Source organism: Colobus angolensis, unplaced genomic scaffold (genome assembly GCF_000951035.1).
Source record: "Colobus angolensis palliatus isolate OR3802 unplaced genomic scaffold, Cang.pa_1.0 Scaffold313, whole genome shotgun sequence".
Taxonomy (NCBI): domain Eukaryota; kingdom Metazoa; phylum Chordata; class Mammalia; order Primates; family Cercopithecidae; genus Colobus; species Colobus angolensis.
The window spans coordinates 2,927,222-2,994,126 of record NW_012116411.1 but is presented as its reverse complement, the minus strand read 5'-3'; the positions used below and the strand labels follow the sequence as shown (position 1 = coordinate 2,994,126).

Sequence of the window (66,905 nt, the reverse complement as noted above, 5' to 3'; positions counted from 1 at the left end):
CTAGAGTGCAATGGTGCAATCTCCGCTCACTGCAACCTCCACCTCCTGGGTTCAAGCTATTCTCCTGCCTCAGCCTCCTGAGTAGCTGGGATTACAGGTGCATGCCACGACGCCCAGCAAATTTTTTTGTATTTTAGTCGAGATGGGGTTTCACTGTGTTGCCCAAGCTGGTCTCAAACTCTTGAGCTCAGGCAATCCACCTGCCTCCGCCTCCCAAAGTGCTAGGATTATAGGCGTGAGCCACCAAGCCTGGCCGTGTTTGTTTGTTTCTTACTGGTTTGTTTGAGTTCATTATAGACTCTGGATATTAGTCTTTTGTCAGATGTACAGATTGTGAAGATTTTCTCCCACTCTGTGGGTTGCCTGTTTACTCTGATGATTGTTCCTTTTGCTGTGCAAAAGCTCTTTAGTTTAATTAGGTCCCAGCTATTTGTCTTTGTTTTTATTGCATTTGCTTTTGGGTTCTTGGTCATGAAATCCTTCCCTAAGCCAATGTCTAGAAGGGTTTTTCCAATGTTATCTTCTAGAATTTTTATAGTTTCAGGTCTTAGGTTTAAGTGCTTAATCCATCTTGAGTTGATTTTGTATAGGGGAGAGATGAGGATCCAGTTTCATTCTCCTACATGTGGCCTGCCAATTATTCCAGCACCATTTGTTGAAAAGGGTGTCCTTTCCCTACTTTATGTTTTGTTTGCTTTGTTGAAGGTAAGTTGACTGTATTTGGCTTTATTTCTGGGTTCTTTATTCTGTTCCACTGGTTTCTGTGCCTATTTTTATACCAGTGCCATCCTGTTTTGGTGACTATGGCCTTATAGTATAGTTTGAAATCAGGTAGTGTGATGCCTCCAGATGTGTTCTTTTTGCTTAGTCTTGCTTTGGCTATATGACCTCTTTTTTGGTTCCATATGAAAATTAGAATTTTTTTTTCTAATTCTGTGAAGAATGATGGTGGTATTTTGATGGGGATTGCATTGAATTGGTAGATTGCTTTTGAAAATATGGCCACTTTCACAATATTGATTCTACCTATATGAGCATAGGATGTGTTTCTATTTGTTCATGTCATCTCTGACTTCTTCCAGCAGGGTTTTATAGTTTTCCTTATAGAGGTCTTTTGACTCCTTGGTTAGGTATATTCCTAAATATTTTATTTTATTTTTATTTTTGCAGCAATTGTAAAAGTGGTTGAGTCCTTGATTTGATTCTCTGCTTGGTCACTGTTGGTGTATAGAAGAGCTACTTATTTGTGTACATTAACGTTGTGTCCAGAAACTTTGCTGAATTCCTTTATCAGTTCTAGGAGCTTTCTGGAGGAGTCCTTGGGGTTTTCAAGGTAAACGATCATATTGTCAGCAAATAGTGTCAGTTTGACTTCCTCTTTACCGATTCAGATGCCCCTTATTTCTTTCTCGTGTCTGATTTCTGTAGCTAGGACTTCCAGTATTGTGTTGAAGAGGAGTGGTGAGAGTGGACATCCTTGACACGTTCCAGTTCTCAGAGGGAATGCTTTCAACTTTTCCCCATTCAGTATTATGTTGGCTGTGGGTTTGTCACAGATGGCTTTTATTACATAAAGGTATGTCCCTTGCGTGCTGATTTTGCTTAGAGTTTTGATCATAAAGGATCCTGAATTTTATCGAATACTATTTTTGCATCTATTGAGATGATCATGTGATTTTTGTTTTTAATTCTATGTTGTGTATCACATTTATTGACTTCCGTGTGTTAAACCATCCCTGCAGCCCTGGTATGAAACCCACTTGATCATGGTGGATTATCTTTTGGGTATGTTGTTGGATTTGGTTAGCTAGTATTTTGTTGTTAAGGATTTTAGTGTCTGTGTTAATCAAGGATGTCAGCCTGTAGTTTTTTTTTTTTTTTGGTTGTGTCCTTTCCTAGTTTTGGTATTAGGGTGATGTTGGCTTCATAGAATGAATTAGGGAAGGTTCCTTCTATCTCTATCTTGTGGAATAGTGTCAAAAGGATTGGTGCCAATTCTTCTTTGAATGCCTGGTGGAATTCTGCTGTGAATCCATCTGGTCCTGGACTTTTTTTGTTGTTGGTAATTTTTATATTACCATTTCAATCTTGCTGCTTGTTATTGGTCTGTTCAGGGTGTCTAATTCTTTTTGATTTAAGCTAGGAGGGTTGTATTTTTCCAAGAATCTATCCATCTCTTCTAGGTTTTCTGGTTTATGTGCGTAAAGGTGTTCATAGTAGCCTTGAATGATCTTTTGTATTTCAGTGGTGTCAGTTGTAATATCTCCTGTTTCATTTCTTAGTGAGGTTATTTGGATCTTCCCTCTTCTTTTCTTGGTTTATCTTGCCAGTGATCTATCAATTTTATTTATCTTTTCAAAGAACTAGCTTTTTGTTTCATTTATCTTTTGTATTTTTTGTTTGTTTCTATTTCATTTAGTTCTGCTCTGATTTTGGTTATTTCCTTTCTTCTGATGGGTTTGGGTTTGGTTTGTTCTTGTTTCTTAGCTCCTTGAGGTGTGACCTCAGAGTGTCTGTTTGCACTCTTTCAGTCTTTCTGACGTAGGTGTTTAGAGCTATGAACTTTCCTCTTACCACTGCCTTTGCTGGATCTCAGTAGTTTTGATAGATTGTGTCATTATTGTCCTTCATTTCAAATAATTTTTAAATTTCCATCTTGATTTTATTTTTGACCCAAAGCTCATTCAGGGGTAGTGATTTAATTTCCATGTATTTGCATGGTTTCGAAGGTTCCTTTTGGAGTTGATGTCCAGTTTTATTCCACTGTGGTTTGAGAGAGTGCTTGACATAATTTCAATTTTCTTAAATTTATTGAGTCTCTGAGAGAGTGCTTGATATAATTTCAATATTTTTAAATTTATCGAGGCTCATTTTGTGGTCTATCATATAGTCTATCTTGGAGAAAATTCTGTGCACTGTTGAATAGAATGTGTATTTTCCGGTTGTTGGATGAAATGCTCTGTATATATCTGTTAAGTCCATTTGTTCCTAGGCATAGTTTAAATCCATTGTTTCTTTGTTGACTTTCTGTCTTGATGACCTGTGTAGTGCTGTCAGTGGAGTATTGAAGTCCCCTACTATTATTATGTTGCTGTGTATTTCATTTCTTAGCTCTATTAGTAATTTTTAAACAAATTTGGGAGCTCCAGCGTTAGGTGCATGCATGTTTAGGATTGTGATATTTTCCTGTTGGACAAGGCCTTTTACCATTATATAATGTTCCTCATTGTTTCTTTTAACTGCTGTTGCTTTAAAGTTTGTTTTGTCTGATATAAGAATAGCTACTACCCCTGCTCGCTTTTGCTGTCCATTTGCATGAAATGCCTTTTTCCACCCTTTTACTTTGAGTTTATCTGAGTCCTTATGTGTAAGTTGAGTCTCCTAAGGCAGCAGATAGTTGGTTGGTGAGTTCTTATCCATTCTGCAGTTCTGTATCTTTTAAGTGGAGCATTATTTACATTCAATGTTAGTATTGAAATGTGAGGTACCATTGCATTTATCATGTTCTTTGTTGCCTGTGTACTTTGTTTTTGTATGTGCTTTGTTTTTGCTTTTCAACTTGTATTTTTGTTTCATAGGTCCTGTATAATTTATGCTTTAAAGAGGTTGTGTTTTGATGTGTTTCCAGGATTTTTTCAAGATTTAGAGCTCCTTTTAGCAGTTCTTGCAGTGGTGGCTTGGTAATGGCAAATTCTCTCAGCATTTTTTTGTCTGAAAAAGACTGTATCTTTCCTTCATATATGATGCTTAGTTTCACTCGATACAAAATTCTTGGCTGATAAGTGTTTTGTTTGAGGAGGCTGAAGATAAGGCCCCAGACCCTTCTAGCTTTGTAGGGTTTCTGCTGAGAAATCTGCTGTTAATTTGATAGGTTTTCCTTTATAGGTTACCTGGTGCTACTGCCTCACAGCTCTTAAGATTCTTTCCTTCGTCTTAACTTTGGATAACCTGATGACAATGTGCCTAGGTGAAGATCTTGCGACGAATTTCCTGGGTGTTCTTGTGCTTCTTGTATTTGGATATCTGGGTCTCTAGCAAGGCCAGGAAAGTTTTCCTTGATACTCCCAAATATATTTTCCAAGCTTTTAAAATTCTCTTCTTCCTCAGGAACACTGACTATTCATTCTGAGTTTTGGTCATTTAACATAATTCCAGACTTCTTGGAGGCTTTGTTCATATTTTCTTTTTCTTTTTTCTTTGTCTTCGTTGGATTGGGTTAATTTGAACACCTCGTCTTTGAGTTCTGAGTTTCTTTCTTCTACTTGGTTCAATTCTATTGATAAGACTTCCAGAGTATTTCGCATTTCTAAAAGTGTGTCCAAAATTTCCTGAATTTTTCATTGCTTTTTTTCTTTAAGCTACCTATTTCCTTGAATATTTCTCCGTTCACTTCTTGTATCATTTTTTTGAATTTCCTTGCATTGGGCTTCACCTTTCTCTGGTCCCTCCCTGAGAAGCTTAATAACTAACCTCCTGAATTATTTTTTAGGTAAATCAGGAATTTCTTGGTTTGGATCCATTGCTGGTGAACTAATGTGATTTTTGGGGGGTGTTGAAGAGCCTTGTTTTGTCATATTACCAGGGTTGGTTTTCTGGTTCCTTCTCATTTGGGTAGGCTCTGTCAGAGGCAAGGTCTAGGGTGGAAGGCTGTTGTTCAGATTCTTTTGTCTCATGGAGTGTTCCCTTGATGTAGTACTCTCCCCCTTTTCCTATGGATGTGGCTTCCTGTGAGCTGAACTGCAGTGATTGTTATCTCTCTTCTGGGTCTAGGCACCTAGCAAGTCTACCCGGCTCCCGGCTGGTACTGGGGGTTGTCTGTACAGAGTGTTGTGATGTGAACCGTCTATGGGTCTCTCATCTATGGATGTTAGTGCCTTTTCTGGTGGAGGTTGCGGGGGCGGGTGTGTAGTGGACTTGGCGAGGGTCCTTAGCACACTGGATCAGTGGAGTTATGTACCTATGAGGATTATGGATGCCTCTGCTGAGTCATGCAGGTTGTCAGGGAAGTGGGGGTAAGCCGGCAGTCACAGGCCTCACCCAGCTCCCATGCAAACCGAAGGACTGGTTTCACTCCCATCGTGTCCCCTGCCGACAGCCCCAGTCTGTTTCCAGGGGGAGGGCTATATGGCTTGAAAACCTGCCCCAGGCTATCTACCTCCCAGCTGTGAAAGAAAAGGGCTTGGTTCCTTCCCAGCCTGTGGAGTCTGCACACCAGATTTGCCCTACCCTGAGTTCTGGCCAGGAGGCTTCTCACCCCATTCAAATTGTTACAAAGTTCAGCTAGAGATTTCCTTCTCCCTGTGCAGTTTTACCCCTTGCTCCTCTGTCTGCCCTCCCAAGGATCCCTGTGGTGCCAGAGAGGAATGGGCTGCTTAGGGACCCAGTGAGCTCCCAGGGCCTTACTGCTGCTTCCTCTACCCCTGTATTTCACTCGGCTAGCTTGACTCAGCTCCAGGTAAAGTCAGAAACTTCTCCCACAAACAGACTTCTCCCACAAACAGCTTCTCCAGTGGGGGTGTGTGTTGGGGAGAAGAGGGTTTACCTTTCTCACCTCCACAGTTGGGGCACTCACAGTTTTAGGGGGCTCTCCTGGGTCCTGCAGGAGTAGTCCGCTTCCTTCAGAGGGTCTGTGGGTCCTCTTGGGATTGCTGGTTTGTTCTTATAGTCGATCTGGAGCTAAAATTCATAATGCGAGCCCCCACACGCTGCTCCGCCCGGAGCTGCAATCTAGTCCTGCCTCCCATCTGCCATGATGATTGCTGTCTCCAGTCCTTCATTCATGAGCACCTGGGTTGATTCCATGTCTTTGCTATTGTGAATTGTGCACCAGTGAACATATGAGTGCATGTCTTTTTGGGAGAACAATTTGTTTTCCTTTGGGTATATTCCCAGTAATGGGAGTGCTGGGTCAAATAGTTGTTTCTCAAGTTCTTTGAGAAATCTCCAAACTGCTTTCTGCAGTAAGCCCTCTCTTTAAATAGCTAGGTTTGTGATTGCTATTTAGTTTACATATTAAACCCCCTTCATATGTATTTACATGTAAATAGTTGATGAAATATTTCATTTAGAGAATAGAGTGAATAGGAGATGAGGAAGCAGAGATTACAAGTCGAGACAATTTTCATACGTCTAAAATTGGTAATACATTGGTTTTAAATGTTTTTTATTTCTTATGAAAATAAATGTTGGCCGGGTGCAGTGGCTTACGCCTGTAATCCCAGCATTGGGGAGGCCGAGGTGGGCAGATGGCCTGAGGTCAGGAGTTCAAAACCAGCCTGGCCAACATGGTGAAACCTCGTCTCTACTAAAAATACAAAAATTAGCTGGGTGTGGTGGCAGGCACCTGTAATCTCAGCTACTCAGGAAGCTAAGGCAGGGAGACTCACTTGAACCTGGGAGGCGGAGCTTGCAGTGAGCCAAGATTGCGCCATTGCACTCGAGCCTGGGCAACAGAGCAAGACTCCGTCTCAAAAAAAAAAAAAAAAAAAAAGAGAGAGAAAGAGAGAAAATAAATGTTACGCATATATTCCTGAAACCTACTTATCCCATTCAACAACATATTTTTATATTTCAATGTTAAGAAATACAAATCTATATCACAGCTTTAATGACTACATAGAATTCTATATTTGAGGGCATTTCATGATTTATTTAAATTGATTCTAAAACTTTTAAGCAATAAATAATGCTATGATAAATATTTTTGTGCGGTCATATTTAAACAAGTATGCAATTCTATTTTTTTCAAGCATATAATCAAACCTGGAATAGCTGAATCATTGGGTATGACATATTTTAGACTTTTGGTACAAATTGACATTTATTTATAAAAGGACAGTTTTCCTAAGAAGAAAAAAAATACAAAACAAGATGTTCAGTACTTCACATATTTTAGCATTTAACAGCTTGAAACAACACATCTCTTTGCTGTTCTTCTAAATGTTAAGATCACATTTCAAACACACTCTCATTAGGCTTGGCCATCACTCTGTTGTAACTGGCTACCCACCTAATTATTAGATTTTTAATAAAAGCAAGCACAAATAAGAAAAAGAGAAAGGGAATAGCTTCAAGGTTAACTGAATATTTGAAATGTCAATGTAGTGTCAAAACTCGCTGCATGGTTTGGACGTAGTCAATTAAAAGTATCTTCTCTCTATACTTTTGAAATCCCTATTACCCTGGCATCCAGTACTTTTATTTTTTAAAATTTATTTTTATTGTATATTTTTGAGATGGTGTCTGACTCCCTCACCCACGCTGGAGAGCAGTGGCGCGATCTTGGCTCACTGCAACCTCTGCCTTCTGGGTTCAAGTGATACTCCTGCCTCAGCCTCCCAAGTAGCTGAGACTACAGGTGTGCACCACCATGCTTGGCTAATTTTGTATTTTTAGTAGAGAAGGGGTTTCACCATGTTGGCTAGGCTGGTCTTGAACTCCTGACCTCAGGTGATCACCCGCCTTGGCCTTCCAAAGTCCTGGAATTATAGGCATGAGCCACTGCGTCCGGCCCCAGTTACTTTTAAAACCTTATTCAAGTACATGTTGCAAATGAATCCAGCTTCTAGGCTGGTGCATAAATTGTAATTTGAAGTTTTAGTTCACTAAGTGAAGCATAATGACTTATTCCATTTTTCCAATGTAAATGTTACCAACCAGAGCTATGCTTGGGAGGAAGAACAGGGAAGGGATGTCAGGAAACCCTGAACTTCCTTCCACTTGTTCCAAATTAACTCATGTGTCTCCTGTTTTATAAATGCCTTTGGGAGGAGATACTAGCGTCATTCTGCAATAAAGATGAAGCTTGAATTCACTATATATCAGCATGTGCATATTTAAGATCAAAGTGTTTCCTGAAGTTGTGACAGTGAGAAGAGAGAGTTGGCTGAGTGCTAGAGGTATCACAGGGTTGACGAGGATGGCAGCCCCACCTGGAAGGGCTTTACAAGAGCTGAGAGTCTGGAGGCAGTCTCTGGAGAATTCATAACTCTCTAGGTAACTGCATCAGTCATCAATGTAATCAGCCTTATTCTTTCTTCTGAGGCGGGAAAGGGGTGCTGATGAGGCAAGATTCCGAACATTTGTGGATTCCTGGTCGTATACTACTGCTGTAAGACCTCCTTTTAACCGAATTTGGCCACATGCCTTTGGGCACCAGAAATTCGTATCTTAATACATGTTGTTGCTGGAGTCAATACATGTTTAAATTGATATACTGTATCAATTATATTGATATCAATTCTCTCTTATTGATCCTAGAATAATTTAAAAGAAAAGACTAGACATAATTATGAACCACAAAAGACAGTAGATACACAAGTAAGTAATAAATGTTTTACAAACTTAAGTAATATACAGACCCCTCTTTAAAGGAAACTGATTTTCTCATGGACCACTTAGTGTTTACTTAAAATATTTTAATTGTAATGTTAAAATGTCTAAATATAAACTTGGTATGCATGCCTTATGCTTATATAGCTTACAAACAAAAATATACTTACAAATTAAATCTAAACAAGGTTACAGAGCCAAGTAAACTTAAAGTTAACAACATTTATTTAGTGTGACCCTTGATGTTGTTTTGCTAATATTAAGGCCCTCCTTGCTATGTGTATACAGCATGACATAGCTTCTTTGGGATTTAGTGATCCATCTCATTGCTCTTGACTGCCCATTGGGAAAGACGCTCAATCTCTATCCATGTGGATTTTCTTGGAACTCCTATAAGCTCCAGGAGTGAGTTAGGGTGTGCCTGGGTGCGCCTAATTAGGTACCGTTGCCCCAAAATCTGTACTCAGATTTGTACTAAATAAACACAAGTACCCAGGGTTAGTATAAGATTTATTGCATTTTTTAAGTTTTAAAAGTAAAAGTGAGATCATAGGCACTGCCCATGGCCTCTTTGGGCCCTTCGTCTATTTCTCCACATTTCTGGAAACTCTTTTTAAGTACCTTCTAGAATTCTGTATCAGTCATCAAAAATATTATACCAAAGTTTGAGACAGGCAATTTTCTTTCAGTTGGAAGTAGTTGTTTCTACCTTGCTTGTATGGGGAGGGGTCTCTAATATGCACCCAATAATAATAGTCCCTGGGCTTTGTCTCCTGTCCTGCTTGCCTACCAAGGCCATGAAAACCTAAATTCTCCTTTACCGAGTTTGACAAATGCCCTCAGTTGAAATCCAGTTTTACTCCTCAGTTTGTTTTCTGAAAGATGGTCATGCCCTGCTTCTGGAAATGGAAATTCCAGATCTTACCTTTGTAATTACTTGCTGTACTCCCATCCCCAATGCCTGATGCAAGCATTTCAGTGATGCTGTTCTTTCTCCTCCAAGGTCAGGTGGGTTTCTAGTTGCACAGTAACAGTAATATGGAAGATTAGACCTACCCAGTGAAAATTCACAAAGACAACCTGGCTTCTGCTTTCCAAATTCTCATCCTCTAATGAAGGAATCACAGCCAGCACAAAAGCATAATAGAAATACAAATGATAAAAATGTCAGAAACCCAAACATAGACTGTCACATGGCTGGACATAAGGACATAAAAGATCAATTCTATGATTGTAACGTAGATACTTCTCAGCTTTTTTTTTTTTTTTTTTTTTAAAGTTCGGAGGCACATGAGCTGTTTGTTACATAGGTAAATTTGTCATGGGGGTTTGTTGTACAGACTATTTGATCATCCAGATATTAAGCCTAGTACTCATTAGTTGTTTTTCTGATCCTCTCCCTCCTCCCACCCTTCACTAGGCCCTGGTTTGTGTTGTTCTTCTCTCTGTGTCCATGTGTTCTCATCATTTAGTTCCTATTTATAAGGGAGAACATGTGGTTTTATGTTCCTATGTTAGTTTACTAAGGATAATGGCCTCCACTTGCATCCATGTCCCTGCAAATGACATGCTCTCATTCTTTTTTATAGCTGCATGGTATCTCTCAGCTTTTTTTTGCTGTTTTGTTTTCTTGAGATGGAGTTTCACTCCTTTTGTCCAGGTTGGAGTGCAATGCTGCAATCTCGGCTCACTGCAACCTCCGCCTCCCAGGTTCAAGTGATTCTCCTGCCTCAGCCTCCCGCGTAGCTGGAATTACAGCCAACCACCACCATGCCCAGCTAATTTTGTATTTTTAGTAGAGACGGGGTTTCACCACATTGGCCAGGCTGGTCTTGAACTCCTGACCTCAGGTGATCCACCCACCTTGGCCTCCTGAAGTGCTGGGATTACAGGCATGAGCCACCGCGCCTGGCCTTCTCTCAGCTTTTTAAGAGAGCATTAAACTAAATGGGGCTCCTCTGACAATCTGTGACTACCAATTAGCTCTCATGTTTCCATAGACTGCTAGGACACCTTGTCCTCACTCTTTAAAAAAGAGAGACCTGGCTCTAGCTCCCCTGAGTAAGCCACCTCCCTGGTCTCCAGAAATTGCAAAGTAAGAGGGCTGAGCATGATGTAGCATAGTGGGCCAGGTGATCTGGGGAGAAGGAGGCAGGGGTATGGAAATGAAGGAGAAAGGTGTGGCGGGGGTGAATGGTAGGAGAAGGGAAAGCTGAGGACAAGAGGAGGGGCTTGTTTTTGTAGAACACTCTCAGGTGGACCTGGACATCACTACCTAGAGCAGTGTTCCTTAAACGTGCCCAGATAGGAAGTATAATTACAAAAGTAAGAACTTGCATTTTCAGAAAGCTTTCCCCTGGAAATTCTCATTCAGCAAGTCTAGAGCAAGGGCTATGGTATCTAAATGTTTCTGTTAAACAAGTGATATCATGCTAAATAAAATACAACTTGTTTAAAATAAGGGAGTTCCTAAATTATGTCTGGCACACAATCCAATCCAGAGTTCATGGAATATTGGAATGCATGGAGATATAACAATCTTAGAACAAAACATTTCCAAGGAGTGTAGGAAAAAAATAAACAAAAATCCAAAATATCTGAATTTTGTTCATTTTGAGAGCATTAAGCCTACCCTCAGTAGTTGTCCAGGTTTCTAAGAGTTAAGGTGAAGACAGGGCATGACTGATGCGTAAGTACTCTGCAACCAAAGCTTTAGGAGGGGAACTGGGGAAGGAGGCGTGTTGCCTTATGCCACCTGGTGGCAGAATTGGGTAGTTAATGAAGACCGGCTGGAAGTCAAATGACTTAGGTCCTTCAACAACTACTCATTAAGTCATTTGAAAAAAAATCACTTAAAATCTGAGTCTGTTTTCTCATTTTAGAAAAGATTACTATTTGCTTAAATTATGTTTTTGATACAAGCAATGAGACTTTAAAAGTGAAATAAAATATTAAGTATTCTTTTTATCATTGCTAATGCTGTTTTCCCATTTATAAGTGAGGGAAAAACTTATTTTTCCAGGGATATTCCTTTTTCTCTTGATTAAGATGGTGAACAGAAGGTGGCTGGTCAGAAATGAATGGGGAATGTGTTCAATAAGGGAGCTCTCTGCTGTCCTCCTCTTCATCTATTCTATTTTCCCAATTCTCTAGAATGAGACAGGCTACTGTGAAGATGTCAGATGACTGACTGAGGCTTTCAGAAAAGACAGTTCTCACCAGTAGCTGCAGAATATGGTTACCTACTATGATGGTTAATTTTATGTGGCAATTTTGCTGGGCCACTGTGCCCAAATAGTTGGTGAAACATTATTCTGGATGATTCTGTGAAGGTGGATTTTTTTGCATGAGATTAATATTTAAATTGGTAGACTAAAGCAGATTACTCTCCAAAATGTAGGTAGACCTCATCCAATCAGTTGACGGCCTTAACAGAACAAAGAGTAACCTCCCCTGAGCAAGAAGGAATTCTGCCAGCAGACTGCCTTTAGACTCAAACTGCAAATCTTTCCTGGGGCTCCAGGTTGCAACTCTGCTTTGTAGATTTTGGTTTATCCAGCCACCACAGTGAGCCAATTCCTTATAGTGTCTCTCTCTCTCTTTCTCAAATCTCCCTCTCTATACACACACACACACACACACACAGAGTTGATTTTATTTTCTAGAGAGCTGTGACACTCGTGAAGGTGTTAGATAATTGGAACTTTTGAGAAAGACATATATCCCAGTTGCTAGAGAATATGGTTACCTACATGGTGAGAATTGAAAGGTACTAGAAAAGTCTGCTCTCTTTATAGAATCTTCTCTAACACTCTTAAGTGTGAGTTGAAGTTAGGGGTGACCTAACTCAGTTGATGTGGCTCCATTTCCCTGAGATTCTCTTTGTTCTGCTCACCCCTGTGTGGTCGCTCCATTCTCAAGAATGGTAGCAGGAAGCCTCCAACAGTTTCAGCCTCACATAAAAAATCTGGAAGATAAGAAACGGCTTCAGTTCTAGTACTCAAAGAAGTTCACCCTGATTAAACTGTCAATTGCTGACTAGGACTTTGGCTTGGGAAATGGAACTTAGTATTTAAGAGAATCCTGGGAGATTGGGGTGAAATCAGTTTTCCCTAAGACTTATGGAATCAAAGTGCTACATGGATACATGAAAAAAATCCTGGTTCTGCTAAGGTGAGGGAAGGTGAATGGATGTTGGGTAGATCACCAATAATGTCCACCAGACACTTACCTAGTACCAGCAATTGATTTATCACAATATAACACACAAGTGATGATACTCAAACTATACTAGCACTAAGGAACCAGTAAAGAATAGTGGGGATTATGGTAAACAAGACTAACACCATCTATTAATAAAGGAGAAGCCACGCCGAGCACGATGGCTCATTGCCAGTAGCAGTGGCTCACGTCTGTAATCCCAGCACTTTGGGAGGCTGAGGTGGGTGGATCGCCCGAGGTCAGGAGTTTGAGACCAGCCTGGCCAACATGGTGAAACCCCATCTCTACTAAAAATACAAAAATTAGCCAGGTGTGGTGGCTTGTGCCTGTAGTCCCAGCCAGTTGGGAGGCTGAGGCATGGGAATTGCTGGAACCTGTGAGGTGGAGTTTGCAGTGAGCCGAGATCATGCCACTGCACTCCAGCCTGGCCAACATGGTGAAACCCCATCTCTACTAAAAATACAAAAATTAGCCAGGTGTGGTGGCTTGTGCCTGTAGTCCCAGCCAGTTGGGAGGCTGAGGCATGGGAATTGCTGGAACCTGTGAGGTGGAGTTTGCAGTGAGCCGAGATCATGCCACTGCACTCCAGCCTGGGCAACAGAGTAAGACTCTGTCTTGAGAAAAAAAAAAAAAAAAAAAGCCACTACTCTGCTCTAAGCAATGTGATCATGCAAAAATATAACCCTTCTGTTGCAAGATTGTCAACATTTTCCAGAGAAACTGATAATTTGTATTTTTATGTAAAATAGCCATATTTTAAATGTTGGCAACTAAGTTCATTTTTGTTCTTGTTTTTAACCACACAGGACAGCCAATACTGTCTGAAATAAACAAAGCATAACTGTTGGCTAAATGCAGTCTGTGAACCTCTAGTTTACAAGATCTGGGCTAGAAAAACCATTCCTTGCCATTCAGTAGTTCTATGAATGAAAGTCTTGCTAAGAGTAGAGGAACCAAGGAAGATGAGAAAATGAGTGTCATTGTCTCATACAATGCTTTTCGGCAGGTGGGTCCCCACTCACATGCTCTCAGGCTCCCGCTTCACGGAATGAAATGTGAAGTCCACTTGGGGCCAGTTAATTCTTTCCAACATAGTCAAGGTGTTCTACTGCCAGGCACAAGGAATACTTGTTTTCCTGGTGTTGACCATCTTTCTTCATTTACAGGTAAGCCCCAGTAGGTACAGGGACAAAAGTCTTCACACTACCAGAAATCCAGTGTAGATTAGGTTCTTTTTCCCCAAGATGCCTAAATTCTATTTTTAAAAAAAGATATAGCGATCATTCTTCCATTTCTGGACCCTTAGCTGACGTCATTAGGTAGTTTAATCACAGTTCTGCGAGGCATACAGCTTTTCATTAATAGGTTAGATTAATTACCGTCCTATCATTACAGCGCATTTAGTTTAACTGAATGGAAAATGGCAGTTTGTCATAAACTTTAAAAAATTTCTATGCTTAATTAGCTTAAAATAGACTAGTACTGAGATCAGAGACTAATTGGCATTTATCTTTTCCCTGGAGAATTTCCTGTTCCCAAAAATGCACAAGAGCAGTAGTTGTCAATCCTGTTTACGCATTAGAATCTAGCGGGTGGAAATGTGGGGTTTGGGAGGAGGAGATGAAGGGAAAGCTTTTTTAAAAAAGCTTTTGTCCAGGCCCTACCCTAGAGGGACCAAAACTCCCTAAAGCGATTCTAATGTGTAGACAGGGCAGAATACCGTTCCCTGTGCGGGGGAAAAATCCCCAAGATCTGAAATTCCTCAAATCCCTCAGATTCTCTCCAGAACTCTTCATTTCAGCACGAAGGGGCACCAACGATCAATTTTCTGAGGTGTCTGAGGCTAGTAATTTCCCCGGAGATTGACGGGACTATCAGCCAATCGGCCGTCTGAACGAGTGATGGTGACCCCCAATGACAAGCAACAGAATGAGCAACTTTATCCCAGCAGAAAAAACAGATCGCAGTAGCAAAGGTCAACAAGTCACAAAAGTCAAGGGCTCGCCGTCGGGTATCAGCGAGGCCCGGGTATACTCTTTGAGGTAGTAGCCAAGAGAGGGTCCTGCGCTTGCCCAGCGTTGTTAGAGAGGCGGGGCTTGCTCAAGCTTCTCGCGCCCTCGCTGTACGTCACTTCCGCCCGGCGGTGTCTCATAGTGCTGTGGGCTGGGTTGAAGCGACTTCCTTTTTTCTTTCCCTTTTTCCTCTCCGTGGCCCCGCCTCCCGGAAGTTCTGACCCGTCTCCGCCGCGGGTCAAGGGTGAGCGCTGGAATCGCTGCACGGGCCTTGGTGAGTAACTGCTGTGAGTTTTGTTCCTGCGCAGCGCCAGTTCAAAGAACTTAGGTTAGATCCCGCTTGGGGCCCAACGTGCTGTGCCGGGCCTCAGGAGTCTCCACCCTCTCCGGTTCTGGGGCCGTCAGTCTCCTGGCCTGCAATTATGCACGCGGAGGCTGAGGTCTTTGGCTTTTCGCGAGTTGGATTGCAGCCTTGTTCTGCTTCTGTCTCTTCTCTCTCCAGGCGAGGTCCTACTCAGGTTGTTACCAGCGATAGTCCTCTTCTGGAGCTTGAATTGAATGCAGAGTAGTCTTGTTAGTCTAGGTGATGGCTGGGTTGCTTCTTGAAGTAGCCAAAGTGCTTTAGCATCCATTCCGCCTCCTTTGAGCACCCTGGGGGTAGGCAGGGCAAACGAAAAATATATTCGTTAATATTGTGCAGTTGAGGAAACTGAAATTCTTGGCAAATTCACTGTTTCAAAGCAACACGGCCTCTAAGAGGCAGAGCTGGGATTCGCACCCAGGTCTGACTTCCATAGAGTTGCTCAAAACAGTGGAGAGAGCGTTTGGAAATAGGGGAGACGCTGCAAAGGTTAGAAGAAGAGCTGGGGTTTCTGAGTGCTTACTTGGTGTTTGGCATTGTGCCAAGTACTTTCTATAATTATATCATCCTTTTTTTTTTTTTTTTAAATAATCATAGGAAGTATATATACTGTGGTTATTTATTCCTGGGTTAGGAAACTGAGGCTCAGAGATGATAACTGACTTGTCTAATATTAATGACTTTAGTAGGCGTTTCACAGATCTCTTTTAGCTCTGTAATTCTTCCAACACTGTAGTGTTAACTTCTGGCATAATCAAACTGCCCTTTTCTGCTGATTTTGGCATTACAGGAAGGGAGATTCCAGAACTTTATTTTTGGTCTCTTCACCCTTTGCCCATTGTCTCATTTCTTATCACTCTCCTATTTAGAAATTTATTGTCATGTAAATTTATCCTTGATTTTTTTTTTTTTTTTGAGATGGAGTCTCGCTCTGTTGTCCAGGCTGGAGTGCAGTGGCCCAGTCTCGGCTCATTGCAAGCTCTGCCTCCCGGGTTCATGCTATTCTCCTGCCTCAGCCTCCTGAGTAGCTGGGACTACAGGCGCCCGCCACCACGCCCGGCTAATCTTTTGTATTTTTAGTAGAGACGGGGGGTTTCACGGTGTTAGCCAGGATGTTCTCGATCTCCTGACCTCGTGATCCGCCCACCTCGGCCTTCCGAAGTGCTGGGGTTACAGGCATGAGCCACCGCGCCCGACCCACCTTGATTTTTACTCTACAATTTAATTTTTTTTTTCCTCCAAGAGGAATATGGAGATAGTTGTGGAATTAATGGATCCAGGTTAAAGGGTTGGCCAGAAAAATTTCTAGTTTTTACTCTATTGTTGCTTTCCTTATGTATATTATGTCAGTTTGTGCCCTTTTTTTTTTTTCTGTCAGGATAACCGCTGTCATCTGCTGCCAAAATGTCAGGAATTGGAAATAAAAGAGCAGCTGGAGAACCTGGCACCTCCATGCCTCCTGAGAAGAAGGCAGCTGTTGAAGATTCAGGGACCACAGTGGAAACAATTAAGCTAGGAGGTGTCTCTTCAACGGTATGAGGAAACAGTGCTATGAAAGTGTGTTTTTCTTCTGTCAGTTGCAACTTGAAACTAAAAATTCGTGGAAGCTTTCTGGAGTGTGGGGAGGCTGTTTGAAAAGAAGAGGGAGATAAAACAGGCTAAAAGTAGGTAAAATGTGGTAGTCAGTTCTGGAGGAGAGGTAGATTGACAGTTGTTGTTTGTTTTCAAGGTGTACTTACATTCTTTTGAGAATCTGGGAATGTGGTGCCTGATAGAACGTTAAGTATAGGTATTTAGCAGTAGGAAGATGCACATTTATTTTTCATTCACTGAGAAAGTCAGTACCAGATTCTAAGAGACAGTTTAGCAATCATTGAGAGTGTGGTGAAGAGTGAGAGTCTGAGACCAGACTGCCTGGGGTTGACTCTGAGCTGTACCACTTCCTAGCTGGCTGACCTTGTGTTATCCTTGCTTTGCCTGTTTTCTTGTCTATAAAATATAATTAGAGTATCTGCTATGTTAGATTTTTATGCAGATAAAATGAGAGTCCCTGTTAAGGGCTAACACTTTGCATTTAATATAGTAAATAGTCAATAAATGTGAGCCATTCATAGCTAGTATTGGGCTAGATAATATAATGATGCATAATGTAGATATTATCCTTGCTCTTATGGAGCTGACAAAATGAGTATTATATACCAAAAATCTCATAGTAATGTTATGTATCTGTTAGACATCAGAAGTTTACAGGTTTTGATCTACATCAAGATTTTGCTTTTTTGAAAATCAGACATGGGGATGTGATGTTAAAATGCCTTACGTTTGTATGACTTGCAAAACCACATCTATTACTTATTTGATTTTGAGACTGAGGTTTCTTTTAGAGAGGCTGATTTTTTTTTTTTTTTTGAGTCAGAATAATAGGAACATACATAGTGAGTTGTTGATGGAGTGTCATCCCTGAAGCTTCCTGGGGTTCTGGTACTTAATATTGCTGGCAGGAAGTGATTTTTGTCTTAGCACTGCCTTACATCATGCATTCCAAAGGCATTTATTCACTCAATAGATAAATATTTGTTGAGTATTTGTTGTTTGCCAGACACTGTGCTTTACGTTGAAAACATCCCCTAGACTTTAGTTTGTAGGGTAGCACTGACAAGGGAATAGACTGTTTAGAGTGGGATATGTGCTGTTCATAGGGATAAGCACATACTTATGGGAAGCACATAGCACACACCCCAGTGTGGACTTTATCCAGAGGCAATGAGGAGGCATTGGATAGTCTTAAGTAGGGGAATAACATGCTCTGACTTGTGTTTGGAGACTATAGAAGAGCAAGGGTTATAAACAAGAGGCCAGTTAGCAGAGTTTTTTCTTCACTCCTTCTGACTCTCTTTCCCTATAACTCCATTTCTCCAGAGGTAGAGATCTGAGGCATGTATCCACTGATTCCTGCTCCAATTGCTTGAAGGTTGCCATTGAAAGCAGTACCTCCTGTGCATTTTGAGATTGCTATTATGAGCCAGCTGTGATTGTGGGACAGAAAAACTGAGTCTCCAAAGTGTACTTGAAGTGGGAACACTGGCAGTGTAAATGGAGCTGTCCACCACAACTGTGCTGAATCTGGCAGGCTGATAGGACTTAGCACAGAGATTTTGCTATAGGAGGCCTTTGTAGTAATCTTAATGAGAAATCATGGTGACTTGGACCACTGTGGAGGTAGCATGGATAAGATCTGCTGATGGATTGGATAACTCACATGAAAGATAGGAGGGAGGATCACCCCAGGATTTTGAAAGTAATGGAGTTTTTACTTACTGAGCTAGAGAAATGTATGAGAGGAGCAGATTTTTGGGAGTCATGGAGGATGAATTGTGTTTGGTTTGATTTGGGACATATAAGTTTGAGATATTTATTTGACCTCTGAATGGATAAGTAGTTAATAAGCTGGATGCTGGAGAGAGATCTGGGCTAAAGCTGTACATTTGGGAATCATCATTTTGTAAGTTTGTGTTTAAATCTATGAGACTACAGATTTCTTTAAGGAATAAGCATAAATAAAGAGGTCTGTTGGGGCACTACAATATTTTCATGTCAAGGGGATGAGAAAGGAGTAATCAAAGATACAAACAAAGAGGGACCAATGAGGTTAGAGGATAGTAAGAGAGATTGGATTCCCAGAAGCACAACGAAGAAAGTATTTCGAGAAGGAGCTGATTAGGTGCTGCTGATGTCATTCAGGTTTCAGTTGGAACAAAGGGAATAAAGGGAGGACTGAGATATTATATTTAATAATAAAGAGTTCATTGGAGATACCAAAACACCTGTGTTGGTGGAATAGTGGGGATAGCAGCCTGTTTTCAGTGAGCTTAAGAGAATATGAGAGGAGAGGAATTAGGGAAAAGAGAGTAGAGACAATGCTTTAAAGGAGTATTGCTGTAAAGTAGATGACTATATAATGACTGATCATGGAATTTAAGTTCAGTAAAGAAGGAAGTGAGAGAAGTGAAAGGTATAGGACCAATGGATGGTAGATTCTGGAGAGTTTGAGGAATTTTTGGAGTAAGGAAACTGGAGAGAGTGACCTGAAAAAATAGTGGTAATTGTGAAGAATGAGGTGTTTGAAATTGAGCTTATAGAGGGCATGTAGATACAAGTAAGACGAAATGTGGGAGTTGGTGGCTGAAGGAGGTAGAGGACAAGATCACTGGTGAAGAGGAGGTCAATGACTTGATGACTCAAGTACAGGAAAGATGATCTGTATGGGTATTGAAATCATTAAGAATGATGACAGGAAAAGTATTGGAGAGTGATAATAAGCTAGGTGCTAAATCTTTGAGAAATGTGAGGAAACAGCGTGGGCATTTATAGATGAATTCAACAGAGCATGGCAGCAGGTGGTATAGGCTAATGGCATGAGCTGCAGAGGTAGGAGGTTTTAGGGAGGAAGGTGGGGTAATGGCCTGGAAGTGGCAATGGAAAATAAGGAGGATATTCATCCCTCTCTGGCTTCAGGGGGTGTGGAAGAGAAACAGCTACCACTGGAGAAGCCTGCAGGGAAACAGTTTCTCATCCAGTTTTCGGTTAGAGCAAGAAGGGAAAGGCAATGTTCAGAGAAGAGTTTAAGGAAATAGTTTATTAATAGTGTTAATAAACTGGTACAGTGGGAAAACTGTTGACTACTTTGGCATATTAGGAATGTTTTAACTAAAATGGAAAAGAGAAAAATGAAACAAGAATGAGTGGTTTAATAAACAATTGTTACTTTAAAATAGTGATTTCATTAATTCCTCAGAAAAGTAAGAATGTTTTTCCACATGCTGGTTCTTTGCTTGTTACATCCCCCTGTCCCACCTCCCACCAACCCCTCCCTGGCTTGTCCTAGGGAAGGAGCTGGAGAGAGAAAAATATTGAGAGGGATGTGAAATTACTAATGGAGTGAGGGTTTTGTAGAGACAGAAGAGAACAGGATCCTGAGCACAAGCTGAGGTTTTAAGAATGTGTGCATAATTGTGTGAATGGGTCAAAGAGATGGGGAATTGAGGTGTTTCCCATCTGATGGCTTCTATTTTCTCATTAAAATAGAAAGTAAAACCATCTGTTTTGTATGATGTAAAAGGGGGCAGGGTTTGGTAGACGTTGATGTTGCCTTGATGGAGAATGGGAGATAGCTCATTTGATAAAGATTTCTGGACAAATTATAAGATCTGTTTAGGTTCAGAATTCATTTTGTAAAGGCACCAGTTTCTGTGGTTTGATGAACTTCTCTGGAAGTCTCAGCATACTGGGTACAGGAATGGAATAGCCAGATATCTCGGTTAATTCAGATTGGGGTTTGTTCACAGAGGTAGAATAAAAGGATTAAGGGCAGAGAACCAAGGAGGCTGTTAGGCAGGTGTTTGAAAGAATGTACGATACAGCATATGATTAAGATATGGAAGGTAGTGGAACTAGAAGGAGACCAAAAAGGAGAAAGAAAAGAATTCAACATTCTGGAGATCTAAATGAGGTAAAGGGATTGGTATATTGGGTTAAGGGTGTGAGATACGTGCAAAGATGTGGTGTTACTCAGGGAATGGAAAGTTGGAATTTAAGATTTCGGATGTGGTACAGTTCTAGATAAGGACAAAAGTCTAAGATGTGTATTTTGAAATGCATGGCTGAAGCACAGTGGAGGAGATAATCATTGGAGTGGAGGAACTGGAAAAACTGACAGCCTAGATGCTAGAGGATTAGATGGTTTGTCCACATATATGGTGAAGTCACCAGATATATTAGCAGGAACTGGGATAGACAAGGACCCAGGTGCTGAAGTCGTTAATGAAGGAAGGATGGCGCTTAGGAGATAGATGACAGTGTTGATTGGAGTAAAGGGTGATCTAGCTGGGTGGTGGCCTTAAAGTAGCATTACTTTGTAGATGTTCATGCGACTAGAATAGCGAGATGGGTGTGGTTGAGGTTCTGGTGCATTTGTGTGCGTTATTCTTTCCTTACACCATCGTATACCTGTTGTTTATCTCTTGGGCTTCTACTTATTTAATTACTTGTAAGATTTTTAAGAAGTCAATAGCTTTATTCATAGGAAATAACTAATGAATTATTGTGACCTTGTTGAGTTTAATGGCTCATTTTTCTAATTTCTTTGTGGAGACTAATATGATTGTTTTACTGGGCAGGAGGAGCTAGACATTCGAACACTGCAAACCAAAAATCGCAAGCTGGCAGAAATGTTGGATCAGCGGCAGGCCATTGAAGATGAACTTCGTGAGCACATTGAAAAACTGGAACGACGACAGGCCACTGATGATGCCTCACTATTGATTGTCAACCGATACTGGAGTCAGGTAGCTAACTTGTTTATTTACTCAGATTTTTATTTGACCAATTTAGTTCTCCTTACTGTTCTCTTCATTTCCAAAGTTGTGTCCTTTGTTTCTTGATGATTGTACCTACCCTTCTCCAGTTTGATGAAAACATCCGTATCATCCTTAAACGTTATGATCTGGAGCAGGGCTTGGGAGACCTACTCACAGAACGAAAAGCCCTTGTTGTGCCTGAACCAGAACCAGACTCTGATAGCAATCAGGAACGTAAAGATGACCGAGAGAGAGGCAAGTATTTGTGATGGATTCTATCACTGCATGCTATCTGGGTTTTTGAAGTAGAGCTCAGCTTTGAGGCTTTCCATTTGAGGGAAAAAAAATGGATTTTGTTATTTCCAATTTATAATTTTGGGGGGCTTCTTTTTTTCCCCCTGTGTCCTCAGGGGAAGGGCAAGAGCCAGCTTTCTCTTTCCTTGCTACTTTGGCCAGCAGTTCCAGTGAAGAGATGGAGTCTCAGCTGCAGGAACGTGTGGAGTCTTCCCGCCGAGCCGTGTCCCAGATTGTGACTGTCTATGATAAATTGCAAGAAAAAGTGGAACTCTTATCCCGGAAGTTAAACAGTGGAGGTGAGGCAAGACCCTGGAGGCCGGGAGTAGTGGAGGAGGAATAAGAACTCATTTTTGCATGCTAATTTGTAGTTTGCAAGCTTACGTATTTATTTTTATTTATTTATTATTTACTTTTTAAGAGATAAGGTTTCACTCTGTCACCCAGGCTGGAGCACTATGGCACCATCATACCCCGTTGCATCCTCAAACTCAAGCAATCTTTCAGCCTCAGCTTCCGAGTAGCTAGGACTATAGGCTTGTTCTACCACACCTGGCTAATATTTTAACCTTTTTGTAGAGAGGAAGTCTTGGTATGCTGCCAGATGATCTCAAACTTGGCCTCAAGAGATCCTCCCTTCTGGCCTCCCAAAGTGTTGGGATTACAGACATGAGCCACTGTGCCAGGACTACATATTTTAATTAAATTTCTTAAAATTCTAACCTTCAATGTTACTGGTAATGTCTTCATTATGGCATATTAATCTTTTATCAGTGCTTCTCATTTTGAGCCAGTTGCAGTCCTTTAATAAGCTGAGGAAAGAGTTTATCAGTTCTATACTGATTTACTCTATTAATCACAGTTTTGTAAATAGCAGAATTAACTTAATTATTTAATAAACAGTTCTGATGTCTGGATATTTTTATAGTGTATGTAGGCTGTTGATTTATAGTGATAATTCATTTTAAATAACAATTATTTAGCGATTTCTTATTAGATACTGAATTTTGACTTGAAAAAATTAATTTCTACTTAACTTTTTTATTTTTCATTATCTCTAATGTTTTTAAAAAGAGTTCGTGCAGGTTTTAGAGTTCACAGATGATCTGTATGGTTAACAAGATGATTGGAAAATATTCTATGGATGAAAGAGTGTCTATTTGAAATACAATAATTATTTGGAATAATTGTGTTACTCAGAGTTAATGCAAAAATTTATATTTGTACAGTAAAGTATTTGGGTAGCTAGATTATATCTTTAGTCATTTGTGGCATAAATACATTGCTCAAATGCAAAAAAATGCCTTGCTTTCATGTTTTCAATAATAATCATGGTCTAGTTGTAGTATCTTAATTTCCCTGCTTATCATTAAGACGTTTAACCTTTCATTTCTGAAGGAAATAAGTTGGATGTAATGGAGGTTGAACCATTGGATGAGCATATAAGAATTGTATTATTCTGTAATTTTGCTTTTAAGGGCAATTGGGCTAAGTTGTCAACAGAATTAAGCAGCTTGTAGAAGGTCTGTGAAAAATTGGTCAAGGGTTTCTTTTGCTTTTCCATTAGATTATGTATTTCTGTATTATAAAGAAAACAGATACTTGTTTAAAAATATACAAGTCAGAAATACAAATAAGTAGACTAGAAAAGTTTCCCCATTCTCATTTCTCAGAGATAACCATTCTAAACAGTGTATTTTATATCCTCTCAGACTTTTGTACTATTGTATTCATATATTACATCTACTTGCATGTCCCCAGCTAAACTGTGTCTTGGTTCAGTGGTTTGGCTCATCTTTCTTTGTTTCTCTAGTTTCTGGCACTGCATCTGGCATCTAGTAGATGTTTGGTCAATGGGGAATGAATGGATGTGAACCTCCCTCTCACCTAATATAAAATAATGGTGCTTTGTGTATGCACATATGCTTCTTTCTCCTTTGGCTCTAATTGAATAGTTAGAAGGTATTGTTAAATTTTAGTAATGTGGATAATTAACATGCCATGTACATAGACTGTGTTAAAATTGATTTCATAAATGAATATTAAGTTAAATAATTGTTTTATTTAAAAAGGGAATAAAATGAGTAGTATATCAAACGACTTTAAAATTACTATTTGATGGCATGCATTTTAAGGTCAGGTTTAAGTTAAATGTAGAAACATTACAAATAGCCATGCCATTATTTGTAAAACAAAAGGCAATTGCCATTGTTAAGCTGAGCTTTCTAATAGATAAAGACGTATAAAGTATGAATTATAGCATCAGTTGTAGCTTTTGAAAGTTCATCCCCCCTCACATGTTTGTTTGTTCTTTGATTCAAAATAATTGCATTTATAGGCTTGTTTATAAATTCACTAAACACTTACTGAGCTTTTATTGTATTCTAGGCCCTGTCCTCAGTGCTTAGGATATTAAGAGGACTAAAATTCAGTCTCTACTTCTTAACTCAGGTTATGAATCAGAATCATTTTGTGAGTTTTCTGAGCATTTTCTTATTTTTGGCTCTGCCCATGGAGGTTCTTATTGAATAGGTGTGAGGTAGGTCCTAGGGAAATTTTATTTTCAGAGTTCCACAAGTGATTCTGATGGGCAATCCTCGATTGAAAGCCATGAAAACCACCCTATGACCAACCTGTTCTGTATTGATGCTAAGAGTAATGCCAATAGGTGATACGAGAGAGCTGTTTTTCTTCCTGATAACTCCCTCTGGTGGGTGGTATGTATCCTGAGAGTATCTGGTTTCATTTAATAACATTTGGATTTCAGCTATAGTGTTTGCAACTCTAATTTTAGACATCCTAACTTGGTGTAATAAGTTCTATGGATTTACCTACCTGCTTTGTAAATAATAGTGTACATTTTGGTTTTTGAGCTTCAGAAGTGCTCCTAACAGTATTTCAGAGTAAATGATATGAGAATATGTGATAAGAGCATGTGATTCTTGCTTTGTTATTCAGGCTGGTCTCAAACTCCTGGCCTCAAGTGATAGGCCTGCCTTGGCTTCCCAAGGTGCTAGGATTACAGCGTGAACTGCTATACCTGGCCAAGGATACACAGTTTTAAAATTTGACACTATAGGCTAGGCGTGGTGGCCCACACTTGTAATCCCAGCACTTTGGGAGGCTGAGGCGGGTGGATCACATGAGGTCAGAAGTTCGAGACCAGCCTGTCCAACATGGTGAAACCCCATCTCTACTAAAAATACAAAAATCAGCCGGGTGTGGTGGCACACGCTTGTAATCCCAGCCACTCTGGAGTCTGAGGCAGGAGAATCGGCTTGAACCCAGGAGGCAGAGGTTGCAGTGAGCTGAGGTTGCGCCACTGTACTCCAGCCTGGGAGATAGAGTGAGACTCCATCTCAAAAAATAAAAATAAGAAAAAAGACACTATAGATGCTAAATTAAAGTATAGTGCTTCTTCCCCAGATAATCTGATAGTGGAAGAAGCAGTGCAGGAGCTGAACTCTTTCCTCGCACAGGAGAATATGAGGCTACAGGAATTGACAGATCTTCTTCAGGAAAAGCATCGCACCATGTCTCAGGAGGTACTTAACCAAAAACAGAGAGATGGCTGTGTCTAGTGGGCTGTGGCAGACGTTGACTTAGAATTCTGAGCACCTCAAAGATCACCTTACTCTAGAAGGCCTGTCATGGGGGATTTTGCAAAACACAACACAACTCCACACCTCCAAATAATGAATTACCCTAAATATAAAAGACTGTATAATGTTATTGAGGAATGGCGTGGTAGAAATTCAACAGCGAATGGGGAAGTAGAACCTACTGTATTGATGATGTCCTAGGAATTTGAGGAATGTGAATTTTCAGTCTAAACTTGGGCACAAATAATGCCGTAGTTAAACCATGCCAAGATTTGGACATTTATTTATTTACACAAAATGATCAAGATAAAGTGATGATAGGCCTTAAATGACTTTTCTGATACTCCTGATTATCATTTTGATTTAGTTCAAAATATATTCTACTGGAATTTGCCCTACCTTAGTTTAGCCACTGAATTCTCATGCTAATTAGTAATTTAGTAGTTACATTTGCTCAGTGCCTAGAATTTAAGCACTTTATGATTGTTATCTCTAATGGCAAAACAACTCCCATTTTATTGCCGAAGAAATAAATTCAGAGAGGTTAGTGATTATTCTGAGGGCACATAGCTGGAAAGTGATTGAGCTGTGTTGTGACTGTAGGTCTGTTTGACGTCGAAGCTCTTGTTCTTCATATGCCTTTGTTTACTAAACTCCAGTGTTAAGGTCCATGCTGGGCTGGTTGCATGAATATCATCTGGGGAATTTATTAATTCATATGGATTATCCTGGACCTTCAAAGGGGTTAGAATATAGCAGCCCTTATAAATAAACTGGAGTCTAGTAAGAAAATAGAATATTTTTGTCATGTTTTAAGACATTGACTAGGTGCTACCAAGATGGAGAAGTCTTCCTTTTCTAGGCCTTTGGCAAATCTCAGATTGTATTACTAACCTGGAGGGCAGTTCTTTGCTAAACTGTGTGATGTCCATGTTGACTCTCATGGCTGGCTGTTGATGCTGCCTGTCAGCTGGGTTAATTGTCCATTGGGATACCTACAGGTTGCTTCTTCATCATGGTAGTCTCAGGATGGTTGGAAGTTTTGCATGTTGGCTGACTTCTTCCAATGAGCATCCCAAGATCACCAGGTAGAACCTTCATAGCCTTTCTGATGTAGCCTCAAAATTATGTGCTGCCATTTCCATTGGGTCTCTAAAGTTGACCCAGATTCAAGAGGAGGGAACAAAGATCTTACCTCTTGTTGGGAGGACTTTCAAAGGATTTTGTGTCATATTTTAAAACCTAGCACAAAGGGTATATATAGATTAATGTGAACATGTAATAGTTTAGTAGTTAAAATACTAAATAGTGCTAGCTGGTGTATAGCTCCTAGAGTATCTGACTCTAGATTATAGTATAATGTATACCGTATTGTATCTGACTCCAGATTGCTCTGGGGAGAGCTTGAAAAAGTGTATGGAAGTTTTCCTTTTGTTCTGAATGGATTACCTTTTGTGGGAATGTGGAGAGAGAAATTTGAGGGTAAAAATGGTTGTTTTGAAAAAAATATTTATCTAACAAAACGAAAGATATTATCTTTCATCTCTTAAACAATGCAAAATTTTTATAAGTTTGTAGTCTGTCCAGGGAAATGGTGCTTTTCAGAGGTAGAAAAATTATCGAATCTTTGGTGGTCTTTTCTTTGGGAGTTCTTATAGACTTCAGACTTAAAAGTTTTCATGATTATGACTGACCCAGAATTGTTGGAAGAATCCATGATTTCATTTTTATAATCATGCATTGGGAAGAGGGTGAAGCATCTTCTATTTGCCCCTTTTCTATATAATTCCACATAAGCAAGGGTTAATATTGTGAAATTTGGAGCTTAAGCTAGATATGTTAGGTAGTCCTTTTCTAACTTGGTCTTTTTTTGCTATATGTTTCTGAATGTCTGTCTTTGGGATGTAGTTCTCCAAGTTGCAGAGTAAAGTGGAGACAGCTGAATCACGAGTGTCTGTCCTGGAGTCCATGATTGATGACCTGCAGTGGGATATTGACAAAATTCGAAAGAGGGAACAGCGACTCAACCGACACTTAGCAGAAGTCCTAGAACGGGTCAGTGCTGTTTTATGGCTTGGAGACTAGAATCATTTTAAGGAGTGTTCGCAGGAAGACTCACCTTGGGACATGGTACTTGAGGAAAAAAACTCATCCTTTGAAGGTACATTGGTTATAGACTAAAATCTTAGAGTCTCTCACTAAAGAATCTTTGTCTTCTCTGTAGGTCAATTCCAAAGGTTATAAGGTGTATGGAGCGGGGAGCAGTCTGTATGGCGGCACAATCACTATCAATGCTCGGAAGGTAAAATCAGTGACTTAGGACATGTTTTGGACTTTATGTCAGCCTTCGTGCTTAAGTGCTTAGGATTGTATTCACAAGTGACATCGTGGGGTTTTGCTGAAAGAGCGAATCGGTGAAGATAGGAAGCTTAGAAATGATTTAAGAAGAATACTTATTTATTCTCTATTTTTCTGTTTCTCTCCAGTTTGAAGAAATGAATGCAGAGCTTGAAGAGAACAAAGAGTTAGCTCAGAACCGTCTCTGTGAGCTGGAGAAACTTCGGCAAGACTTTGAGGAGGTCACTACACAAAATGAAAAGCTGAAGGTAGGAACGCATGCCTGAAGGGCAGTCAAATCAGACGTTTTGCTGATCAACTCATATATATACGTAGTTGTGAATCTGCGTATTTATGAGGGATAAGAAAAATGTAGACAAAATCCAACATCCTTTTATGATAAAACTCTAAACAAATTAGGTGTAGAAGAAGTGTACTTCAGCATAATAAAGGCCATATAAAACAAGCCCGTAGCCAACATTATACCCAATGGCGAAAAGTTGAAAGCTTTTCCTTTGAGATCAGGAACAGGATAAAGATGCCCGCTCTCATTACGTTTGTCCTAGCCAGGGTAATTAGGCAAGGATAAGAAATAAAGGCCTCTTAACCAGAAAGGAAGAAATAAAGTTGTTTCTGTTTATAGATGACATGACTTTATGTGTAGAAAACCTTACAGGCTCCACAAAAAAACTGTTAGAACTATAAATGAATTCAGTAAAGTTGCAGGCTACAAAACCAACATACAAAAACAATTGTGTGTCTATATACTAACAACAAACTATACAAAAAAGAAATTAAGAAAACAATCCCATTTATAATAGCATTAAAAAAAAATTGTGAGTAACCTTAACCACGGAAATGAAAGAACTGTACACTGAATGGATAAAGAAACGTGGTGTGTGTATATTTGTGTGTGTGTTTGTGTGTGTGTATGTGTGTATGTGCAACAGCATGGATATACCTAGAGGACATTATGCTAACTGAAATAAACCAAGCACGGAAAGACAAATACTGCATGATCTCACTTACATGTGGGATCTAAAAAAGTCAAACTCTTGGAAGCAGAGTATAGAATGGTGGTTACCGGGGTTGGGGAAATGGGGAGATGTTGGGGAAAAGGTACAAAGTTTTAGTTATGCAGGATGAATAAGGTCTGGCGATGTGTAGCATGGTGACTGTAATTAATACTGTATTGTGTACTTGAAATATGCTAAGAGCAGATCTTAAATGTTCTTGCCACACACAAAAGGGTAACTGTGGTGATGGATTTGTTGATTAGCTGGATTGTGGTAATGATTTCACAGTGTATATGTATAGCAAAACATCACGTTGTATATCCTAAATATGTATAATTTTTTTTTTTTGTTGATTATACCTTAATAAAGCTGGGGGGAACAAGAAAAAATGTTAAGTTTTGTTGATATATCTACTTCTTTATTTACATATTTACTTACTATATATCTCCTGCCTTATCCTGAAAAGGATTTAAAGCAACATATAAAGATATGTAGACTAAATCAAGATGCTCTAATATAGGAGTTGTTGAGAAAAATGAAAAGTAGGGTAAACTAGGGTGAGGATCCAAAAATGCATGAAAAAAGTGGGGCTTGTATACAAGATGTTTGCAGGAGGCATATATATACTGTGGGAGGGAGGCCATTCACATGTCACTACTTGCCAAAGTGGTTCCACAGATTTGGCTCTGCAGTTTTTTGCTACCAAAACAGAAAAAGAAACACGATCGGTGATCCTGTTGATCTTCAAACCTGCCCAGAAGAATTTTCCTCTTAGGTTCTTAGGAGAAGAAAAGAGATTCTGGAAGTTTTCCTCACTCCTCTTTTGATCATAGTCATCTCTATTTTATAATTTGTTTCTAGGTTAAATGATATGAATAAAGATGTTTGAAATGAAAAATAACAAAACAAAAACAACTTAAGTTAAATCAGTTAAAAGTGTTTGAGTAATTAAAGCAGATAGTTGCTTAGGAGAGGCATAACTATTTTTGATAACCTGTCCATTTTTTTCTCTGTCACTGTTATTAAAGAGAACAAGTTAGTGACTGGGGTCCTCAGTTATGTTTTTAAAATAAGTGTCCTGACAAGTTTCACTCTTCTGGTGGCTCATTCAACACAGAATGTAAAACACATATCAAAACAATTCTAGGAGGAAAGAATACAGTATATCCAGGTACCATCTCCTAGTTAGTCTAATTTAATTTGGGGGTAGATTTTGTATAACTAGAGCAATGGTTAGATAACTTAATAATCTTTATAAAATTGTCTCTATTGTGTAGGACATCAGTGAGTTCAAAATTTTACTTCCTGTCTCGCCTCTGGGGCTTCTTCATGCTGGATTCTGCTTCTGACTTTCCTTTGCTTTGGCCCCTCCTAAGGTGGAATTGCGGAGTGCAGTGGAGCAAGTCGTTAAGGAAACTCCAGAATATCGTTGCATGCAGTCACAGTTCTCCGTCCTGTATAATGAGAGCCTACAGTTGAAAGCACACTTGGATGAGGCTCGGACCCTGCTTCATGGCACCAGGGGAACCCACCAGCACCAGGTTGAGCTCATTGAGGTAACAGCCTTGCCTTGTCTTTTGTATGTAAGCTTTCCTGCCTCCTAAATTTTACAGTTTTACTCACGTGCGATTAATCTCTCATTCATTCAGCTGTCATTCATAGAGTGACTGTAGGTCTTTACTCTGGTAGGTATTGGGCATATAAAGATGAGACAACAGAATTCCTGCCCTCACAGATCTTGTAGTCTGCAGTAGTGGGAGAATAGTATCCATTAGGATGCAATGTGGTTCAATGGCAGCATAGCCAAAAGATGTGATAGATGAGAACAGAGTGTCTGATTTGACTATGGAAGTTTCCTGATTCCACTTGAAAAAGTAAGGTATGAATGTTAAGGATAAATACAAGTCTATTGGTAGTTGAAAGTAGGAGAAGAGGAATTCCCAGCATGAGAACAGCATATATAAAGGTATGAGAGAGCATGAGAAATAGTTTAATATGGCTAGAGCTTGCATGTATGGGAGAACATAGTGGGTAGAAGCTGCAAAATTACTTGCATGCCATTATAGCATATGATGGCACCAGCAGATGATTTTTTTAAAAGATAGAAACTTTTATTCATATGTTCATTTCTGTATCTTCCATAGTTTTTAAGGTAATGGTTATTATAGTTGGTCTTTTAATATATGCCTGACAAATGAATTGAATACTATTTTACATATGTTTATATACTGTTTTATAGTTTAGTTCTGCAATTAAATTCTAATATTCTCAGAATTGGGGGCCATTTTCTTCAGGTTTTCAGTATTTTGTCAGTTTCCAAATTAGTCTTTTGTAGATATCTGGTTTCATTATGTATAGATTGAACTGGAAATTTTCAGAGTAATCCATTATTGATACATTTTTTCTCTTTTTAGATTCTTCCAGATCAAATTTAGGAGACAGAATAATAGAATATGATGATATTTCTACATTTTAATAAGAATTTTTTATTGATTCCTTTATCTGTGTGTAGCGAGATGAGGTTAGTCTTCATAAGAAGCTGAGGACTGAAGTAATTCAGCTAGAAGATACATTGGCCCAGGTCCGCAAGGAGTATGAAATGCTGAGGATAGAATTTGAGCAGACCCTTGCTGCCAATGAACAAGCAGGTATAATGATTCTTGCTCCATGCTGTAGTTTGCTGTAAATAATTTGAAAGATACAACACAGACCCCAGGGTTTGTAAATGCTGACTTTAACTCAGAAGTCCTGAGTACCTTAAATCCTATAATTCATTTCGGTTCACAGCCTGGGTGTTTGTTTTTTAACTCAAGTTGACCAGTTTTGTTTTCATCTTCTGAGAGGGAATCTTTTTCTTTGCTAATTCTCCCTATTTCTGTGCCTCCTGATGTGTTCTGCTCTCTCTGTGCCTTTGCCCTTACCACGGTTCCTCGTAACATTGCTGTTCCTGTGTTTAAGGCCCTATAAACCGGGAGATGCGCCACCTCATCAGTAGCCTCCAGAATCACAATCACCAGCTGAAAGGGGAGGTCCTGAGATATAAGCGGAAATTGAGAGAAGCGCAGTCTGACCTGAACAAGGTAACCAGAAGGAATAGAATAAATATCGTTTGCTATTAATGTTGTAAAGCTGTTTTTGAATGAGGTGGACAGTGTGGTTATCATAAGAGATGTTCTTTTCTTTGTTTTCCCAGACACGTCTGCGTAGTGGTAGTGCCCTCCTCCAGTCCCAGTCTAGTACTGAGGACCCTAAGGATGAGCCTGCAGAGCTAAAACCAGATTCTGAGGACTTATCCTCCCAGTCCTCAGCTTCAAAGGCATCTCAGGAGGATGCCAATGAAATCAAATCTAAACGGGATGAAGAAGAGCGAGAACGAGAAAGGAGGGAGAAGGAGAGGGAACGAGAAAGAGAACGGGAGAAGGAGAAGGAGAGAGAACGAGAGAAGCAGAAGCTAAAAGAGTCAGAAAAAGAGAGAGATTCTGCTAAGGATAAAGAGAAAGGCAAACATGATGATGGAAGGAAAAAGGAAGCAGAAATTATCAAACAGTTGAAGATTGAACTCAAGTAAGAACCATATTTAGAGTAACAGTTTCTGACCGAAAAGCTAAGAGAAAAGCTAAGATTAAGACATCATGCATGAAATGTTTGGTTGATGGCATGGCTTATCTGATCGTTGTAATGGTTTAGATTGTACAATTAATTTGGTTTCAAGTCTTGTTCAAGTGCACAGCCAAAATGGCCTTCATGGCTGTTTAGTACTTTGGTTCAGTGATCAAGTATCAGTAAACCGATGATTGTAGCCTTGTTTTCCATGAATCCAAATTAAGGAAAAGGATGTCATGACTGAGGTAACACGTCTGAGAATTATTGGAAATTAACTACTGTTCTTCACTGGATTTGAGCAGATTGCTGGTGTTAATCATAATTTAAATGATACTAAGTGGAGTATTTATGTATCACTGTAACTTGAGTAATATCTGATCTATTTGCCTGAGAGTTAACTGGTTTGTGAATATACCAGATCTTTCTTAGGAGATTTACTCCTATAGACATTGAAACACTAAGATAGACCTTTAGCTCGGTGAATTTATCTGTGTCATAACCTTATGCCATTGGCCCTTCTCCTGTATAACCAGTAACTTCTCTGGCAGAATGGCTTACTTCTTGCTCCTTATTTTCTATGGTTGACCCTTTGCTGATATTTGGATTTGAGGGACAACTGTGCTCAAAATGCTTGCACTCCTTTGGTATATAAAAGTATAGTTAAGAGGTTTAACAATTTAATAAGAGGTGAAGTTTTAGTCTTTAGCTGATGGTTAATCAGCTGTCAAATCTAGGATTAGCAGTATAGCTCAGACTTTCAAATTTTTCCTTTTTCTTTTTTCTCCCTCTTGAACTCCTTAAGGCAATTTTTTTTTTTTTTTTTTTTTTTTTTTTTTTTTTTTTTTTTTCTGGTGTGGTATCAGAATCATCTGAGTGACTTGTTTAAATACATTTTTGGGCTCCATCCTCAGATCTACTACTGAATCTCAGTTACTCAAGGTTGGCGGCCACAGAAATTTGCCTTTTTGCTGTATAACAAGTGTACAAGATTCTTTTTGTTATATAACAAGTGTACAAATGTCTGTTTTATAACTTTGTTAGAGGACTTCATCTGAAGGGAGAAATGATTCATTTTTATACAGCTTACTTTTCTGTACTTTCTTAGCTTATCCAAAAGTCTTTTGATAGTCTGTGCAAAATTTTTTCTGTTAGGTGTGATATGAAATGTAAAATGAAACTGTTTTTAAAATGTTCTGCTCAATCAAAATTCCCTTGCTCTGATGACCTTTATTTTCTTATTACATTGTTCCCCTCCTTGTACTATGCCTGTCATAGGAAGGCACAAGAGAGCCAAAAGGAGATGAAACTATTGCTGGATATGTACCGCTCAGCCCCAAAGGAACAGAGAGACAAAGTTCAGCTGATGGCAGCTGAGAAGAAGTCTAAGGCAGAGGTATTCTCGTCTGCTCTTACCTGTCCTTCTGCTTAAAATCTTCATACTTGCCAAGGATATAATTTCTTTCTTTATCTTTAAAATTAGTGTTTAAGTGCAACATTTTCTGCCTTTTGAAAGACTATCTAAAGTAGAGATTTTAAAACCTCTCCATAGGGTGGTAGAATATATCTGAATTACTGGGGTTATCAGTAGGCTTTTCAAAGTATTTCTTCCTTGTTTTTCCTATGTAATTCATTGCTACAGAGATAATCTTTTTCATTACTTTTGGGAGGAATGTCTTATGCTCTTAAAATTTTGAGGCCTAAAAAAGGAATGAGAACCACTATTCTAAAGAAAGGTACCTGTGCAATTCTCAAAAATGTTGCATATAGAAGCATGCCATAGTGGAATGGAGTGATGTTAAAACATACGTTGCTATGTGATGCTTTAGTATATTATGTATCTTGTTCTATAATTCTGTAAAGATTCTTTTGGTATTACGGACCCTCCATCTTTGCACAGTATTAATTGATTTTTGAAAATGTATTACAACTTTTTATTTTTACCCAATTTTTTTCCTCCTATAGTTGGAAGATCTAAGGCAAAGACTCAAGGATCTGGAAGATAAAGAGAAGAAAGAGAACAAGAAAATGGCTGATGAGGATGCCTTGAGGAAGATCCGGGCAGTGGAGGAGCAGATAGAATACCTACAGAAGAAGCTAGCCATGGCCAAGCAGGTGGACACACTTTCTTTATTTAATTGACTTTTTGAGTAAATGTTACTTGACAATAAGTTACTGCCAGTAAAATTTGCTTTTTTATTTTGGTCTTTTTTTGATTAATATGTGTTTTTCCTTTTTGTGTGTGTGTTTTAATTCTTACCTTCAAGTCTTTAATATTTCTGTTATTTTGTTTTGTGTGTTTGCGAGGCAGGAAATTTACTGTTATTTAAATGGACAGTTATTGAAGATCTAGTCTTTCTTTGCTGACCTGAAATTAAGGGTTATAATGAATATAAAATGAAAAATAAGATGTAAGATTTTATATATATTATGATTACAAATATATGAAACTAAGAAAACTATGCTTATAAATATATATTATATATTTCTATGTAGTACATATACTACATAGAAAAACTGTGCTTATAAATATGTGATTTATATATAATAAGGATATAATATATTAACCAATATAGTACATATTGATTAAGCAGTATGTTAACTATGGCTATTGCGGTCGTAGAACTACAGAGATTGTTCTCTTCCTCATAATGAATATGTATTTATTTTTAAATCCCAGTGAATTTTTATTAACATTCAATAATAAAGATACTGAAAATACTTGGAAAAACCATATATGTGTTCTCTGTTAGTACACCTTCATTGTTTCTAAGAAATAGCAAAATAACAGTGAGATGGAGTAGGTTTAATTGTAAGTTGATCATGAAGTGCCTTGAAAAGAACTTCATTAGATCCTATACACATTCCTTTTGTTAAAAAGTATACTTTTGGGCCAGGCGTGGTGGCTCCTGCCTGTAATCCCAGCACTTTGGGAGGCTGAGGTGGGTGGATCACCTGAAGTCGGGGGTTCAAGACCAGCCTGACCAACATGGAGAAACCCCGTCTCTTTTTAAAAAAATACAAAATTACCTGGGCGTGGTGGCGCATGCCTGTCATCCCAACTACTTGGGAGGCTGAGGCAGGAGAATCGCTGGAACCTGGGAGCAGAGGTTGCAGTGAGCCGAGATCATGCCATTGCACTCCAGCCTGGGCAACAAGAGTGAAACTCTGTTTCAAAGAAAAAATATAATTTTGACTTCTTAAATCTGGTAATTGCCACTTTTTTTTTCTTCCCTCTCTCAAGGTAATTATCAGGAAATTGTACTATTATGGGTTCTAGAACAAGTAAAAAGAAAGATACTGTTCTTGTATAGGACGACTCACTATCTTAAAAATGTTCAGTCTTTCTAAGTTTATGTATTAATGTAATGTGATCTCATGCAAGTGCTTTTTTTAAGTTATGCTTTTGTTTATTTTGGTACTAGACAAACTGGTTTTAAAGTACATGTGGAAAAGTAAACAAGAGTAACAAGAGAAATTGAAAAAGAACAGCTCTGGGGTCTCTTCCATATGTTAAAACATAAAGTTTCTGTAGGTAAAATGGCTTGGGACTACTAGACAGACTATTAGAACTGAATACAAACTTGAGAAATAGATGCAAGTACACATGATATTTATTATATGCTAAATACATAGTTTTAAATCAGTGGGGAAAAGAAAAACTGACGTGATGGGACAAAAGTGAAAAAAAAATTAGAAAAAAGTTGGATACATACTTGAATGCTCTACACTAGGATGATTTCCAAATGGATCATAGATATGATATTTAAAAAAATGCGTCCATCAAAAAGCTAGAACACCTTTAAATTCTTTTCTAATTTGGAGTAGAGACCTTTCTATGAATAAAAGGCTGGAAAACATGAACAAAAAATTGGTAATTTTGAATTATTTTTTAAAATGCTACAAAACTTCTACATTGCAAAAAACACTGTTAGCAAAGCCAAAAGATTAAATGACAAAAAGTAAAAAATATTTTTAACTCTTATTACAAGGAAGGCTTATCTGATACAAAAAAAAAACCTCTCCAAAATAGGGGGAAAAAAACTCAAGAATCCAATGAAAGAATAGGCAAAAGAAATGAATAGGTTATAGAAAGAATGCAAGTGGTCTTAACCACATGGAAAGATGCTCAGTCTCACTTATAATGAGATAGATATAAAGTAAAGCTATTATTAGATACCAGTCTTCACCTATCAGATTGTTACAAGGCTTTAGATGTTTGCACCTGCTGGAAATCCTGTAGATCAAGTATTCTAATTGCAGAAAAGCATGAGAAAATGTGAGAAGTTACGATGGAAATACTCTTAACCAATTGCTGCTTGATCTGTTTGTCTAGATTAAGGTAAATACAATTATTGTCTGCTTTAACTGACTTTGAGTACAGGTCAACTAATAAGTATCAGATCAACAATTGGTGCCAGTGACTTCAGATAATAGAGCTTTTGTATGCCTAGTGACAAAACACAGCTTCTTAAAACTCTGTCACTAAATTAATTTATATCTAAGTGAACAGTGGGAAAGTTTAGTTTCCGGTGCTCATCCACTGAAGTTGAAAGATTCTTCTAAAATGAAATCTCTTCCTCCATCCTTTAGGAAGAAGAAGCACTCCTCTCTGAGATGGATGTCACAGGCCAGGCCTTTGAAGACATGCAGGAGCAAAATATCCGTTTGATGCAGCAATTGCGGGAGAAGGATGATGCAAATTTCAAGCTCATGTCAGAGCGTATCAAGTCCAATCAGATCCATAAATTGCTTAAAGAAGAGAAGGAGGAGCTGGCAGACCAGGTTTTGACTCTGAAGACTCAGGTAATTAGGATGAGTAGAGCTTTCTATTCTGTTGAAATAGGGTACTTTCTACATGACGATACAAATTAAAGAATGATTATTGTGGCATTTTTTTGTGATGGGAAAAAATTTGAAAACTAAATGTTCATTATTAGGGTATTGGTAAATAAATTATACATCTCTACTGTTATTCCTGCAAAAGAGTGCAGTGTAGCTGTCAAATATGGATCTGCTAATATGGAAACATGTCTGAAATAAAATCAACTGACTTATTTTGTTACCCTTTTTGCATTAAAGTGTATGTTTACTTGTGTGGCTGTGCTGTGTATTTTAAAAATTTCTGGAAGGCTGCATGAGTAACTGTTAGAATCGTTACCTCTGGATGTTGGGATGAGTTGTGGGTGAGGTTAGGAGGTATGTGTGATTTTACTTTTTTTTTTTTTAATTTCCATAGGTTTTGGGGAACAAGTGGTGTTTGGTTACCTGAATAAGTTCTTTAGTGGTGATACCAATATTTTGGTGCACCCATAACCCAAGCAGTGTACATCGTACCCAGTGTGCAGTCTTTTGTCCCTTACCTCCCTCTGCCAAGTCCCCACAGTTTATTGTATAATTGTCATGCCTTTGCATCCTCATAGCTTAGCTCCTACTTACGAGTAAGGACATACAATGTTTGGTTTTCCATTCCTGAGTTACTTCACTTAGAATATTGGTCTCCAATTCCATCCATATTGCTGCAAATGCCATTATTTTGTTCCTTCTTATGACTGAGTAGTATTCCATGGTGTGACTTTTCTTCTAGGTAGATACCTGGAAGTGGGATTGCTGAATCAAGTGGTAGATCTACTTTTAGTTCATTAAGTCATCTCCGTACTGTTTTCCATAGTAGTTGTACTAGTTTACATTCCCACCAATAGTGTAAAAGTGTTCCCTTTTCATCATATCCATGCCAACACCTATTATTTTTTGATTATGGCCATTCCTGCAAAGTGAGGTAGTATTGCACTGTGGTTTTGATTTACAGTTCCCTGATAGTTAATGATGTTGAGCATTTTTCTTATGTTTGTTGGCCATTTGTGTATTTTCTTTTGAGAATTGTATATTCATGTCCTTAGCCCACTTTTTGGTGGGATTGTTTGTTTTGTTCTTGCTGATTTGTTTGAGTTCCTTGTAGATACTGGATGTTAGTCCTTTGTTGGATGTATAGATTTTTTTCTGCCATTCTATGGGTTGTCTGTTTACTCTGATGATTATTTCTTTTGCTGTGCAGAAGCTTTTTGGTTTAATTAATTTTCATCTATTTATTGTTTCTTTTGTTGCATTTGCTTTTGGGTTCTTGGTCATGAAGTCTTTGCCTAAGCCAGTGTCTAGAAAGGTTTTTCCAATGTTGCCTTCTAGAATTTTTATGGTTTCAGGTCTTAGATTTAAATCCTTGACCCATCTTGAGTTGATTTTTGTATAAGGTGAGAGATAAGGATCCAGTTCCATTCTTCTACATGTGGCTTGCCAATTATCACATCACCATTTGTTGAATAGGGTGTCCCTTCCCACTTTATATTTTTGTTTGGTTTGTCAAAAATCAGTTGCCTTTACGTATTTGGCTTTATTTCTGGGTTCTCTATTCTGTTTCATTGGTTTATATGCCTATTTTTATACTAGTACCATGCTGTTTTTGTGACTGTGGGTTTTTTTTTTTCTGTTTTTTTTTTTTTTTTTGACACAGAGTCTTGCTCTGTTGCCCAGACTGGAGTGCAGTAGCGCGATCTCGGCTCCCTGCAAGCTCCGCCTCCTGGGTTCATGCCATTCTCCTGCCCCAGCCTCCTGAGTAGCTGGGACTACAGGCGCCGGCCACCACACCCGGCTAATTTTTTGTATTTTTAGCAGAGACGGGGTTTCACTGTGTTAGCCAGGATGGTCTCAATCTCCTGACCTTGTGATCTGCCTGTCTCGGCCTCCCAAAGTGCTGGGATTACAGGCATGAGCCACTGCACCTTGCCATGACTATTTCTTTATAGTATAGTTTGAAGTCAGGTAATGTGATGCCTCCAGATTTGTTCATTTTGCTTAGTCTTGCTTTGGCTATACGTGCTCTTTTTTGGTTCCATATGCATTTTAGGATTTTTTTTCTAGTTTCTTGAAGAAAGATGTTGGCATTTTGATGGGAATTGCATTTAATTTGTAGATTGGTTTTGGCAGTATGGTAATTTTCACAATATTGATTCTACCTATCCATGAGCATGGGATGTATTTCCATTTGTTTGTGTCATCTATGATTTCTTTCAGCAGTGTTTTGTAATTTTTCTTGTCAAGGTCTCTCACATTCTTGGTTAAGTATATTCCTAAATATTTTATTTTTTTGCAGCTATTGTCAAAGGGGTTGAGTTCTTGATATGATTCTCAGTTTGGTTGCTGTTGGTGTTTAGCAGAGCTCTGATTTGTGCACATTAATTTTGTATGCTGCAGCTTTGCTGAATGCATTTACCAGTTCTAGCAGCTTTTTGGATGAGTCTTTAGGGTTCTCTAGGTGTATGATAATGTGATCAGCAAACAGTGACAGTTTGACTTCCTCATTACCAATTTGGATGCCTTTTATTTCTTTCTCTTGTCTGATTGCTGTGGCTAGGACTTCCAGTACCATGTTGAATGGAAGTGGTGAGAGTGACATCTGTGTCTTGTTCCGGTTCTCAGGGGGAATGCTTTCAACTTTTCCTTGTTCAGTATAATGTTGGTTGTGGGATTATCATAGATGGCTTTTATTACCTTAAGATATGTCCCTTCTATGCTGATTTTGCTGAGGATTTTAATCATAAAAGGATGCTGGATTTTGTCAAATGCTTTTTCTGCATCTATTGAGATGATCGTGTGATTTTTGTTTTTAATTCTGTTTATATGGTGTATCACATTTATTGACTTCTGGATGTCAAACCACCCCTGCATCCCTGGTATGAGACCCACTTGATCATGGTGGACTATCTTTTTGATATGCTTTTTGAAGGTGGCATGAGAAACTGTTAGAATGGTTACCTCCACATATTGGGATGAGTTGTGGGTGAGGTTAGGAGGTGGGTGTTTGTGATTTTACTTTTTACACTTTAATATTGTTTGATTCTCCTTTGTGCATTAATTTCAAAAAAGACTCTTTTAGAATGGCTAGCTGTTCTGAAGGGAATACTCTTGGACTTTTGTTTGAGTTCAATTTATATGCTGTAGTATGAATTACCGGGTTTTAAGCATTAGCATGTGATATTCTCTATTTTTGGCAATTTGGAAAAGAATCTTTTCAGTCATTTTTCAGACTCTTATTTGAATCTTCCACAATATTTTATATTAGAAGTAAAGCTTTCAGTTATCATAGTCTTGATGTATTTTGAAGGGTTCATGGGCAAAATCGGTAATAGTTTGCGATTTCTAACATTGTATTTTGTGGGCTTAAAGATTAACAGAATAGTTTTTTTTGTTTGTTTGTTTTTTAACTTTTCATTTGTGTTAAAATCTGATTTTCTGTTCAAAGGTTGATGCCCAGCTACAGGTAGTAAGGAAACTGGAGGAGAAGGAGCATCTGTTACAGAGCAACATTGGCACAGGAGAGAAAGAGCTGGGTCTTAGGACCCAAGCCTTAGAGATGAATAAGCGCAAGGTATGATTGATTAATCTGATGATAGTCTCAGCGGAACAAATAAGTATAACACTGTTGAAATTATAAGTTGGCTTTATTCCGTCAACTTTGGCTAACATTTTGCCTCACTGGGAATAAGAGACGATACAATGGTGTTACTTGTTTGTACATCCTGCATAGGCAATGGAGGCAGCCCAGCTTGCAGATGACCTCAAAGCACAACTGGAGTTGGCTCAGAAGAAGCTACATGATTTTCAGGATGAGATCGTGGAGAACAGTGTTACCAAAGAAAAGGACATGTTCAATTTCAAACGAGCCCAGGTAAAAGCCGTTGTCTTTTCTTGTCACCTTTTAGGTGTTTTCTGAGGTCAGAAGTGACTCATATCATGAAAGAATCATTAGTCCAGTGTATGCCATTTCCTGCTAGACTTGAGGGAGTTTGTTGAGGGAAGAGAGTAAATGTTTTCTTCACTGCCGTATCCTCAGACCCTTTTATGGTGCCTTGTACCTAGTAGGCACAAAATAAATATTTGTTAAATTAGTGAATTAGTAAATTGTTAAAGAAGTAGCAGGATAGCAGCAGTAGAGGATTTTCAAGTTCTCCTATAATGTCTATTTTTGTCATGCCAGCTGTTTCTCATGATGTCTTTCTGTCCTTATCCATAAATCTGAGTTATTTTAAACCAGTCTACCTTCGGCTTAAAACTAGTTACCATAAAACAAAGTGGACTATCCTCTAAACTCTTCTTAGATGTGTTTTCACAGGTCGGAATTGGTAATAGTTAGATGCAATTCTAATTTGAGGGTACAATATGGTTGCCTGTTCTGAAACAAAATAGTCTGCCATTTGCAGTTCTCTACATTTCTACAAGATAATTGGACATAAAAGGACAGAAAGTCCTCTCTTTTCACAACAGAAAACTCAAGTTAGAGCTATTATTTTTCTCAAAAAATGGCAGACTTGGGTAAGTGTGTCTAATAGGTATGCTATCCTACCACAGGAGGACATCTCTAGACTTCGCAGGAAGCTGGAGACCACAAAGAAACCAGACAATGTACCCAAGTGTGATGAGATTCTGATGGAAGAGATTAAGGATTACAAGGTTAGAAAAAATGCCTCAGTGATTTGTTTTTTGTTAAGGCTTTAAGTGGCATAATAGACTGGGAGAATAATTTGCATGATGGTAACCAGAGAATGATTTATTTTGGCAGACTGGGGGAAATGATGCTCTCTTTTTTTAGTGCCTTGTGGGTTCTCTTCTTGGTTGTGTACTATATGAGAGCCATTTGGATCATAAACTTTCATGATTGCTCAAACTCTGACATCTTTTCTTTTTAGGCACGCTTGACCTGTCCGTGCTGTAACATGCGTAAAAAGGATGCTGTTCTTACTAAGTGTTTTCATGTCTTCTGCTTTGAGTGTGTGAAGACACGCTATGACACCCGCCAGCGCAAATGTCCCAAGTGTAATGCTGCTTTTGGTGCCAATGATTTTCATCGCATCTACATTGGTTGATCTAAGTCAAGAGAAGAAGAGGAGCTGGCTAGTCAGGAACTTATTCATTAACCACCAAACCTCTACCTCTTCTCTCCTTGACTGTCACCTGTAGGACAGTTTATCAGTCAGCTACCTTTCCTCCATAGACTTTACTTCCAGGCTCTCCTCTTCAGTAGATGGATGACTTTACCAGAAAGCACTGGTAAATACAAGCCTTGGGTTTCAGAATGAATTAGAAACAAACAACTCTTATTGTCTTCCCTCCCAGCTTTGTTTATTTCCTGCTTTTAGACTTTTCAATGTTTTCTTTTTCCAGCCCACTGTATAAACTTGGATTGTCCATTCCTCCTGAAGAAATCAAGTTGTTATTTTTGATATGGAGAAGGGAACAAAAGAGGAAACATGGCTACTTTTGGGGAGTGATGTTTTAAAAAATAAGTTGTCTATGGGCACAAAGTTTTCTTCATTTGTGTAGCAAACTTTTTGTGAATGTGGATTACAAAATGGTACAATTGTGCTACTCTCCCCTGGGTGGTTTGCAGCGCTAATGAAATTATGTCTAGGATGATTCAGTCCATTTCCCATTTACTAGCAGAGTAACTTGTTAAGATCAGCTGACTTTCTTGTTAAAGTTATTTAAGTTTTGAATGCTCTACTACTTCAAGTCTGTAAATTTCTTGAGGCTAGAATAATTTTAAATAATACGACCCTTTGTCTTCTGATGAAATAAAGATTGAAGAGGGTGAGTCAGGACTGAGCTGGTGAAGAAATCTTCTGGGTATTCTGGGAATTTGATACAGAGAGAACTTGGTGAGCTATGAATTACTCTCAGTCTCCTTTTTACAGGGGTGGTTGTGATCCCTCTTTTCCAGAAAATTCCGTGGAATGTTTCTGTAGGACTTTTTTCTCCACAAGCTTGAATTAAAGCAGGATTCAGTTTGCATTTGTGTTTATGATTTTTCTTTGAAACATTTGTCTTTATTATTACAAGTTGATTTTATACCTGCAGTTCTAGAATTGAATTCTCTTGCATGGAAATAATCAGCTTAGATTAAGAGGTTGGCCTTGTTTAGAGTATTTAGATCTTTGCTTAATTGAAGCACTTTTCTCCTAGTTCTTTTATTGAGTCTATTCTGTGGAAAAATAATGCCTAAAAGATTAATTTATTTGACTACTCAGTTATCTTTCATAGTTCATTATGTGGGGTAAGAGACTATAATTTGTTTTTAGGGGGAGCATATTGCTGCCTGTAGCTTTAGGGTGAGAGTTCTTGCATTATGTGGTGGTGGCTTTTTCTTTTTTTCTTTTTTTTTTTTTTTTTGAGATGGAATTTTGCTCTTGTTGCCCAGGCTGGAGTGCAGTGGCACGATCTTGGCTCACTGCAACCTCTGCCTCCTGGGTCCAGGTGATTCTCCTGCCTCAGCCTCCCGAGTAGCTGGGATTACAGGTGCTCACCACCATGTCTGGCTAATTTTTATATTTTTAGCAGAGATGGGGTTTTACCATGTTAGCCAGGCTGGTCTCAAACTCCTGACCTCAGGTGATCTGCTTTCCTCGGCTTCCCAAAGTGTTGGGATTATAGGTGTGAGCCACCATGCCCAGCTGCATTATGTTTTATAGTAACCAGCATACCAGAGGTTTTATAAATCTCTGGCAAGGGGTTGTGTGAAGTGGATCCCTCTTGATCACCACCTGTCCTAGAAGACAGGTAAGAGCAAATTCTGTGTCCTTTTGTGGTCACCAGCTATAATCAGCAGGATTTGCACTGAATTCCACAAAGTCATGTGGTAGGAATTAAGCAATGAATCTAACTAGAGAATCTTACTAGGTCATCAAGAGAGGTCATGGGTCCCTTGACCCCCTGCTCAGCAAACACCCCCACCCCCACATAACCATCCTGACAGGATTAACTCCTGCTTCTGGACACAGTGAGTTTTCATTTATTAATAGGACATGTTCACCTTGCTTCTTGCTCTTCTTATAGGGTAAGCTTGAGCAACTTTGTTGGTTGGGTGCAGATAGACTGCTTGGTCAACAGGTGGTTTGGGCTTGGCTGTTGGCTGTTTACGACAATTGACTGAGAAAGTCAGCTGCCCAGCGCCAGGGGACCATAGATCCTGTGGAATGTTGTGGAGGAAACCACTAGCCCCATGGGAAGTTGGATTTAGAGGAAGTTCTTCTAGTTGAGATGAGCAGGGAGCCCCTGATCCCAACCGGCTTGAGGTCACGGCAACACAAGTTGAGGTCTCAAAGTCATTTTCAGATAATAATCAAAAATGATGGTGATTTTTTGGCAGTTGGCTTCTCTCACTACAGAAGAAGTCAATGAATGGGCTTCAGGAATACTCCCAAACTACATACCAAATTTTATTTGTATTGTATGTACATTATTCATAGCTTTTTTAGATCCTAGTTAGCAATCACAGCCCTTGATCCATACGAACTTTAAAGGGTAGTTTCTTTAAGGTAATGCTCATAAATGCCAATTTCAAAGATTACTGTAGAAGTCCTAGAGACTTCTCATTTCTTAAAAACACTTCAGGCTGGGTGCAGTGGCTCATGCCTGTAATCCCAGCAGTTTGGGAGGCTGAGACAGGAGGATCGCTTGAGCCCTGGAGTTTGAGACCAGCCCAGGCAACATAGAGAGACCCCGTCTCTACAAAAAATGTCAAAAATTAGCTGGCTGTGGTGGTGCACACCTGTAGTCCCCGCTACTTGAAAGACTGCAGCAGGAGGATAGCTTGAGCACTGGAGGCTAAGTCTGCTGTGAGCTGTGATTATGCCATGTACTGCAGCCTGGGTGACACAGTGAGACCCTGTCTCAAAAACAAAAACCATTTCAGATTTTGTAGGGATGGTCTCTCTGTCTCTTTTTTTCTTCCTTTTATTGTTACCTTGGACATTTCTTAGTGATTTTGACCAAAGTCAGGTGTGCTCTGAGGCATGCATCTTAACTACATGGCTTGGATCTTACCTTCTTAATTACTATAGGGATCTTTTTCAAAGGTATTGAACTATTTCTGCAATTGTATTCTTACATGAATTTCCATTGCGATTCCTTTTCCTTTCTCTCTGTCGAGATCCATAGGCTTCCTTGTTCTTCAAGGGCCGGAATTCAGTGCACATAGTTTAATGTACATGCCACTAGAGTGATGAGTGTGATTCAATTTTGTGAAGGTTCTGGACAGTAAATGATCATCAGTCTTCTAAACCTACTGGGATGGTGAAGCTTACTCTTGCAGGAAGCATATGCTGCTCTCGTCTTTATTCCCATTGTCATTTGCTAGGGTGTGGAATGCCTTTACATTTTGTTCTTTGAGGATTTATCTGAGGACTGCCAGATAAACCCCAGTCCCAGTGGATCTGCAGAAAAGTTTTGATTACTCATTATTGCAGAAGTCTGCTTGACTGATGATAAGACACATACACTGAGATTAGTAGAAAAATGGTGGATTATGTGTAGTTTGAATTGGGTTTGCACAATAGGAAACCACTGGCATAGAAATACTTACAAATTTTCTAGATCTTTAAAGTTTAGAAATACTTAAAAAGTTGTCCTATCAGAAAGAATGAGCTTTACCTTCTGGGATTCCTGCCCATGTTTGGTCTGTTCCAAACGTTAGCTATTAAGGTCTTATTTATAGCCTACTTCTCTATTACTAAAGGACATGAAAAGGACAATGTCTTAACAGTCTAATCCCTAAATATCTAGCAGAGGCACATAATAGTCAGTAAAGGTTTTCATGATTAAGTTAATTCTGCTTCATGCTTCTCCTGCCAGATCTTCAGAAGTCTGTTTTACTGGGCCAATGTGTGATTCAAACCTTATTACTCTTTCATTTTTTCACCCCCTAAGTAGAAACAATCTTTTCTCATATATTGAAGTAACCCTTCAAATTTGTATTATCCAAAAATATATGACTACAGTTTTAATTTATTTTGTGGTAATAAAAGGAATTATTATGAATTCTAAAACCAACACTTCTGTAGTGGCAACCCATGATAGCTGAGACTTCGCTTACTGCAAGGCACACATGATAACCACTACACTACGGAAACCTGCATAAAGGCTTCATTTATTGTAAGTTAACCTTTTTTTTTTTTTTTTTTTTGCGGGAAGCTGTATTCATATTAGTATAATAATAATATGCTCTGAGGATATTAGAGCTGAAAGGGAACTCAGACTATATCCTTATTCTAGAAGTGAGGAAATAGGTTCCAGGGCCACTCAGTTTAGCCAGAGGATTGACATGCTACTATGAGAGCTCCATTGTTCTTTTATCCTAATTGGAGACCTGTACTAATAGAGTACTTGTCATCAGGTAGATAATAAGTGAAAATACTTTCTGAGTCATTTTGAAGTCTTCTAAAGACTTACATGTACCTACTGTACTTATCCTTGATCATTCTAATCTAACTAGACTCTTTGCCTGGATTACAACTGCATTTTGTTTCTGAATTCACTGAGTTCCTTTAGCACCTTGTTGTAGAGTAGAATTGAATCAAGGGATCTTAGATTTCTTCCTGCTGTCCCAATCATATGCATTTGCTGAGTGCTTATTGTGACTCCAGGCATTATGTTAAATATATTTCTCATGAAGTCTGACTTGCCTGGGTATGGTGCTGCTACTTACTAGCAAGTTACTTCATGTCTCTATGCTTCTGTTTCTTCATTTATAAAATAATAACTACCTCATAGGGTTGTATGGAGAATGAAATGAATCATTATACAGGAGACATTCAGCACAGTGCCTGGCACCTAGTAAATACTCAGCAAATATTAACTTTTATTATTGTTGAGCAAATAAAGAAATTGATAGATCAACTTTTGTTACCATCTACATCCTACTTCTGGGGGCGGGGGGTTGGGGGGACACTGACATCTTCCCTGAAATCTAAGACACATGTTTATCCATGTCTGTCTGTCTCTAGTCGGCCTGTCCTGGTAAATGATGTCATGGCCAACTCATTCCAAAACTTCAAAAAGTTAACTTAATCTGTTCACTGTCCTACAACTAAAATGCATGGGAGTGACATCCAGCTCCACCTAGTGGTGAGGATCCTGTTCTTTTACTAGTTTTCTCTTCACCTTAAAATCCTTTAGTGGTTCCTGTAGTCTTCGGGACACAAATCCAATTTAGCACAAGTGATCTTGCCTCTGCTTTTCTCTTTCCAGTTCGTATAGTTTGTCATCCACCTGAAACTACGCGTTTCTGTTACATGAAATGATTTGAAGGTCCCAGTTTCTTGATTGCCAGGGTTTCCCAAATTTGGAATTTTGTACATGGTTGCTTTTGCTTCAGTTGCCTGTTACCCTCCACCCCGTCTCTTCACCTCACACACCTACACCCACATGCACACACACACACAGTGTCTTCTTTGCTCCAATAGCATCTGATGTGCATTTCTTTATTAGAGTATACACCATAATATGTTGTCAGCTTGTGTCCTTTCATTACACTGAGCTCTGTGGGATCAGAATCTGCCCTTTTTATCTGTCTGTTTCCAGCAACTAGCCCCAATGCCTAGGTACAAATAGGCATCCAGAATCTGAATGATTGAGTAATGCAGAAACATCCTTAGGTAAGTAGGTAGTTGAATTAAGTTATAATGGGTTTACATTTTCATGAGATTTGATTGTTTCTATTGTGAAAGAATATGTGTGAAGAAGGCAACAGGCCAGCAGATTCATGAAGGCAAATTTGCCTGCAGCTAAAACTGCTTGGGTTATCAGAAACTGCCAGTTTATCTGGGACTGCAGGCCTGCTGATGATTTGTAACTGTGAACTATGTTCGCATCAGTTCTTGGTTGGGCTAGAAAGCAGAAAGAAAAGATGCTGAAATGCTATTTTTATGAGATATAGGTATTACAGTGTTAAGTGGACCAATGAAGGTGCAGTTATACTCTCCACTTCCCTCTCTGTTCTGTGGAGTGAGGGGCCGGGCTGAGGCATGGGAAAGAAGCAATAAGGCAGAAAGACTAAAAGGGGATTCAAGGAAGAATAGAAAATTGTGAGGCAGTGACCAGAATCCTGCATGGTTGTACTCATCTCTGTTACTATTACTAGTTCTGCAACCTTGGGCAAGTTTCATAGTTTCTCTGACTCTTGTTTTGTTTTTTTTTTTTGTTTGAGACAGAGTCTCGCTCTGTCGCCCAGGCTGGAGTGCAGTGGCCGGATCTCAGCTCACTGCAAGCTCTGCCTCCCGGGTTCACGCCATTCTCCTGCCTCAGCCTCCTGAGTAGCTGGGACTGCAGGCACCCGCCACCTCGCCAGGCTAATTTTTTTGTACTTTTAGTAGAGACGGGGTTTCACTGTGTTAGCCAGGATGGTCTTGATATCCTGACCTCGTGATCCGCCCGTCTCGGCCTCCCAAAGTGCTGGGATTACAGGCGTGAGCCACCATGCCCAGCCCAACTCTTGTGTTTTTATCTGTAAACTGGAGGTCCCACTTACCTACTTAAGACTACGTCTATAGTGTCTGTCTTGTGGGGTTGTTAAGATTAAATGAGATCATGGTTTATAGTAAGTACCCAATATGTGTTAGTTATTGTAGTATATTACCTGTTTATAGGTTGTAAAAACCTATAAACTTTGGGAGGCCGAGGTGGGTGGATCACAAGGTAAAGAGATCGATACCATCCTGGCCAACATGGTGAAACCCCGTCTCTACTAAAAAAAATACAAAAAATTAGCCAGGCGTGGTGGCAAGCGCCTGTAGTCCCAGGTACTCGGGAGGCTGAGGCAGGAGAATCGCTTGAACCCGGGAGGCAGAGTGATAAACAGTGAGATCGCACCTCTGCACTCCAGCCTGGCAACAGAGCGAGACTCCATCTCAAAAAAAAAAAAAAAGTCAGAAGTTGGGGACCATACCTATCTTCTTCACTGTTGTGTCTCCAGCACTTGGCACCTACATGGAAGCTGTTTAGCAGATGTTTGTCGAATTACTAATGAGGGTGATCAGTACAGGATTTTAGAGACCTCTGAACTTGTGCTTTTTCCTAGAAGGTCTATCTCAGATGAAGCCATTTCATGATGCCTGAGCTCTGAGTTTTCTCAGTATATCTTGTGTTTCTTCTTTGAACTATAGCAAGGAAACAAACATAAATCATAGCATTAACGGGTCTCCTGTTAAGAAGGAACTGGTATCATGTCAGCATTTGAATCTCCAAAGATAAAGCCAGCAGTACATCCAATAGTGAAGTTTCTATCTGAACATTTATTCCACAGTCATAGAAACTGAAGATGGAAAAGACCTGAGGACATCTAATCCATCCATGTGATTGTACAAGAAAAGTGGCTGGAGCAAAACAGCCCGTTCACTTCATGCTCACAAGACAGCATTTCCGTTCTTCCTGGAGCGGAGCGATTGCAAACACATTAAAATGAAGACACAATGCAAATACTCTTCACAAACCTTAAGAAAATACTTATAAGTACATTATTTTCATAAAATGATTAGTAACTAAACTCAAAAAGAGTGAGGGAATCCTGGATTAGATGGGTAGTTTAGGTGGGTAAAGAAAGGAATAACTAAACAGTATAGATACTAAAGTAGTGTTAATGCCTAGAAAGCAATTTCTGAAGAACTGGATGGGTTTTCTGTTTTTCCTATCAAAAATATGAGTTGGGAGAAAAAGGCTCTAAAGTAGTTTCCTTCCCCTTTTTTCTTTACCCACACCAAGGAAGTACTTAACTTGCTCTAAGGCTCTAACAGACACAGCACCAACACTGAGAAGTCTGTTACCCAGATGATAAGGTCTGTTCTGCTGGGCACTTGCTCCACTTACCACTTCTCTGGCTGGAAGGGAAGCAGCAGCTCCTGATAGGGTTTGTGCAATAGCAAGATTCATGAATGACGGAGAGTGATCTCCAGGCACATTAAAGACCTCGACTGCTTGGGTCCATGTGGCTGCCTCACTTGGCTGTCCTGGTTATTCTTCCCACTTGTTTTTAAATTTTGGGAGATTCCCCTTTCTCCTGCACCTGGAAGCATACACACTCTGGGGCCTTTATTCTTATTTACACGAACCAGGTAGCTGTATCTGTTTCAGCTCATTCGAGCATGCTTTACTATGTGCTTCCTGTGCCAGAAATTCCCCTTGGAAAATAGGGTTGGGGTGTGTGACACAATGTGTCATATTCCAGGTTTCCCAGCACAAGCGCTTGGAAGAGAATGGAGGCCTTAATCTCATGAAAAGGGAAGCCCAGTAGAGGAAGCAAGGTAGCATTCCTTATCTCTTTCTTCTTTACCAAAATACAACCCTCCATGTGAAGGCTTCTGATCTTTGTTTTTTTTTTTTTGAGCCGGAAAGGAGTTGAAAGAACAGAGGTGGAGCTGAACAGAAAGGAGGTTTCCAAGGACCCACCATTTCATGACATTTTACAAAACACAATACACTGTTTCACAAATTGCAAAACACTGTTCAATTACTACCAGTAAAAATAACCATTGCTACTTAACATGAAGACTGCTTCATTTCACCACAAGCAATTATGGTTTTTCTTTATTCAGAACATAGAGGCATTTCAAGCAATGTTGACGGCAGTAAGCCCGCCTTCAGCCCCTGCTGCTGCTTGCTGCATCCTGGCCAGTGTTTTGGCCAGGTAGTTCCTCCAAAGATGTTTGAGGAGCGTGCATTGGTCATCTACTTCGTGGATATGCAGGGCGATCTGGCATGTGATCACCACTGCTCAGAATGCCTCACTAGAGAAGCTTAAGGTAAACCCGATATACAAAAATTCAGACTTACAAAACAGATACATTAAGGGATAATTAATTGCATTACAAAAGAGTGCTTTACTTTACAAAATGATTCACTTCTGGGTTCCCTTAAAGAGCCAGCTTCTCAAATACAGTCAGAATATGAGCTGAGTTACAAAAATATCCATGTACATTAGGAGCATGGCTGTAATGTGGATTGAGGTACACCTGTACATCAGCCTTCTGGGCACCACAGAGGTTCAGGGGCACGCAGAGCATGGTGGCAGAGTCTCCAGCATCCTTAGCTGTTGCAAGTGGGTGGGGATGGCTAAGGGGCAAAATCTTCCAAAGGCAGCTGCAAACCTACTTCTGGGCCTGGGGTGAGAACATGAGGAGGTGGGTGTTTCAACACAGAATTGCCCTTTTCTGTGTTCAGGGCTCACCTGTTTCCTCATTATTGAACTGTTTCATCTGTGGGATTGGTGACCTCTAACTTTGGAGCCCTCCCACATCCGTATCAGTATCTCTGAGCCTCCCTCCACTCCAGGGTTTTCTTAGCCAATTAATCACTAGGTGTTATCTAACTACAGCTTAAGTTGTTATTCCCTGGGCGACGGGGTAGATTTTGGTGGAAATGCAGACATTTCATCCAGTAGTAGAGGGAGAAGTTTTGTGATTGAGACACCTTTCCAATGATCTGCAGCTGTAAAAGAGGAAAGTTCTTGGCACAGCTCCTGAACTTATTGTAGGCATTCAAATCGATTGGGAGTGGAACAATGAGTCCTGAGAAGATAAAGCAAGTAATTGATAAATAAGGAAGTCTTGTCCTAAATGGTGCCCAGGGGTGGGGGTGAGGATGCTGAAGGAGAATCAGCAGATGTGTGCTAAAGTTATTAAAAAACAAAACAAACTTCTCAAACAGGTTTTCTTGTCATGCTTCTCCTCATGCCTGTGGGCAGCCAAAGTTCCAGAATGGTGTTTCTAGAAGAGTAATTCTTAGACCACCCATGTCAGTCACCTGGGGATGTTGGCTAACAGTAGGTTTCTGAGCTCACCTCTAGACCTCCACCCCCACCCCATAATCTCTGGAGAAGGGTCTTGGCAATCTGCGCTCTGATGAGTTCTCCACTAGATGATTCTTATCTACATTGACATTTGAGAACTGACCCATATTCCTTTCCCTAGCTGCCTAAACATTATATGCTGAGAAAGCGGCGCCTAAGCAGAGGGGAGGTTACTTGTATCAGTCTTTGAGGGGCATTAGATGAGGCTGGAGGATCATTAAAGGGACCAAAACCTGTTCATAGCTCCTCAGAGATGAGTGAGTGTGAGGATGGGGAACTGACTTAATTTTCTATACAGATATGCAAAGCGCACGGCAAATTCTTGAATGGTCAAAGCTGGTGGTGTTCCCAGGCTGGAGGTTTTGGGATTTCTGTGCTAAGCGATGGGTGACTGCTGATCTGAAAATGGCCTCGTGTGTGGTGTGTAGAACATTTCACCCACAGTGTCACTTATTCCATTATAGGCAATAAGCAGGGATATTCCAGGTCCAACCTAAGGCCACAACCTTGCTTTGCCTTTTTCTCTCTTCTTTATAAAAGGCATACACCATAGTGGAGATGCTTAATTACATTAGAAGTAGTCTTATTCATTTTTTAGCCAAATTGCCTTTCTGGCCCAGAGCTTTTGTTCTAAAAGCATGGTATGCATTTTTAATGCCTCTTCTGCCTGTCTTCTGTTCCTGCTTACCACATCCCCTTCCCCTTTCACAGTGGCGTGTTAATAAGCATGTTCTTACCAAACAGGATGGAGTCAGAGATCCAGAACCTTCTCAAAAACATGGCTCTTGCCTGGTCCAATCAGTCGGTGACCTTTATGATACTAATGAATTAATTTTTAAGTACCCCACCCCCAGTGGGAGGTGCTCTGCTCTTACCTGCTCCCCATTCAGAATGTAGAAATAAATCTAGATTGGGGAGTTGTATCAAAAGCTACAACCCTGGATAATCTTGTTCTGTGTTATGATGAAAACCGACAACCCAGTAAGACATAAGTATGAGTAACAATTTTATCTCTTGTTGGTAGTGCAGAGAAAGGGCTAAAAACCAGAAATATTACTGTGGCACCTGGTGAAAAGGTTAACGGGAGCTGGGGTTATCTGATTATTCACAGATCTCTCACACAGAGCTTACTCCTGACCAAGATTCTTGCTAGAAAAACACTCCTACCCTGGAGACCTAGGGAGTGAGCTTGAGAGGAGCTGCTGCTGCATTTTAGGCTAGGGAGAGCAGCCTTGACCTCTGAGAAGACCTAGGCCTCAGCTTCCCCATACCTTTGTCGGTAGTTACAAAAGAGCATTACAAAGTGTCTCAAGGGCTCAGAGAAACGTCGGGAACTGAGAAAGGGGAGCAGTGTGGTCACCTAGGACTCACAAGTCCGACTTGTCCTTTGATACTCCTCCAGCTCCGTTTTCCTGCTCACAGCCAGCTGCAGCTCCTGACGGATCACCTGAATCTGCTTCTCGAGCTCTGAGAGTTCTTGCATCACTGAGTTCCGAGATACATTTAGGGAGTCTGCTTTCCCATTGGTGGTCAGCGAGGCAGGGAGCTCTCTTCTCCTCGGAGGGAGGGGGATGTCCTGGTGGATCCGGATGCCCAGCTGGTTTTGTCCTTCCTCATCACTAAAGATGTATTTTCGTCGGTTGTCATGACTCAGATTGGAAGTATTCCATACGGTGAGCTGACGGGGTCCCACATTGGACCTAGGAAACAGAAATTTTAGACTTACTTTCCATTCTGCAGCTCTTAAAGTGCTGTTGTTCATCTGTTAGCCGTTTCCTGTGTCAATAATATGGAGCTGGGTGTGCATTTAGAGACGAAGTAACAAAGCCATGGACAGACTCCCTGCTAGGGTGTCATGGGGCAATAAGGAGTCATGAACATTCAAAAGTTCAAGTCCGATGCTGCTCTGGAATTGGAATCGGGTGTCATCTGAAGGGCTGATAGGATGGGGTATGGCACATTTTTTATTTTTATTTTTGGGAACAACCTCAGGTTGCTTTTAATTTCCTTTCTGCAAGGGAAGCTCAGAAACTAGCCACACCTTGAAACATTTTATGGTTTGAAAGATAATGCTTTAATAAAAGCGAAATCTGTTTATTCACTTGTTGGGTTCTGAGCATCAGCCTGCTGACAGATCTTATAACATGGCTCATCCTTAGTCCCACAGGACCATCTTGATATTTACTACTTGATTTTGGGGAGAATAAAAGCATATAAGTCACAGGGCTCAGCAAAGTGTTTCTTACTATAAGGATGTTTTTTATGTGAGTTGAGAATGACAGTTCAGGTCTGATGCTTAAAAAATTCCAAGAAAGCCCTCAGTTTCTTGCTGGGATAATGAAAGTCATATAGAAAGCAATTTGCAATCCTGTTTCAGGCTTGCATTCTATCACCTACTACCATCACGGAGAGATGGCTATAGACAGCATGAGAATTATTGCCAAATAGTCACAGGGGGAGACTGAGCCTGTTTCTGGAACACACTTTGACACTTATGCAGTAAGAAGAATTTCTCACTACAAGAGCAGATTCGAGCCCTAAGCAGCATAGCTGCTGATTTTTTCTACCATAGGAGAAGCAGAAGGTGGAGTAGGAGGGTTATGACAGCTTTTGCAATCAACCACAGGACAAAACTAAATAGAAACACCCTACCAAACCATTGTGTTTTTGTTCTCATTCATGTAACTGAATTTACTTTTTTCCTGGACTCTTACTTGCCAGGAGAAGGGGACAATCTGGAGGGAGAAGGGGAAAGAGAAGAATTATAAAGTTTCTATGTAAAAGTGGCCATAAACTTTCTTTTCTCATTTCATTTGTGTCCTCTGTAATGTGACTTTGCAGCTTGTACCTATGCTGAATCTGCTTTCCTCCCGGCTTCAGTTAGGACTGTTCTCACACTTGTTTTGGCCAACAGAAAGTGGCAGACATATCAGAGTGGCAGTTCCAAGCCTAAACTTTTAAGAAGTCTTGCACATTTCCACTCTCTTGGAACCCTGCTGCTGCAATGTGAACAAGTCCAGAATGGCCTGCTGCATGATGGCGGACCATATGGAGAGAATCCTCAGGCTTCCCAGTTGACCCAGCTGAGGCCATCATAGATCAGAGAGCCCTTAGCTGCTTTCCCCCTCCCCCAAAGTTGGCTACAGACATATGAGCAAACCCAGCCAAAATCAGCGAAGTCTGGCTCAGATCAGCAGACTGCACAGCTGATCCATTAATTAGTAAGTAACTTGCTGTTGTTTAAAACATTAAGTATTGGGATGATTTATCACATAGCAAAGACCAACTTATACATGCCCCAAGCCATTGAAACACACACTCCAAACCAACCTGTGGTTCTTTAACATGCCTCATAGTCTAAGTTTTATATAAATGAGCAGAGGGCACTAGAACTCAGTTTCCATGTATCCTGGGCTGGGTGAAAGTTCTGTAATGAACCCACTTACAGCTCCATTGGCTTTAGACCTGAATCAGAGAGGAGATATAATTTTCCTTCCAGCTTGATAATTCCCTTTAATATTTTTCTTCAAATCTTTTCCTATTGAATTTGAATAATCTCAAAGTAATTGTGGTTGTGCTGTTATAGTGTGTAATTTTTGTGTTTCTTGGGGTGAGAGGAAAGGGAAAAGGGGAGTGGCGTGTATTGATTGGGAACCCAGTGAGATGAAGGATAGACCAAAAATTTATGTGAAATCACATGTTGAATAAACCCAGGGCTATATATAAATAGTCTCCTGTAATATGTACCTTATTTTCTCTGCATTAAATGAATAAGGGGCAATACCTACTTCCATATCATGGCCCAAAATTTCTCCAAGCGTTTCCTCAAACTCGTGTTAGTAATCCATTCATTTATCTATTTGCTCTTTTATTTGTTCAGTGAATATGGAGCACAGGGGAGGGATGTCAAGTTGTAGCAGGCATGAGCATTTACATAGATATTCTTCCAAGAGAAGAGGGAGAGAGCGTTCTAATGCCATACAACGGTTCATAGCAGGGAAAACCTGAGAGTAGAGCATCTACACATTTTCTTCGACTGTCTAGACAGCCACAGTGATAAGGTAAGTAAAGATAGCTGGACTGGTCTTCTCCAGAGCTTTGTATATCTATCTGGTAATATAATATAGAGGAATAAACAAATGCTGGACTTTGTGCCAAATTCTAGTTGCTAGTATCACCAGTTGTCTGGTATTTGATGTGGGTACCTATGAGTGCAAGGTGACAAATGCTGAGTGTAAGACTCAGTGTCTGTTTGGAAAAAATAACCCAAGGCGCGTGTTACACTCCTAGCCTCAGTAACATTTAGGCTTTGCTTTGATTCAAGCCTTCTTCAGTCTTAGAGTGTTATGTGACCAGTGAGAGAGCTGTATTTAATGCTAAAAATGGGTATTTAACACTAAAAATAGGCTTCCCTGGAGCAATTATGTAACACTGAGGTTACATAGTGTTACATAATAGTCCACTCCACTGGACTATTCCAAAGAGACATGACGGCTATGGGATGCCAAACACTCGTTGGGTTTGACAGGCTGCTAATGTTGGGCTGTATAGAGGTGGGCACAGGAAATGTGAGCCCAAGCTAAACTATGAGCTCCTGTTCTCCATAGCTCCTCAAAATAAGGGGTTCAGGAAGGGAATCTGCCAAGAAAAGTGGGTAAATTGCGTCAGAAGACACAAATGGCTTTCAATTTATGTGAGAAAGACATGAATATGAATCATATCACAGTTGGAGATGGGATTATTGGGCTTCCTGTTTCTGTTATAGTTGGAAAACAAATATTTTGTCATTGTAAGATGACACATTTGCTGCTATGTCTTCTTGTGTTACTGTTATTAAAAATTTACGTTAAAAATAGAAAAAATAGATGTAACATGACATGGAACAGCTGTGGCTGGACTAGTATATAGCTTGTCACTAACAGACTTGCAATATGATGCAGGAATACCACAGACTGAGAGAGGCGGGAGGAGTGCTCACTGACTGGAAAGAGATACTTCAAGAGATAAAGGAAATGATTCTGACAAGCTAGATGGAGACTGGATAGAAGGGTACTGCAGCAGTCCCAGAGGAGATACTAAAAATGAAAAAGAATCCTGTTTTCTATCCCTTTTTCTTCTGTTATGATGAGAGGTGTGTCAGATTTCAAAACTAGAAAGCCAAGCTTTGAGCTGAGGATATGTCACAGATGACACAGTTGCTTGGAGCTGATGCCCTCATCTGAGGCCTCTGGGTGTATGAAAGAATCGGGAGGGTTGCCTTAGGCAGCAGGCAGCAGAAACCAGCCAGGAACCAGACCCAAGTGCTTCTGACATCTTTAGTCACCATGAACTAGGGAACAGTCATCCACAGCCTGGTGTGGTGAGAGTCAAGAGCTTCGATTTTCAGATGTCATCAATGCATTTAATGTTTGTTATTTCCTATTAATAAGATGCTCTTTGCTAGGGAGTTTGTAGAAAAGTGCCAGGAAATGAATTAGGCAGGACATGTCTGTTTCATATTTCCAATACTCTGTTCCTAAGGGTGCTAGAAAGGAGTAGGGAGTGGAAATATGCCAAAAGACAGTAAACCATGAAATTAATTGCCTGCAGTATTCATTAATTCTTACATGTATTTTGTACATAATAATAGTTAATATTTATTAGGCATTTCCTTTCATTCAGAGATTTACATGTATGATCTCATTTAATCTTTACAACAACTCTAGGAAATAGGTACTGTTTTTATCTCAGCTTTAGAAATGAGGAACTTGAGGTGAAGAGAAATTAAATCAATGACTTGCACAAAGTAACACATATCGTAAGTCTTGGGGACAGGATTTGGATCAAGAGGGTTGATCCTAGAGTCCATGGCTACACTTCTAACCATGACAGTATATTGCGTACACTGCATTTTAGTGTCCATATACATTTTTATTCTGCTTTATTTCCCTCTATTTATACTGATTCTGTTGTTAAACAAATTGTCCTGATTTGATCTGAATAATTATTTATACAGTTAGATCTCTAAATATTATTTTACAAATATAAAGACAGTTGCCATTGGCCCCTTCTTACCTCTTTTCCACACATTTGGTCTTGAAATGCTGTTGCTTTTCCTCTACAAATGATGTGTTTAGTGCTCTGTGTAATCTCTGGTGGAGAGAACAGATTCACATGTAGAAATTATGAGAAACACGTAGGTCAGGGGACGAAGAACCACTTGACATTTAATGGTATATGTAGTAATTACAAATCTCGGCCTCTTTAAACAAATTCCAGGAATGCCTAAAAATAGATCAACATTCAGCCTCAAATCTCAAGAGAACAAAAATTCTAATTAGAGGTTATTATTCCACCTAGATAAACAAAAAAGTGTTCTGATGGAAAGCTCAGTATTATAAGACAGTGTGTGATATAAGGAGGCACAATCATAACTAATGTGTAGCAGAAGGCCTTCAACAATTGCTAAAGATGAGTAAAAAGTATAAAATTATTGACAACCAAAACAAAGAAGGGAAGGAGGACTCTCGAGAATTAAATTAATCATATTAGGATACAATAAGGAAGATATGTGGAGTTCTCCTAGAAGACCAACTACTTCCCAGGATGAAAGTAGGAAGAACAGGGTTCAACTGTAACCAAACCAATGATAGTAACCTATGTAGAAAAAAAAAGTGTTACCAAAGCGAGGAGGTTAGCGTGAGGGTATATGAATACATGAGTGGGGTAAATGCAGAAGAAGTGACAGCCTCCCTGCTGGGAGGTAATCCATGGTACACTGAGGGGCAGGAGGCAGTCTCACCACAGGAGAGGCCGGGATGGCTTATCCAACCTTGCTGTGGTCAAGTGAAACCACTCCCTTTGTTAGAAGTCTTCCATCATTATGAAGCCTTCTGACTACATTTTGGGTCTCCATGCCAATTTCATTCAGGGAGAGACGTGCAAATGAGTGTGTTTGAATCGCTAGTCTGCTTGACAGTTTCCGTTCTCCCTGTAAATCAGTGTGTTGATGTCTAAATTACAGCGGAGAACTGCGGCCTTGTGAAGTTTGGCCTTGGTCCCAGTGGGTCTCAAACCTCTCTGGACCAGGGAAAAAGCAGAGAGAACAGGGGCAAGTGGGATCACTTAAAGGGGACCAGGGACTTTAAACTCATGTAATAGGTTTCAATTTTGACAAGAAAAGAACCTAGGAAATAAATCTTTCACACCATCTTTTCAGACTGTCATTATTAAGTGAAACCTGGTTAAAAAACGTTCTATTGCTTCTATTATGAGCAACAGTGGAGGGTTAGAGGAAAGGAAGAAGCACTGTGGGATAGCTTAATTTAAGGGAAATGTGAATTAATGGGATAGAGAGAATTCCTTCTGCTCTAATGAGAGTGCCTACCCCACCCTCGTTATTGTGGTAACATGACTTATCAGTCTGACATAGGGCTCTGGATCCTCCCATCACTGGAAATTCTACAGTTTAAGAATATTGGAGCAAGACACCTGTGGCACTCACCTGGCTGGTGTGGAGCCAGTATTGTAGCTTGGATTTGTTTTTGATTCGTGGTAGCAGCAGCCTGTATACTATGTGCTCACCAATGGTGGTCAAGATGGACAGACCAAATCCAATGCACAGCAGCACAAAGAGTCCAGAGAAGTGTTTGATGCCCATTTGTAAAGTCTGTGACAGAACAGGAAAGAAAAGGCCATGAATACAATGATATACCTGGCCCAATGCTCGTGCACTCTTTGGTTTTCAGATGGATATTCATTCTTTCTGGACTCAAAGCTGAAGACTATTTCTCCCTGTGTGTTCTGTGACTTTTATTATACATCATGAAAGGAATTCAGCCAGGGTTGGACTGAGGGCTTCCGAGGATCTCCCAATGCCTAGAGTGTGAGAAATGAAAATAAAATTCAAAGCTTTCCAACTGACTGAACGAACTTTATCTTGTCCATGGGGACCCTGGAGAAACCTTAAAAACTGAATTCCTGGCCTTGATAGAATGGGAGGTCTACCACGCCTCAGTATGTCCCTTCCTTATTAATTTTAGCTATAATTCTTTCTTAAGAATTAAGCAGAAGCTAGCTGTGGAAAACAAGAAGCTGATAATTTATTGCTTTATCACCTTTAGCTAATCATCTGAGGCCATAACCAGATTCTCCCTCCCTCTTTGCAGTTTCAGTGTGACAGCTCACCAGTTTCACAATGCACCCTTCCTAAAAGATGACCACAATCTCCAGATGGTTTTGACCAACTTGTAGGGGATGCACAGTGAGGGTTTTCATGTCCTCAGCTTCACGTTTGGACATCAGAAGACCAAAAACTCCACCCTTGGGTCATGCTAACACCACCATTTTTTGAACATGGGGCCTATGAAGAGGCATGAAGCTCAACTGCACATGTGCATGTATCTCTTTTCATAAATATTTATGACTCCTCCTATAGGTTATTCAATATGTATATTCAGCCACCCCACTCAGCATAAATTCCTGTTCCCTTTTACCCCTCCCTTGAAATGCTTGCTGTCAGCTTCTGCTGAGGCTATGCTTCCCATTCTGCAGGATGGCTGGCCTGCTGGCTGCAACCCTTTATGAGAAATAAAGATCTCCTGTCTGAATTTATGAAGCTCATGATTCTTCAATTGACAGGTGCTATTCGTATGTTAATCCCACTGTGCAAATGGCCCCTGGAGTTGTGCCAAGGCCCTGGGTCTGGACCACTTTACGGTCTCTTAGAGAGAGATTGAGAGAGATAGAGAATCGAAACAATTTAATATACTGGGTAGCTATCAGTGAAAGAACCTCCCTCAGGGACAGAGAATGAGTAGATTCAAGGGGAAAAAGATGGTGAGTTCAGTAACTTTGGAATTTGGATCTGGTAGGGAACATGGAAATCATCTAGTTCATTTTTACAGAGGAGGAAAGTGAGACCAGAGAAGTGTAGTAAACTGAGCCAAGCCACAAACATAGGCATAGAAGAGAAAGAGAAGGAATCTAATGATATTTATTGGTTGCTTACTTTCTGCCAAGTGTTTTACATTCAAATAGATATTATAGCCTCAATTTTATAACTAAGGAAATTGGAGTTCCTGCAGCTTTTAAGTGGCAAAGTTGGTCTTTCAGTCCATTTCTCTTCAGCTCCAAAGCTTGGGCTCTTTCTGCTATACTGCTATACACCAAAACATCAGCAGTTATAGCAACAGTAGTAGTCACAATAAATATATGTGGCCAGCACTTTGCTAAGTGATTTGTGTAGATTATCTAAGAAAACCCTTACATGTACTCTAAAACAGCCATTATTTAGCCATTGACATCAATGACAAGAGTCAATCCTGTAGAATTCAAAACACTTAATATATTGAGTTAATACTATGTGCTAGGCACTCTTCTGTATATCATGGGATGGCGATAGAAGGATGTTATATCTTTCCTTTTAAACAGCTTGAGTCTAGGGAGAAAACAAACATATACCTCCATGATACATTTGATCCACGCTTCCTGGGATTTGTGGAGAAGCTGGCGCATGAAATAACGTTTGAATAAGAGAGGCAGGATGGGGAGGTTGGGTGGGGAAAGTGAACGCACTAACCTGAGGGTAGCATAAACAAAGGAAAACATGACTTTCCTGGACAGTGGTGTAGTGTTGTGAAACTGACTGCTGTGGCTGAAGGAATAGTATACAAGGCATGAATAGTGCCATAGTTTGAATGTATTTGTCCCTCTCAAACTCATATGTTTAAACTTTAAACTCCAAGGGTTGGTATTAAGAGCCCTTATGAAGGGATGAGTGCCCTTATAAAAGGGCTTGAGGCAGCTAGCTAGTCCATTTTGTTGCCCTTCCACCCTTTCACCTTTTGAGGACACAGCATTTGTCCCCTGTGGAGGTCAAGCAACAAGGTGCCATCTTGGAAGCAGAGACCAGGCCCTTACTAAGACAATAAACTTGCTGGTGCTTTGATCTTGAACTTCCAACCTCCAGAACTATGGGGAATATAGTTCTCTTCTTTAAAAGGACCCAGTCTCAGGTATTTTTTTATAATGGCACACATGGACAAAGATATGCAGTGAGAGAGAAACAGGGCCCCACTAGGCAAATCCTCAGATGCCGTACTAAGGAGCCTGGGTGTTACCCCTTTGCTGGAAGCTTGTGGTCATCATTATCATTGATAATTATTTAATATTTAATATGTGTAAGGCACAATTCTGAGCACTTTATCAATGTAGCAACTTGCCTCATCTTTATAACAATTTATAAGGTAAATACTGGTATAATCTCCATTTTATAAGTGAGGAAACTGAGCAACAAAGAAGTTCAATAACTTGTCCAAGGTCACATAGCTCATGAAGGTGAAGCTGGGATTCAAACCCATGCAGTCTGTTTTCAGAGCCCACAGTCTTCACTGACTCATTTGTCCAATGTGAATGATCCTCCCATTCTCTTTAAAGGGTTTTCCTTTCATTCTTCCCACCTCTTCCTACCTCGATTCTGGAGAAACAGCCAGCCAGGCATGATTCAGGCATAGGGTGCATAGGGAAGTCTATCTGGGGGTCAGGACTCAGAAGCAAAGCTCAGAGATTTCACGCTGTGTTGGAGCCTAGCTCAGGAAATCTCTTTCCCTCCATGCCAGTACTGCAGGCTATGAATCAAAGACCAATGTTAGGGTTCCTAGAAAAGAAAAGACTAGAGCTGAGTGGGGGCTCCGAGACTGGCACAAGGCAGGAAAACTGGGCAGATGATTTGGGAATGCAGGCCAAAGCCCAGCCCTAGGAAACAAGGAATGCTGGTCTGGGAAAGGGTTTGGTAGGGAAGCACACTGGACCCCAAGGGCTTCAGAGGTACTAGGGATTTTCCTGGGACATCTCTGTGTGCAAACGGTGACTAGTTATATAAACCTGACATGCAGAAAGTACATACAAATGTGTCTGAAAATAGTCCTTGACCTAGACCTATTTTAATGTATACAGGATATGGCTGTAATATGAAAGATTCAGTGAGTTATTGCTGTGGATTAAGAACAGACTGGGAGAATTTAGTTTGGACTTTAACATCATCAAACATTCAGTTAGACTCTGAGAAGATGGGCACTGCTTTTTTATAAGACACTGCCAAGATGAGGAGGAAAAATATAACTCGCAGTGAGTCATCTTGCCTTTATGGTCATGGCTTCCTCTGTTTTCTTGTGCATAACAATAATTAGTCTCTTAAAAACAATAATTTTTCTCTTAGTACCTCAATAACAAATAGGCCATATTCAGTTTATAGTATACATTTTTTCTTTAAACTTGTTGTTTATACCCACATGCTAATAGACTAACAGAAGTAGTTATTGCTTTTAAACTGAGCATTTAATACATATGCCAGATACAATATACGTGTATTATGATCTTATAATTACCCTGTAAGTTAAGTGTTATTATCCTTATTTCACATTTGAGAAAGCAGAGGTTCATAGGGGTTAATAACCTTACTTACCCAAGATCATGCAAGCTACCAAGTCGGGATCCAGGCTGCGGATCCAGGACTGTCTGATGCTAAAGCCTGCAATGCTTGTTAAGCAATCGCCATTTATAGGTATCCTTTTCTAGTTGAAGTCTCACAATTCACTATAACGACTACCAAATTATTTTATTTAAAACTCCCATTGGAATGGAAAATCCACTGTCATCTGCCTGTGAACACCAGAGAAAATGTTGCAATTGTGTCTGAGTCGGAGTGACAAGATGTACAGCTGTCTTTGTAATTCAGGGGTTCCTCCCCTAGGATCACATTGTTTAAATGTGCTATGCATATGTGCATCTTCCCCATATTATCAAGTGAAAACTTTCTAGTAAAAAACTGCTCAACTTGATACTCATTACTGGTCAGAGGAAGAAAAGAAGGAGTTACGAATATTCAATATCAAATATTTAAAATACATTCAGGTGTTGCAGACAAAATGATAATTGCAGCTGCCAAGTGACTTGAGTGGCAGCACATTCAGAAATGCAAGCAGAAGTCCAGTCTCATGCTGTCAAAAGCCATGAAAAAGAATGCAAGCAAACATAAGTTTCGAGGTGTTTTTTTTTTTCCCCCCTTTATCCCATTGCTTCAGCTGCAGCTTCATTTGCTAGCTCATAGCCACACACTTCCAGAGACTCAAGGGCCAAGGAGAGAAGGCTGTCACAGGATTGATTGATTTGATTTGATTTTTTGAGACAGAGTCTCACTCTGAGGCTCAGACTAGAGTGCAGTGGCACAATCTTGGTTCACTGCGACCTCCACCAGCGATTCTCATACCTCAGCCTCCCAAGCTGCTGGGATTACAGGCATGCGTTACCACACCCAGCTAATTTTTGTATTTTTAGTAGAGACAGGGTTTCACTATATTAGCCAGGCTTGAACTCCTGACCTTAGGTAATCTGCCCGCCTCAGCTTCCCAAATTGCTGGGAATATAGGTGTGAGTCACTGCACCCGGCTTGTCCCAGGATTTAGCCAGGGACAAATCTCAGGCATTTATTGCTCCACTTGGTCCTTCACAAACTTACTCTAGCCCACCCCATCTCACTTAGGCAACTCTTTAACTAGTAAGTAATCATTCGAAAAATTGCCTTGCTTATGTATTTCATTTTTCTAAATGTTATTTATATTCATTATATTTCTTGAGCATTTTATTATTAATTTACATTAGTGTATATTTGCTACACTGTGAAGAAAAAACGTAGTTTGTATCTGATACTGTACTCTGCATGTTGCGTTCAGGAATACCAACTAATTACGCATTACACAACTAATGTTTTAAATGTTTTATATTAGGCAGAAATTCTTGGTAGATTGTCACATATCTATACATTGTGCATTAGATATTAAATACCTATAGGTGCCTAAGAGTGTTTTAGTGAATTTAGGGGAAACTGCTTGAGATTTTTGGATGAGATGCGAATACTTTTTTCCCATTTGAAATAATGGAAAGGGCTTCCACCATCTATAAATTTACTAGTCAACACATTTCTAGGAACGGACCAAATTCAGATAAAAGGAGATGTTTGTACTATCACAGGTGTGGTCTCTGACCAGTAACATGTAGAGGATAAGATTATAAACTTTGCTGTTGCCCAAACCCTGCTTTGTATTTTGTTCAGATGTGGTGACTTGAAACATCTGCCAGCTAGATTAGTGACTAGTTCTCAAGTCTCCAGCAAGGGAGTTTCACTCATCATTTATTTTTGATGTTACTAATCAAGATCTATGCAGCTAATCCTTCCTTGTGCCTATTCCACACCTCCCAACACATAGCAACCACCTGATTTCTCTGGTTTTCCAGAGTGTTGTCTATACTCATTGCTTCCAATTCCTTTTCTCCCATTCTCCCTGAGACCCACTTCAATCAGACTTTTGTCCCCTCCCATTACCTGCCAAACAATTCCTGTAAAAGTCAAAAATGCCCTCCATATTGCCAAATCTAATGGTCGGTTTTCACCTTATTCATGTATCAGCAGCTTGGATGCCATTGATTACTCCATCCTCTTTGGTATAGTTTCTCAACTTTATTTTTGTGATACGTCTTTCTCTTTGTTGTACCTTCGTCTCTTTTGCTTTTCTTCTTCATCTTTCTGACTGTAAACATAGGCATGCTTTCAGTTTTTCAACTACACTGATGTTCTCATCCAGAGTCAGCTTTAAATCCCACCTAGATGTCAATGACTCCCAAGAGTTGGGGGCTTTTCTTTCCTAAGTCCCTACTCTGCCTCTTTACTTAGGTAATGAATAGACATTTCAAAGATAACACATTAAAAGCAAACCTCTAATTTTCCCCCTGAAACCTGCTGCTTGGACCATCTTTCTCATCTCAATGAACCTCCATCCTTGCCGTTGACACAGGGAGAAAACCTTAGAACCACCTTTGATTCCTGTCTTTCTCTAGCATCCCATTACCCTGTGTATCTGCACATATGGTGGAACCGACCTTCAAAGTATATCCAGAATTCAACAACATCCCGCCGCCTCCACCAACCACCCTGATCCAAGCCACCATCACCTCTCACCTCACCTAGATTATTGAGACAGCCTCCTAGTTGTTTTCTCTAACGACTTCTGTCTTCTTCACAGCAGTAAGAATGGCTGTCATGTTACCCCTGTGCTCAACGCCTTGTGATGGTTTTCTGTCTCTTGCAGAGTAAATTCAGAGTCCTTGCAATGGTCCATGAGACCTTACAAGATCTATTTCCGCTTTTTCTCTCTTACTAGTTCACTTTGCAGCTTGAGCAACTTGCAGCTTGAGGGTCTTCTCGTTTTCTGTTCTGTGCCTGTAAACTCTTCTGCCAGGAATCTAAACTGCTCCTTCCCTCACTTTCTTTAGGTTTCTTCTCAAATGTCACCTATCTGTGAAGTTCACCCTAATCACTGTGCCTAAAAAGGCAAATTCTGTTCCCCCTTCCCTCCTCTTTCAGACACATTCTCTCTCTCTTTGCTTTATTTCTCTCCTGACATAATATGTGATTATTTGTTTATTGCCTATTTCCCTACCAAAATAGCATGTAAGCTACAGGAGGGCAGCATTTTTGTCCATTTTGCTCGGTACATATTCTAATTGCTTAGAACAGTGCCCAGCACTGTTAATATTTTTTAAACAAATGAATGAAAGCATATGAAAATAGGATTATTTTGTATAAAATAAATTTGCATAATTCCCCCCACCCCTGATCCCAAACAGTCTCATTATATCACAAAAGCTTCCTAGAACAGTTCTTTAAGAGAGGAGGGTGGAGATGGACATCTTTAAGAGAGGAGGGTGGAGATGGAGAGGAAACAAGGCCCAGTTTTGCTAGCCTGACCTGATCATGCTAATATTCACCAATCTAGGGATCTACTGTTGAAACTGGGACAAAAAATATTTAAAATGACTGAAGTAAAACATTGGAAACTGAACGCAAAAATTTCAGGTGGAATGTGCTGATTTTGTCTTCTTAGAATCCTTTCTTTGGAGAACTGCCCTCTTCCTGCTTCACGTGGTTTTGGTGTGTCTACCAATTACAGACTCCCTACTCCCTGTTCACCAGGCAAAACATGGGACTCAAGGCAGGCCAAAGTGGATCTGAAGCAGAAACACTGGGCATCAAAAGTGCTTGGATTTGCATTTCTCTGATGGCCAGTGATGATGA

The 66,905-nt window shown here is 39.8% G+C and overlaps 2 protein-coding genes across 2 annotated transcripts in view; one reads left to right on the top strand and one right to left on the bottom strand.

Annotated features, from left to right (window-relative positions):
• Positions 1–14,772: 14,772 nt before the first annotated feature.
• On the top strand, positions 14,773–42,972 carry RNF20 (ring finger protein 20, E3 ubiquitin protein ligase). Its single transcript, XM_011951004.1, has 20 exons — positions 14,773–14,838; positions 16,304–16,458; positions 21,102–21,269; positions 21,389–21,536; positions 21,692–21,874; positions 25,002–25,120; positions 27,086–27,232; positions 27,402–27,479; positions 27,664–27,783; positions 29,907–30,086; positions 31,043–31,178; positions 31,489–31,610; positions 31,724–32,094; positions 33,409–33,526; positions 34,096–34,245; positions 36,724–36,936; positions 40,427–40,552; positions 40,712–40,852; positions 41,533–41,634; positions 41,871–42,972. Exons 2-20 carry the CDS (start codon positions 16,330–16,332, stop codon positions 42,045–42,047), a joined length of 2,928 nt encoding a protein of 975 aa, XP_011806394.1. The 5' UTR covers positions 14,773–14,838; positions 16,304–16,329; the 3' UTR covers positions 42,048–42,972.
• A 7,558-nt stretch (positions 42,973–50,530) lies between these two features.
• Positions 50,531–66,905, bottom strand: part of GRIN3A (glutamate receptor, ionotropic, N-methyl-D-aspartate 3A) — a 166,704-nt gene continuing 150,329 nt past the window's right edge. The window contains exons 7-9 of the mRNA XM_011951002.1: positions 59,280–59,444; positions 57,851–57,927; positions 50,531–53,496 (exon numbers count right to left, since the gene is read on the bottom strand). Of these exons, the coding sequence (XP_011806392.1) occupies positions 53,157–53,496; positions 57,851–57,927; positions 59,280–59,444 (582 nt within the window). The 3' untranslated portion in view covers positions 50,531–53,156. The remainder of the gene's footprint in view (positions 53,497–57,850; positions 57,928–59,279; positions 59,445–66,905) is intronic.

Coding starts and splice junctions, on each gene's coding strand:
- RNF20 (XM_011951004.1), top strand. CDS start 16,330: ATGTCAGGAATTGGAAATAAAAGAGCAGCTGGAGAACCTGGCACCTCC. Junction 16,459..21,101: donor TAGGAGGTGTCTCTTCAACG/GTATGAGGAAAC, acceptor TTTACTGGGCAG/GAGGAGCTAGACATTCGAAC. Junction 21,270..21,388: donor TCAACCGATACTGGAGTCAG/GTAGCTAACTTG, acceptor ACCCTTCTCCAG/TTTGATGAAAACATCCGTAT.